This window comes from Gymnodraco acuticeps, unplaced genomic scaffold (assembly GCF_902827175.1).
Source record: "Gymnodraco acuticeps unplaced genomic scaffold, fGymAcu1.1, whole genome shotgun sequence".
NCBI lineage: Eukaryota > Metazoa > Chordata > Actinopteri > Perciformes > Bathydraconidae > Gymnodraco > Gymnodraco acuticeps.
Window position 1 is genome coordinate 149,561 of NW_022992271.1, and position 72,089 is coordinate 221,649.

At 39.1% G+C, this 72,089-nt stretch overlaps 1 pseudogene; it reads right to left on the reverse strand.

The window, feature by feature from the left end:
* Positions 1 to 934: 934 nt before the first annotated feature.
* Positions 935 to 28,638, reverse strand: LOC117540549 (annotated as a pseudogene).
* Between the last annotated feature and the right edge of the window lie 43,451 nt (positions 28,639 to 72,089).

A 72,089-nucleotide genomic window follows, 5' to 3' on the forward strand; every position in this document is an offset into this window, starting at 1 on the left:
AAAGTAACTGGATGGCCTACCTGCCTGTCAGCCTTCCATCTGTGCACAAACTTATCTCGTGCCCTCATTGATCATGTGCGCGTTCGTGTGTGTTGGAGGAGGGGCTCTGTAAGGAAGTGGCATATTTTTTCCGGTTGTGTATTTTCAAAATCTAGCGCACTCGAGCTGGTTTCTCCGAAATTACCTACCCAACCTTTAACTTGTTAATAACGCATTAACGGAAAAAAAAATTAACGCCACTAATTATTTTAACGTGATTGTTGTAGTTTCAGAGCGCATCGAGTTTAAAATACCATCTACAAGCTGATGCTGACAGCCCCGCTCCTGCCGCCCGCTTGCGGCAGACCACACTTCCACGCTCACCGGCAGGCCCGGACTGGCCATCGGGATTACGGTACGGGAGGGTGTGTGTATGTGTGGCGCGAGCGAGAGAGAGAGAACGGGCACAACTTACGTGTTTTGTTGTTGTTAGCATCTGGTGCTAGCTAGCTGCGCTAACGGATATAAGGAGTTGTTTCAATGAAAACAGAGGAGCGACATTTTGCCGACAACTGCGCCGAGCACTTGACTTTATTCAGGCAGCCAGACAGTGGGACATTGTACGAAAAGTCAGCACACTCAGCACGGATAGTGCGCAACATGATTGCAGCGTCCAGGCAGCTCCCGTTCGAGCATATGCCTTGAGTTGCACATAGCTCCAACGATCCATCACAGTGTCTCTCCACACACACACACACACGCACACTTTGTATTGTATTGTATGAGAGAGGTTCCAGGTTGAATTGAGGCGAATATTTGAAATGTTCAGAGGTTGTTGTGTTTAATATTCATGAGGATATTTGTCATTGTTCAAATGATAATTAACAAACATATGCATAAAGCAAACACTCATATGTTGATAAGAGTATTAAAAACTTGAAAAATATCCCTCTAAGGTACATTTAGAACAGATCAAAAATGTGTGATTAATCGCGATTAAATATTTTAATCGACTGACAGCCCTAGAACTACAACTAAACTGCGTATTTGACCGATGGCCCTTTGATCTGAACATTAAAGATTTCCCATTTTTTCCAAAAGCCCAATGATTATGTATAATTACTTTTATTACAAATGTTTAAAAAAGGGGGCAATATTGTTTACAATTGTAAGCTGATCCCCCCAAATAAAATATGTTTTCATACAACTAAACTGTGAACGGCCCATTTGAACGATGGCCCATTTGAACGATGGCCCATTAATCTGAACCTTAAAGATTTCCCTTTGTTTCCAAAAGCCCAAAGGTTTTGAATGTTTAGTTTTATTAAAAATGTTTTAAATGGGCAGTATTGTTTAAAATTGTAAGCTGATCCCCCCGAAAATTATGTTTTTATACAACTAAACTGCGAATTTGACCGATGGCCCTTTGATCTGAACCTTAAAGATTTCCCATTTTTACCAAAAAGCCAATGATTATGTATAATTACCTTTATTACACATTTTTTAAAATGGGCAATATTGTTTAACATCGTTTTTATACTCTAAAACTTTTTTCGACAGCCTGATATCCCGAAAATACACGCTTTCTCTCGTCCAATGGGATACTTTAGACTATTTGGTTTTCAAAATAAAGGGCCATCGGAACACACCGGAAAACATGTTTGTTTTTGTCTTGTACTTTAAACTTAAATAATCGTAAACGTTCTACAGAAGTCTATATGGAGGGAAATTATTTACTTTAATCCATTTTTGCTTCAAATAGTATATATATGGGTCCATAACAGATCATTAGGTTACATGCGTGCTGATGTATCTACATGAACATAAATCTGCTATAATATATATAATCACACACACACTCTCTGAGTTTCCTTGACTCCTTTCCTCAACTTTAACTATTACGCTCATTTAATTTAGTGCGTTACTTTTGTTTTTATCGCCCATTTATCATTATTACTTTTGTGTGAACGAAAGTGTCTTGGTTTATTTTCGCTTCTCTTTCTTGCTTCAGCTGTCGGGTGGATGCCTTGCTCAAGGACACGTTATGGAAACAGTTACTCATCACAGATGTTTGTACAAATGTATAAATATAACACTCTTGCATTTGTGTTGAATTACTTCTTTGGCTCTTGAACTTTAAAGTGCAAAAAGAGAGAAATCAATAAATCACAGTTTATCATTAAAATGCATTGAAGACTGCGCCGTTAGTAAGGAGTGAAACAAAATATATATATATGTACACTCGCCACGTAAGAAACAGATATTTAAACTGCAATTTTAACTGAGAGCTGTACAGACAGGTATCACAGGGATGATGAAGCTGATGAAGATGGAGGTCTAGGTGAACTTCCGGATGAAGCGCAGTTTGAGGTACGCGATGGTCAGGAAGCAGAAGGTCATGACGCCCAGAGCCACGTGGTTCTGCCAGAGACCCCAAGTGGACCAATCAACACCCTGATTGTCCAGAAACTCCTCCCCTGTACACCTGCACAGACACACACACACACACACACACACACACACACACACACACACACACACACACACCACACACACACACACACACACACACACACACACACACACACACACACACACACACACACACACACACACACACACACACACACACACACAAACACAAACTTGAATACTTTATTTGGTTCCACAAATTATATTACATAAGACAGGGAATCAAATATATCGGAGCTAAGCAGCACAGAACACTTAGGGGAACACATAGCATCTCCCTCTCCACAGAGCAATATTTGGCAATTTATTTGGCTTTTCTCTTTGACATTCCAGAAATTCTCAGACCAATCACGGTGCATTTATATACATGGCCAAGACTTCCGAATATAAGTATGCTATATCTACACTTGTACCCAAAGCTGGTTATCACATCGAGCAGTGGTTGGTATTTGATATACTTGACCTGGAAAGCCTGGTCCATGTACAGGTCAAAGGCACAGCCTACTTCTAATATTAGCACCTCCCTATGGTGTCAACAAAAACAACATCAGGTGTATTTGGGATGTTAGCAAAGACATCATTGGTGAAGCCAAACCATTCTGGTAACACTCTAGCGTGCTTGTACATTGCTGCGCTAGATGGTAAGATTGTTTTGTACCGCATCAGACACAATGTCCACAATACGGTCATGACGGGCTATGTACAGGTGTTTGTATGCATTACATCCATTTGTTATGTGTGCAATGGATTCTAGGTGTTGTTTTGAATCCTGATGGTTTCAACAGAATGGAGTGTGAATGTGAGGGTACCAGGTGGACAGATTGTACTTAGTGGGTAATACCTGCAGTCTTGCTTTGATGGTAAATGTCAGAACATCCTCACCAACAGCGGCGTTCTTAAACACTGAGTGTGAGACTGAGTGGTCAGCAAACCCCAAACAGGCTAGCTTTCCGTGTAGTCTGAGTCCACACCAGTGCTGCCTGATCTCAGACTGCTTCATGCTGAGCAGAACCCTCCTTGCAGAGTCTCTGTGCAGTTCCACAGTCTCTTCCTGAGGTGTTGTGATGTCGGCCTTCACAACCACACTGGGGTCTGTGATCAATTCATCAGAGACTTCAGTCTGTGTGTTGAGTCTTGTTCATTTCAGCTGGACTCCAGTCCGATTGCAGAGGTCATTGTGATCTGGCCAGTCAGACCCCGAAGCCCCTGGCCTGAGAGTCCAGTTTCCCAGAGTCTTTCCTCCTGAAGCCGAGGAAGTTGTTCTGGTCTGCGCTGGCCAGGGGGATCTTCCTTCTGTGTAGATCCAGCAGGAGAGAGGCCCTGGCCATTTCTCTACGGTGACATCATCATTGTTAAGCATGTGGATCAGGTGGGCTAGCCTGGTGGCTATGTAGGTCCACTCGACATTGGGGACTCCCAGCCCCCCCTCTCCACATGGGAGAAAGATGATGCCCCGTGTGGAGTGTGTGTTGAGGCCCACCCACTTTCTGACCAGCTGGACAGTTTTGTTTGTCATTTCTCTCAGTGCCTTGAGAGGGATGTGTACATTGGCAAAGAGATGTTGAATTTTAGCTAAAGCCACCTCTCTTACAGCCTGGAACTTCATGAAGACGGGGAGGGGGGACAAGTCAATCAGGTGGAGACGATGGAGAAACTCTGTAGTGAGCTCCTCGACCTGCTCCCCCCACTCGCCAGCGATGTTAAACCTGTGACCAAGGTATGGGTAGGTCTCATTACGGGAATACACCTTAATGGGTTGGCCCATTACAAGAAAGGAGGGGGGCTTGTCGTTCTTCGCCTTATACCAGCGGTTGCCTTATACCAGCGGTTGCCTCCACTGCGGCGCTCATGGAGTACGGCACACTTAGCTTGCCACACACACACACACACACACACACACACACACACACACACACACACACACACACACACACACACACACACACACACACACACACACACACACACACACACACACACACACTAGCCAGTCACATCATGCTGCTACTTAAAGTGGACCTATCATGCTGTATTTGAATAATATAGTGTAGGCCCATACCTATATAAGGCATATTTATACTTTTTATTTTTCAAAATACCAAACAGATCATGCATTTTAGCCATTCCTCATTTCGCTCAATTTAACACTGTCTTTGCATGGGCTGATTCTGTGAGAACAGCACCATCTACAGGCCTGGCATATGTACTACAGCGTCTCCAGCGCTTTCAAACGGCAATGTCTGTGGCTGTCTCCTCCTGATTGGTGGAGTTGGCCCAATAGCCGTAGCGCCACTTCTGTGACGTCATAGAAGTGTTTAAATCTGGATCAGTCTGTGTCAGATCCGTTGCAGCCCCTTTTTTAGAGATTTGGCTATGGAGGAAAATAGAGAGGGTTGTGTTTTCTGACACTTGGTGAGTTCCCTGGAACACCAGGGACACATATTCATGTATACAAGACGTACAAAAGTGCATTTTGCATGATAGGTCCCCTTTAAAAGAGGACAGTATGTAGTGTCTCTACTGGGACATGTCTCCTTGCTTTAATGTTCAAAAAGCTCTTTATTGTTCTCATACTGCCTGTGCTGCAGCACCTCTTTTCACCCTCTGTCTGAAACCTTAGCCTATCACGTACGATGTGTTGGAGCGCTAGCCAATAGGACGCGAGTGTTACATAGTGATGTCACTATTTTAGCCTTTGCAGACCATTTACATGCACAGAAAAAGGGAAAACCCCAGAAAGCACAATAGGCAGTGGCGTTTTTATATGTACAAAAGCGGTGGGGCACAAACAACTTAGATGTCTATATAAGCTTCTGCAGTGAGGTTCATGGCTGGTGAGGCACTGGCACTGACTCTTCAGGTTTACAAATATTATATTTTGACCTAAATCAAAATATAATATTATTTTCAAAAGCTTTTTTTGTCTGATGCTTCAATTAATTTTAAACAGACAGTTCAACAGAAGGATACCCACAAATTTTAATTTTATCATTTAAATATTGAATTGTTCTCTCTTAGTAAGATCCCATTTTCAATACAATTGTGGTCTTACCTTGACTTGAAGATGAAGTCCATTTGCCTATCCTTCTGGACAAAAATCTCTATTACTTTTTTGTAAAAGTCCTCCTTATCTTCTTGTGATTTCAAAAGTCTATCATAAATCTAATCGATAGATTTATGAATCGAAAATTATAAAAGTAGGGTAGACATGTGGATATTATCCGGCTGAACAAAACGTGCATTTATCTAACAGGTTTGTTTCCCACAGATCTTATTTTGAGCTATTTTCTAAAATCCTATGGAGAAATCTCATTGCTTTTTTGTGGAGGGAAGCCATGTGCAGCTTACTTCCTGGTTTTAGGACGCGTCTCTCTCCTCCTCTTCACCTGCTCTTCACACACCACACTTTTTGCGGCACACGTACTTACAGCCAATCAGCTCTGAATTATGTGAGATGACGTATGGTGGGGATGGCAGCTCTATGCCCCTATGGTCATTATTTTTTGCCACACACATTAAATAGGAAAATACTCTGAGCATGCGCAGTGTAGTTTTTACAGTCACCGTTCACTTAGACAGTGAGAGGGAGGGGCAGGATCGGGTTTTGTCCCACATGGCTCTAAACAGCTCAATAGGCACACACTGTAGACACTAATTAGAAGAACACAGACTAAAACAGCAATGTACAGACGAATCAGATGATTAAACATGATCTTATAATATATTTAATATATATATATATTTTAATTTATTTTTTGCATTTTGTTGTAATCATTATTTTAATACTTTCTGCTGACACTAGGTGTGCCCCACCTGCCCCTAATGACCAGTCGCCACTGACAATAGGGCCTCTTTAAATACACATTTGTACTCACGCGATCCCCGGGGGGATGTTTGTTGTGTTGATGCCGCCGCAGAACTTCAGACCTGTGAACTCGTTAATCTGCAGAGCCTGAAGAGACACGGAGGTATAACAACATATTATACACAGAATAAACACTTTGCATCACTTTAATCTATCACTAAACAACAGTCAGTGTGTGTCAGTGTGTGTGTGTGTGTGTGTGTGTGTGTGTGCGTGCGTGCATGCGTGCGTGCATGCGTGTGCTCACAGTGAGGCCGTATCGTAGGATGCTGAAGTATTTGAGCCATGCGAGCCAGCTGGCGATGGAGGGAAGATTGACGAGAAGACCGGCGAAGATCTGAGGAGAGAAACATTACACAGGTGAGAAAATATAACTGTGTGTGTTTTTATAGAAATTCAGAGCGTTCTCTGCCCGTGAGAACCATGTGTGCAGCCGTAAATTAAATGTACTGTCTTTTATTCAGTGATGCAAACACAGGTATGGTGAAAAGAGAGAGAACTATTCGAAGCAGGAAAAAAACAGCGTAATATACCATCTGACAAAGGCCTGCGCTATAAAGCTTCAATTAACTGCTATTCTTTATAATATACTCTGATCAATAGGAGACAGAGATGTTAAGTTATAAATCAAGGGTTTTTATTATTATTTACAGCAGGGGTGGGGAACCTTTTTCCTTTCAATGTTTACAACATCCTCCGAGGGTCGTACAAATGATTGAACTCAACCTTTGCTTAAAAAAACTAAAATCCCAACCCATTCATTTGGCCTTTCTTTCATGCTGTGCACAGAACAAGCAACCTCTGAATCCCCCATAACATCTCTATAAATGAGTAAAGAAATAGTCCTTGGAAGGTTGGTTCCTTAGTTAAGTAAAAAGTGTTTAAGGCGAGGACTTAAGGGTAACAAACACAGAGGTCTTGAAAAATATCTTATTAAACGTGCTAAAAGAAATATTCAAACAGTTTCAATGAAAACAAAACATCAATTCAGTTTACTGGGAATAAAAAACCTAAAAAAGGAAGAGAGAAACATGTTCAAAACTGCTGAGTCATGTTATGGGTTGCTGATTTACTAAGTCTTCATCCTGAGTCAGTGTGTGTGTGAGAGTGTGTGTGTGTGTGTGTCCTAGCATTACTATACTTGTGGGGACCTACATCTGTTTACACAGTCACGTGTGGGGACTCGCCTCCCTTATGGGGACAAATTGGAGGTCCCCATAAGGGGAATCATTAATTTTAGGGTGAAGACTTGGTTAGGTTTAGGGTAAGGGTGTTGGTTAAGGTTAGGATACGTCTACAGGAAATGCATGTAAGTCAATGTAATGTCCCCTGAAGTGATGTGTACATGGTATGTGTGTGTGTGTGTGTGTGTGTGTGTGTGTGTGTGTGTGTGTGTGTGTGAGTGTGTGTCACCATCATGAAGACGCAGGTGATGGTGATGAAGATTTTGGCGATGGCGACCACCGTCTGGTCGGCGGAGATAGCGAGTGCCATGGCGGTGGCTGTGTAGGCCACCATGGTGACGGAGAACATGAAGGTGAAGAAGGCCGCCACCGTGGGCTTCAGACCTGTGAGGGAGAGGAGATAAAATAATGTTAATAAAATAACAAATACATTCAAAGAAAATGTTCAATATGTCTACAAACAAATTAGATAAAGGTGCTAACAGGACGAAGCACTAAAAGGGGTATTAGAAAGAAGTTGCCGTCTACATTTAAATGAATTGTTGTTATTATTATTTTTTATTATGAAATCATTTACTGAAAAACTTTTTTAATAATGATTTTAAATATTTGTATTTCTTCTTTTATTCATTTATTTTGTATGAATTTTTATTTTAATTTGTAAATAAAAATTCATATGAAAATAAAATAAGATTAATTATTTGTATTATTTTTTGACGTATCGATTAATCGTTAGGCCTATAAAACATACAAAAGAGTCCAAATATAAAGACTTCAAATAGTTTAATTCATTCAACATGCAATCAAGATTTCAATTGACAATTTTTAAAGAATGTATGTACCTTTCGGGACCTTAGGAAGGCATCTTTTTTTATTTAAAAAAAGTATTATAATTTTTTATTATGGAATAATTTATCTAAATACATTTTCTGTCCACCCCACTTTTATAAATTATTTTAAATATTATTATTTATTCTTCAACTAATATTTTTGGGATTATTTAATATTTTACATTTTTAAATACACACATTGTAAATAGAAATTCACAAGAAAATGTAATTATTTAGGTTATTTTTGGGATGTATGCATTAATTGTAACGCCTATAAAACATCCCAAATTCATTTGACATACAATTAAAAAAGTAATTACCTTTCGGGACCTTGAGAAGGCGTTTTGCCATAAATCACGACATTAAAAACTCAAATATTAAAATAGTTAATGATTAGTGTGGGTATATTTAAAGCTGAGTGTGTGTGTTGGACGCACCGATCATGAAGTAGGAGACGCAGCTAAACACGATGGCAGGGATCGTCCTCAGAGCGATGATGTCTGACAGCATCTTACACAGGAAGTACACCGACACACGGTAATACCCGCTGATGTACTCGTGACTGAGGAGGAAAACACACACAGAGGGTTATTAACAGGAACATTTAAATATAAATCCCCGTCTGTTATGTCCAGAGGTGGGAAGTAGTGGAGTACAAATGTGACCTGCTCTATCGAAATCAGTCGCATTGACCCGAAGACACATTTTGAGTTGTATACACTGGAAAGAGGATATTCATAGCTTTCTAATGATATCAGGATTGTTTTTGTATTCCAAATATTAAGCAAAATATGTCACATTATATAATGACTGTCACCGAGTCATCATTTTGAGAAAAAGGCCTTCAAAGTGTTCTCTTCTCTGGAATCCATCGATCTGATTGATTATTAGTGGAGCAAATTATCCAAATACTACGGAGGGGAGATATTTTTGTTTGGAGGGAAGCTCGCGAGTGTGTGTGTATACGTGTGTGTGAGTGTGTGTGTGTGCGTGTGTTTGTGTAATTTTGCGTTTGTGTGTAGTGTTGGTTTCTCTCACGAGAAACACCGGCTGTTGTTATGCCTGCTGTGACGATAAGTTACTCCGTTCTCCGCTTGTAATTATGCCGAAGCTTCAAAGTTGTATTTATCATCTGAATTTGCCGAAACAAGTTTAATATTCTGAAAGCCAAGACTTTGTTTAATTGAAATCAGATGAAAACAAACTGTAACGGACCCTGCCGTGTTATTTATGATTACTATACTCTTACATTCATAATTTCAGCCGGAGGGAGGGGGGCGGCGCTGTGGAACAGCAGAGTGCGAGTGAGAGGTGCCCGTCTTCGTCCCTTTACAAGCTTCAAACATGTGTTTATCGTGTGATTTTGGAAATAAAAGTTTCATATTCTGAAAGCCAAGACTTTGTTTGTTTAAAATCAAACAAAACACCAGAACCCCGAAAAAATAGTTTTTTACGTAAATCCACGTTTATTTTGAAATGAGCCGTTGCGACTTCCGACTGATTTCGATAGAGCGGGTCAGAAATACTTTGTTACTGTACTTAAAGGTGGGGTAGGTCATCTTGGAGAAACCAGCTCGAGTGCGCTAGAATTTGAAAATACACAACCGGAAAAAATCTGCCCCTTCTTCACAGAGCCCCTCCTCCAACACACGAACGCGCACATGACCAATGAGGGCACGAGATGAGTTTGTGCCCAGATGGAAGGCTGACAGGCAGGTAGGCCATCCAGTTACTTTAGCCGGCTCAGATGATTGGTCGAGCTTTTTACAGCGCCACGGCTTCCACTGATGATATTTATTTATGGATTTTTTGTCAAAGCATTTCAGATATTCATTGCTATCGGGATGTTAAGAGCATTCCATGGAATATGACAACAAGTGTGTTTCTGAAGTGAATTACCTACCCCACCTTTAAGTACACTTTTCTGGTAGCCTATCAGTACTTTACTCCACGACTTTTTACTTTGACTTCTTACATGTTGAACACAAATACCTGTACTTTCTACTTCTCACATGTTGAACTCAAATACCTGTACTTTCTACTTCTTACATTTTGAACTAAAATACCTGTACTTTCTACTTCTTACATGTTGAACACAAATACCTGTACTTTCTACTTCTTACATGTTGAACACAAATACCTGTACTTTCTACTTCTCACATGTTGAACACAAATACCTGTACTTTCTACTTCTTACATGTTGAACTCAAATACCTGTACTTTCTACTTCTCACATGTTGAACTCAAATACCTGTACTTTCTACTTCTTACATTTTGAACTAAAATACCTGTACTTTCTACTTCTTACATGTTGAACACAAATACCTGTACTTTCTACTTCTTACATGTTGAACACAAATACCTGTACTTTCTACTTCTTACATGTTGAACACAAATACCTGTACTTTCTACTTCTTACATGTTGAACACAAATACCTGTACTTTCTACTTCTTACATGTTGAACACAAATACCTGTACTTTCTACTTCTTACATGTTGAACTCAAATACCTGTACTTTCTACTTCTTACATGTTGAACTCAAATACCTGTACTTTCTACTTCTTACATTTTGAACTCAAATACCTGTACTTTCTACTTCTTACATGTTGAACTCAAATATCTGTACTTTCTACTTCTTACATGTTGAACACAAATACCTGTACTTTCTACTTCTTACATGTTGAACTCAAATACCTGTACTTTCTACTTCTTACATGTTGAACACAAATACCTGTACTTTCTACCTCTTACATGTTGAACACAAATACCTGTACTTTCTACTTCTTACATGTTGAACACAAATACCTGTACTTCTACCTCTTACATGTTGAACACAAATACCTGTACTTTCTACTTCTTACATGTTGAACTCAAATACCTGTACTTTCTACTTCTTACATTTTGAACTCAAATACCTGTACTTTCTACTTCTTACATGTTGAACACAAATACCTGTACTTTCTACTTCTTACATGTTGAACACAAATACCTGTACTTTCTACTTCTTACATTTTGAACTCAAATACCTGTACTTTCTACTTCTTAAATGTTGAACTCAAATATCTGTACTTTCTACTTCTTACATGTTGAACACAAATACCTGTACTTTCTACTTCTTACATGTTGAACTCAAATACCTGTACTTTCTACTTCTTACATGTTGAACTCAAATACCTGTACTTTCTACTTCTCACATGTTGAACCCAAATACCTGTACTTTCTACTTCTTACATTTTGAACTCAAATACCTTTACTTTCTACTTCTTACATGTTGAACTCAAATACCTGTACTTTCTACTTCTTACATGTTGAACTCAAATACCTGTACTTTCTACTTCTTACATGTTGAACTCAAATACCTGTACTTTCTACTTCTTACATGTTGAACACAAATACTTGTACTTTCTACTTCTTACATGTTGAACTCAAATACCTGTACTTTCTACTTCTTACATGTTGAACACAAATACCTGTACTTTCTACTTCTTACACGTTGAACACAAATACCTGTACTTTCTACTTCTTACATGTTGAACACAAATACCTGTACTTTCTACTTCTTACATGTTGAACACAAATACCTGTACTTTCTACTTCTTACATGTTGAACTCAAATACCTGTACTTTCTACTTCTTACATGTTGAACACAAATACCTGTACTTTCTACTTCTTACACGTTGAACACAAATACCTGTACTTTCTACTTCTCTCATGTTGAACTCAAATACCTGTACTTTCTACTTCTTACATGTTGAACACAAATACCTGTACTTTCTACTTCTTACATGTTGAACTCAAATACCTGTACTTTCTACTTCTTACATTTTGAACTCAAATACCTGTACTTTCTACTTCTTACATGTTGAACACAAATACCTGTACTTTCTACTTCTTACATGTTGATCCCAAATACCTGTACTTTCTACTTCTTACATGTTGAACACAAATACCTGTACTTTCTACTTCTTACATGTTGAACACAAATACCTGTACTTTCTACCTCTTACATGTTGAACACAAATACCTGTACTTTCTACTTCTCACATGTTGAACTCAAATACCTGTACTTTCTACTTCTTACATTTTGAACTAAAATACCTGTACTTTCTACTTCTTACATGTTGAACACAAATACCTGTACTTTCTACTTCTTACATGTTGAACACAAATACCTGTACTTTCTACTTCTCACATGTTGAACACAAATACCTGTACTTTCTACTTCTTACATGTTGAACTCAAATACCTGTACTTTCTACTTCTCACATGTTGAACTCAAATACCTGTACTTTCTACTTCTTACATTTTGAACTAAAATACCTGTACTTTCTACTTCTTACATGTTGAACACAAATACCTGTACTTTCTACTTCTTACATGTTGAACACAAATACCTGTACTTTCTACTTCTTACATGTTGAACACAAATACCTGTACTTTCTACTTCTTACATGTTGAACACAAATACCTGTACTTTCTACTTCTTACATGTTGAACTCAAATACCTGTACTTTCTACTTCTTACATGTTGAACACAAATACCTGTACTTTCTACCTCTTACATTTTGAACTCAAATACCTGTACTTTCTACTTCTTACATGTTGAACACAAATACCTGTACTTTCTACTTCTCACATGTTGAACCCAAATACCTGTACTTTCTACTTCTTACATGTTGAACACAAATACCTGTACTTTCTACTTCTTACATGTTGAACACAAATACCTGTACTTTCTACTTCTTACATGTTGAACACAAATACCTGTACTTTCTACTTCTTACATGTTGAACACAAATACCTGTACTTTCTACTTCTTACATGTTGAACACAAATACCTGTACTTTCTACTTCTTACATGTTGAACACAAATACCTGTACTTTCTACTTCTTACATGTTGAACTCAAATACCTGTACTTTCTACTTCTTACATGTTGAACACAAATACCTGTACTTTCTACTTCTTACATGTTGAACTCAAATACCTGTACTTTCTACTTCTTACATGTTGAACACAAATACCTGTACTTTCTACCTCTTACATGTTGAACACAAATACCTGTACTTTCTACTTCTTACATGTTGAACACAAATACCTGTACTTTCTACTTCTTACATGTTGAACTCAAATACCTGTACTTTCTACTTCTTACATTTTGAACTCAAATACCTGTACTTTCTACTTCTTACATGTTGAACTCAAATATCTGTACTTTCTACTTCTTACATGTTGAACACAAATACCTGTACTTTCTACTTCTTACATGTTGAACTCAAATACCTGTACTTTCTACTTCTTACATGTTGAACACAAATACCTGTACTTTCTACCTCTTACATGTTGAACACAAATACCTGTACTTTCTACTTCTTACATGTTGAACACAAATACCTGTACTTTCTACCTCTTACATGTTGAACACAAATACCTGTACTTTCTACTTCTTACATGTTGAACTCAAATACCTGTACTTTCTACTTCTTACATGTTGAACTCAAATACCTGTACTTTCTACTTCTTACATTTTGAACTCAAATACCTGTACTTTCTACTTCTTACATGTTGAACACAAATACCTGTACTTTCTACTTCTTACATGTTGAACACAAATACCTGTACTTTCTACTTCTTACATTTTGAACTCAAATACCTGTACTTTCTACTTCTTACATGTTGAACTCAAATATCTGTACTTTCTACTTCTTACATGTTGAACACAAATACCTGTACTTTCTACTTCTTACATGTTGAACTCAAATACCTGTACTTTCTACTTCTTACATGTTGAACTCAAATACCTGTACTTTCTACTTCTCACATGTTGAACCCAAATACCTGTACTTTCTACTTCTTACATTTTGAACTCAAATACCTTTACTTTCTACTTCTTACATGTTGAACTCAAATACCTGTACTTTCTACTTCTTACATGTTGAACTCAAATACCTGTACTTTCTACTTCTTACATGTTGAACTCAAATACCTGTACTTTCTACTTCTTACATGTTGAACACAAATACTTGTACTTTCTACTTCTTACATGTTGAACTCAAATACCTGTACTTTCTACTTCTTACATGTTGAACACAAATACCTGTACTTTCTACTTCTTACACGTTGAACACAAATACCTGTACTTTCTACTTCTTACATGTTGAACACAAATACCTGTACTTTCTACTTCTTACATGTTGAACACAAATACCTGTACTTTCTACTTCTTACATGTTGAACTCAAATACCTGTACTTTCTACTTCTTACATGTTGAACACAAATACCTGTACTTTCTACTTCTTACACGTTGAACACAAATACCTGTACTTTCTACTTCTCTCATGTTGAACTCAAATACCTGTACTTTCTACTTCTTACATGTTGAACACAAATACCTGTACTTTCTACTTCTTACATGTTGAACTCAAATACCTGTACTTTCTACTTCTTACATTTTGAACTCAAATACCTGTACTTTCTACTTCTTACATGTTGAACACAAATACCTGTACTTTCTACTTCTTACATGTTGAACACAAATACCTGTACTTTCTACTTCTTACATGTTGAACACAAATACCTGTACTTTCTACTTCTTACATGTTGAACTCAAATACCTGTACTTTCTACTTCTTACATTTTGAACTCAAATACCTGTACTTTCTACTTCTTACATGTTGAACTCAAATACCTGTACTTTCTACTTCTTACATGTTGAACTCAAATACCTGTACTTTCTACTTCTTACATGTTGAACATCAAATACCTGTACTTTCTACTTCTTACATGTTGATCCCAATACCTGTACTTTCTACTTCTTACATGTTGAACACAATACCTGTACTTTCTACTTCTTACATGTTGAACACAAATACCTGTACTTTCTACCTTCTTACATGTTGAACACAAATACCTGTACTTTCTACTTCTTACACTGTTGAACACAAATACCTGTACTTTCTACTTCTTACATGTTGAACACAAATAACCTGTACTTTCTACTTCTTACATGTTGAACACTAAATACCCTGTACTTTCTACTTCTTACATGTTGAACTCAAATACCTGTACTTTCTACTTCTTACATGTTGAACTCAAATACCTGTACTTTCTACTTATTACATGTTGAACTCAAATACCTGTACTTTCTACTTCTTACATGTTGAACTCAAATACCTGTACTTTCTACTTCTTACATGTTGAACTCAAATACCTGTACTTTCTACTTCTTACATGTTGAACTCAAATACCTGTACTTTCTACTTCTTACGTTTTGAACACAAATACCTGTACTTTCTACTTCTTACATGTTGAACTCAAATACCTGTACTTTCTACTTCTTACATGTTGAACCCAAATACCTGTACTTTCTACTTCTTACATGTTGAACTCAAATACCTGTACTTTCTACTTCTTACATGTTGAACTCAAATACCTGTACTTTCTACTTCTTACATGTTGAACTCAAATACCTGTACTTTCTACTTCTTACATGTTGAACCCAAATACCTGTACTTTCTACTTCTTACATGTTGACTCAAATACCTGTACTTTCTACTTCTTACATGTTGAACTCAAATACCTGTACTTTCTACTTCTTACATGTTGAACTCAAATACCTGTACTTTCTACTTCTTACATGTTGAACTCAAATACCTGTACTTTCTACTTCTTACATGTTGAACACAAATACCTGTACTTTCTACTTCTTACATATTGAACACAAATACCTGTACTTTCTACTTCTTACATGTTGAACTCAAATACCTGTACTTTCTACTTCTTACATGTTGAACTCAAATACCTGTACTTTCTACTTCTTACATGTTGAACACAAATACCTGTACTTTCTACTTCTTACATGTTGAACTCAAATACCTGTACTTTCTACTTCTAACATGTTGAACTCAAATACCTGTCCTTTCTACTTCTTACATGTTGAACACAAATACCTGTACTTTCTACTTCTTACATGTTGAACTCAAATACCTGTACTTTCTACTTCTTACATGTTGAACACAAAATACCTGTACTTTCTACTTCTTACATGTTGAACTCAAATACCTGTACTTTCTACTTCTTACATGTTGAACTCAAATACCTGAACTTTCTACTTCTTACATGTTGAACACAAATACCTGTACTTTCTACTTCTTACATGTTGAACACAAATACCTGTACTTTCTACTTCTTACATGTTGAACTCAAATACCTGTACTTTCTACTTCTTACATGTTGAACACAAATACCTGTACTTTCTACTTCTTACATGTTGAACCCAAATACCTGTACTTTCTACTTCTTACATGTTGAACTCAAATACCTGTACTTTCTACTTCTTACATATTGAACTCAAATACCTGTACTTTCTACTTCTTACATGTTGAACTCAAATACCTGTACTTTCTACTTCTCACATGTTGAACTCAAATACCTGTACTTTCTACTTCTTACATGTTGAACTCAAATACCTGTACTTTCTACTTCTTACATGTTGAACACAAATACCTGTACTTTCTACTTCTTACATGTTGAACTCAAATACCTGTACTTTCTACTTCTTACATGTTGAACTCAAATACCTGTACTTTCTACTTCTTACATGTTGAACTCAAATACCTGTACTTTCTACTTCTTACATGTTGAACTCAAATACCTGTACTTTCTACTTCTTACATGTTGAACTCAAATACCTGTACTTTCTACTTCTTACATGTTGAACACAAATACCTGTACTTTCTACTTCTTACATGTTGAACTCAAATACCTGTACTTTCTACTTCTTACATGTTGAACTCAAATACCTGTACTTTCTACTTCTTACATGTTGAACTCAAATACCTGTACTTTCTACTTCTTACATGTTGAACTCAAATACCTGTACTTTCTACTTCTCACATGTTGAACTCAAATACCTGTACTTTCTACTTCTTACATGTTGAACTCAAATACCTGTACTTTCTACTTCTTACATGTTGAACACAAATACCTGTACTTTCTACTTCTCTCATTTTCCAAACAGCTGGTTCCTTTAGTCTGAATGTGTGTTTGATGCGTGATCATTATTCTTTAGAGTCATTGCGTGCCTATTGATTTGAACACGATCCGTGTATCCATAATTTCCTGGTCTTCTCTAAAGAAGAGGGACCAATGGAAACGTTGTCATGTTGCCGTTGTTCAGCATGGAAACATTCATTAGCTAACAATGACATTATTGTTCTATTAATATAAAGGGAGGTCAGGTACTCTTTAAAACAGCTGCTAGTTATGGGTACTTTTTACTGAAGTACATTTCAAAGCCTACTTTGACTTGAGTAAAGAAGTTTAGTCAATACTTCTACTTTTACCAGAGTACTTTTAAACACGAGTATCTGTACTTCTACTTGAGGAAAGGATGTGTTTAGACTCACATGAAAAGTTTCCTCTCTGTGATGAAGAGCTCTGCAGACGTCAGCGAGCTGAAACACTGATTTATTGTTAAGAAGAAGAAGGCGCCCGTCCTGAAACACAACATATATTTACTGTAATCCAGCACGTTATACGTATATATGATTTACTAATATAAACACAGTATAGCTACCTGTTCTGAAGTCCACTCGCATCGTTCTTCACTCCGAAGAAAATGAATCCGACGATCAGAGCGAGGAACAGAGTGACTCCTATCTGAGGAGCAAAACAGAGAGATAATGGATCAATTAATAGATACATAATTTATATAAATAAGAAATCAATTAATCCTGTAGTTAAAGCTCTGATAAAAGCCAGGCTTCTTTAAAAAAAATAAAAATGGTTTTATGCATTTACATTTTTCTATTCACTTGTATCATCATTTATTTTGCCATTATTACTGTTTTTATTGCTTTTAAATCTAGTTGTTTACATTTTAATGATTGTTATTGTCTTTGGTGGAATTGTAAAGGCAGTGAAACTCAGAAAAAGTGGTGAAAAATATTTAAAAAGTAGCATTTTAAACAAAAAATACAGTATGTATCTGAGGCTGCAGTTCCTCTAGCGGCCACCAGGTGCTGCTCAAACCACACGTTTGGCCGTTATGAGACCGTTTAAGAAGATAAGATAAGAAGTACTTCATTGATCGTTAAAGCTGCATAAAAATACATATATATTTAGATAATATTCTATTTCTATTTTAAATCTATATGTGTTACCTGAGCGATGGAGATCTGCGGGTTCAACAGGAGGTTCTGGAAGGTTCTCTTGAGAACCCATCTGAACTGAGTGAAGAAACCGGTCTTATAGGTGATGGTTCTGGAGCGAGAGGAAGAGGAGGAAGACTTCTTACCCCCCGTTATCCTCTCTAAAGGGAGAGGGGGAGGTCAGTGTTAATTGGGTTGATTATGAATTGTCAGATTTAATTCCACAGTAGATTCCGTGTGTGTGCGTGTGTGTGTGTGTGTGTGTGTGTGTGTGTGTGTGTGTGTATGTGTGTGTGTGTGTGTGTGTGTGTGTGTGTGTGTGTGTGTGTGTGTGTGTGTGTGTGTGTGTGTGTGTGTGTGTGGTGTGTGTGTGTGTGTGTGTGTGTGTGTGTGTGTGTGTGTGTGTGTGTGTGTGTGTGTGTGTGTGTGTGTGTGTGTGTGTGTGTGTGTGTGTGTGTGTGTGTGTGTGTGTGTGTGTGGTGTGTGTGTGTGTGTGTGTGTGTGTGTGTGTGTGTGTGTGTGTGTGTGTGTGTGTGTGCGTGTGTACCCAGCTCTGCTCTGGTCTCTCTGTATTGACTGCACTTCCTGTATTCCTGCACCAGTTTATCTTCAATCCCCTGCATCGAGGAGAACGACACGTCAGAGTCTGGAGGAAACAAGGAATAATCATCACAAGGAAATACAACAAAAGTGTATTTATATTTCCACACACACACCGACACACACCCACACACACCGAGAGACCCCCCCCCCCCCCCCACACACACACACACACACACACACACACACACACACACACACACACACACACACACACACACACACCTTCTTTGTTGTTCAGGGCCAGAGCCGCAGCGCTGGAGTCTCCGTTGATGATGTCCAGGAAGAAGTCAGCCGGGTTGTTGTGGGGATCACAGGTGTACCCTGGGAAATGTAGTTCCAAACACAATCACATGTAGTTCACTTCCTCTCTTTCATGTTTTCGGTTACTTTGGATTTCTTTTGACCTGCCTACCGATTTCAGAGAAGTAGTCCAGAGCGGTCTGAGCCGAGCCGTGGTACACCTTTAGAGAGGAACGAGTTCATGTGTTCATTCATTTCACTACGTAGAATATTATAGAAGCTGATGTGATTTAAGAGAATAATAAAATAGGCAGAAAAGAAAGATAAACCAGATTGACCAAAAGTGAGACAAAGTAGAGCAAAGTGAAGCAAGGAGGTAGAACATGAGCTAAACACAGTATATACACCTGTTTCCCGTGCACCAGCAGCGTGAGGCTGTCGAACAGACGGTAGATTGAGTATCTGGGCTGGTGGATGGAGAGGATGATGGTGCGCCCGCTGTTAGCCATCCTGCAGAAACAAGAGCGGAAGAAAGGTTCCTACCTGGTCACAGACACAGTACGAAGCTGTATGAAAGCCTTTTTGGGAAACGGGGGTAAAAACCAGGAGAAGTGAATCTGAGATGAAAGTCACTGTTTTTACATTTTTTACTTGGAAAAGTTGTGTGTTTTTACTCCAAATTACCACCATAATTGCTGTGTGTGTGTGTGTGTGTACGTACGTACGTACGTACGTGTGTGTGTGTGTATCTGGAATCTGGGTGTGACCCTAACAAACTGTCCTTCACTGCAAACATCGCTGCTAAAACCCGTTGCTGCAGATACACGCTTTACAACATCAGGAAGATACGTCCCCAGCTGACACAGAAAGCGACTCAGGTTCTGGTCCAGGCTCTCGTCATCTCACGCCTAGACTACTGCAACTCCCTCCTGGCTGGTCTACCTGCATGTGCCATCCCACCTCTGCAGCTCACCCAGAATGCAGCGGCTCGTCTGGTCTTCAACCTTCCTAAATGTTCCCACACCACTCCGCTCCTCCGCTCCCTTCACTGGCTTCCGGTAACTGCTAGAATCCACTTCAAGACAATGGTACTTGCGTACCAATGTACTTATTGTAAGTCACTTTGGATAAAAGCGTCAGCTAAATGCAATGTAATGTGTGTGTGTGTGTGTGTGTGTGTGTGTGTGTGTGTGTGTGTGTGTGTGTGTGTGTGTGTGTGTGTGTGTGTGTGTGTGTGTGTGTGTGTGTGTGTGTGTGTGTGTGTGTGTGTGTGTGTGTGTGTGTGTGTGTGTGTGTGGTGTGTGTGTGTGTGTGTGTGTGTGTGTGTGTGTGTGTGTGTGTGTGTGTGTGTGTGTGTGGTGTGTGTGTGTGTGTGTGTGTGTGTGTGTGTGTGTGTGTACCCTCTTCAGCAGCAGCAGTACAGAGTTAGCGGTGCTAGCATCCAGCCCAGTAGTGGGTTCGTCCAGGAAGAGGACGGGGGGGGTCGATGATCAGCTCCATGCCGATGTTCGTCCTCCTCCTCTCTCCCCCCGAAATACTCCGGATCAGCTCAGTGCCCACCTGCACACACACACACACACACACACACACACACACACACACACACACACACACACACACACACACACACACACACACACACACACACACACACACACACACACACACACACACACACACACACACACACACAGTTTTAATCTCAGAGGGTATTTTTAAATATGTGATTTTAGTTCTCGTAAACTAACCACTTTATCTCTGAGAATATTACGGTTTTTTCCCCATATATGTTCGACTGAGTCTCGGTGAATATCTCATATTTTATCCAAGAATAGTTAAAAAGGGTGTTTCCCATAAATGTGGTAGATTTGGTCTCATAACTTAATCAGGATTTTCCCTGTAGATTTGGAGGGATCATTTATATCATTCTTAGTTTTGTTTGGCATTTAAAATGACCACATATGTTCCCATTACTAGCTTTCTGCATTTGTTTATTTTTTTATTGTACTTCCCCCCCCTCCTCCTCCTCCTCCTCCTCCTCCTCCTCCTCCTCCTCCTCCTCCCTCTTCTTCCTCCTCCTCCTCCCTCCTCCTCCTCCTCCTCCTCCTCCTCCTCTTCCTCTTCCCCCCCCTCCTCACCCTGGAGTCGGCCACCCGTCCGAGCCCCAGCTCCTGGATCAGCTTCTCCACTTTCTGCTTCTTCTCCTCCTGAGAGACGGAGGCCGGCAGCCGGAGCGCCGCCGAGAAGGTGAAGTTCTCTCTGACGGTCAGAGTGCCCATCACCACGTCGTCCTGAAGAAGCATGGAGAAGAACGTGAAGAAGAAACATGGAGAACATGAAGAAGAACGTGAAGAAGAAACATGGAGAACATGAAGAATGATCAGAACCAGAACTACAACAAACCCTGTTAACCCCGCTGTTAAGAGAAGAGAAGATGAGAGGAGAGGAGGGGAGAGGAGAGGAGAGGAGAGGAGAGGAGAGGAGAGGAGAGGAGAGGGAGAGGAGAGGAGAGGAGAGGAGAGGAGAGGAGAGGAGAGGAGAGGAGAGGAGGCACTAAATAAAAAGTAATAGTATCACTAAAGTCATTTCAATTCATGCCGAGGGGAAAGTGCACATCAGTAATTCATTTCATTGAAATTGCACGGACACAGTTCTCGAGACATTTCACCATAAATCCCATTGGTCACTGTCATGGTGGCGCTAGAGGGAAAGTCAGATTATCATTAATGTCACCAGGGTTCATCCTCTGGAAACCATGAATGTTTGTAGACGCCTGATTGGCTCCTGCAGTTCTACTTCCTGTCTGACCTCCTCTCACCTGCACCACGTATCCCGACAGACACTTGAAGTTTGGAGGCTGGTGAGCTCCGTCGATCAGAACCTCTCCGGAGAGCCCGGCCGGGTCCTTCCTCGCCGCCAACACGTCCAGAAACCTGATGTAGGGAGATTCAAGTTAGAGGGCTGATTGGAAACATATTTTATTTGTTTAACAAACAGTTCTTCTTGTATTTTGGATCATTCTTTTTGGAATTTTTCACATATTTTCTGCTTATTTTTTAAATATATTTTACTCATAGTTTTTGGGATATTTAACACATTTCACACTCATACAACATTTCACATATTTTAATAATAATTTGTATTTTTACTTTTCACATTATTTTAAGACATTTTCTGGATAATTCTTCCCATATTTTAGTTATATGTTATTTTACAAATGTCTTGCAGTATTTATTTATTAATTTGAATAATAAAAATAGCTTCCCTGTAAAGGAACACGTTATCCTTTAGTTCATCACCAGCTGCAGATACATGCTTTCCACTGGATGAAAACTACAGTATTTCCCTCTGAGATGTCGGGTTGTCGAAGTTTAAATTAGCATATGAAGTAAATATTAAAGTTCAGTTCAGACTCACGATGATTTCCCACATCCTGTTGCTCCCATGATGGCGTTCAGTCCCGGCTTCATGAGGCCACTGAGGGAGAAAATGACAAAAACAGTTTAGAAATGTGAGAAAAGTTCATATAATTGAAACTAAACCCCGTACAGAACTGAGCTGGTACCATGCTAACAGTTCTGTGGAGTCTATTTGTATATAACATTACAAGACTGATTCTTATTATTACATGATATGCTTATTGTGCTCATGAGATTGCTATGACTATAGAATAAATAGACTAGGGCTGTCAGTCGATTAAAATAGTTAATCGCGATTAATCGCAAATTAATCGCACATTTTCTATCTGTTCTAAATGTACCTTAGAGCAAGATTTTTCAAGTTGTTATTACTCTTATCAACATATGAGTGGACAAATATGCTTTATGCTAATGTTTATTATCATTTGAACAATGACAAATATTCTCATGAATATTAAACACAACAACCTGGAACCTCTAATACAATACAAAGTGTGTGTGTGTGTGTGTGTGTGTGTGTGTGTGTGTGTGTGTGTGTGTGTGTGTGTGTGTGTGTGTGTGTGTGTGTGTGTGTGTGTGTGTGTGTGTGTGTGTGTGTGTGTGTGATGTGTGTGTGTGTGTGTGTGTGTGTGTGTGTGTGTGTTGTGTGTGTGTGTGTGTGTGTGTGTGTGTGTGTGTGTGGGTGTGTGTGTGTGTGTGTGTGTGTGTGTGTGTGTGTGTGTGTGTGTGTGTGTGTGTGTGTGTGTGTGTGTGTGTGTGTGTGTGACTGGCATTTGTTTTCAGAAGATATTATGATAGTATCCGACAGCATTTAGCTCTACATCGAGATTAAGATTACATTTATTTATTTTGGGAACACCCGCATATAGGCTACCTATGGAGTTAGCCAGATGTGTGTAAATTACTGTTCATGGTCATTTGAAAACAAATGCCGGTGTCGGACAGACACAAACACACCGAACACACAGAGCTGAGCTGAGCAGAGTACACACACACACACACATCATGCGCCTTGGTGACTGCATGGACATCTCCTTCATAAAACTAATAAAAGGGGGAGTAATCGGGCAGTTCGATGTGTGTAGAGATGTGTGTGTAGAGGTGTGTGTGGTTAACACGTAGCAGCCTGCAGTCACTCGCTGTTCTGATGAAGGTAAACACAGCGAAGGCGGTGCGTAAAAAGGCACATCTTTACCCGCTGGTGCTGCACTTCTCAGAGGCGGAGTATACGTCCCGCTGCCTCCTGATTTTCTTTTTGTCGCTGCTTTTAATTGAACTATTCATATCTTAGACTGCACTGTAGCTTTTATCCATGTACTTTTTATCCATGTATTTTTTCTTTTAATGTTTATTTTATTAGCTTTTCTTTTTAATGACTGATTTTAAATGCCATTTTCTGAATGTCTTTCATTTTTTGTAAAGCACTTTGAATAGCCTTGTGTTGAAAAGTGCTATATAAATAAACTTGCCTTGCCTTGCCTTGATGCTGCCTGCAGCCATTTCATGAAGTGAAGGAGGTGTTCCTTCTATAAAACAGCTGCGGGCAGCAGATACTGTGAGAGTCCCGGACATGCATTCATAGATCAAGGCAGACTGGTTTACTCTCCTGTTTTGCCAATCCGGTGCTTAAACAAATAGCTCTACACTCCTAGCCGACATGTCCTTAAAATGAAGTCTGAGTTTGAAATATATCTCAAATAATGTATGCACTGCCATTTCCCCACATAAACATAACAGTCTGCAATTAAACAGTTGTCTCCTGTGCGCTCCTCTTCCTACTTGGCGCACCGGTAACTTTCTCGTGCGCTCGAGAGGCTGAGACCCTGAGCTGCCGAATCCCTCGGAACACCATAAAAGCCATGGCATTTTTAACAGTTTTCTAGTGAAAGTTTAACCAGGCTACTGGATGAAATAATATGACTGGTATAGGTGCAAAAATTAAACACTTTTTGAAAAAAATATTATGATAAAATATTTGTATATATTTATAATTCTGCAAATATTACGATAAACTCACAGCTATTTCGCGGCCCGGTACCGGTCAGTGGACCAGGGGTTGGGAACCCCTGAACTATAGGACAGTCAAAAGTTTAAAAGGGGAGGGATTATTAAAATATGCATAAATAAAAAGAAAGAATGCTAACTAGGTAACATAAGATAAGAATAAACAAGTTTAAATGATTGGTTGTGATCATATTCTAAAGATGTTTGGATTATTGAAAAGTATACAGCTCCCTTTCATCTGAGTGTTGAGAGCTGTATCCATGAATTCATGTTGGGCTCAAAGTAGGGCTGCTCGATTATGGCAAAAATCATAATCTCGATTATTTGGGTCAATAATTGATATCACGATTATTAAAAACGATCAACCATTTACTTTGAAAACATCAATTTATTGAAGAAAATAATTAGAAAAGTATGTTTTTAACAGTTGATTATTGAACTTTAAGTATAATTCAACTGAAAAACCTATTTAAAAAAATAAAATCGTTTTATTTCGATTATGTTGTTTTCATAATCGTTGCAAGCCAACATCGTAATTGTGATTAAAATACGATGAATTGAGCAGCCCTAGCTCAAAGTGCTCCAGATTGATGCATTTAACTTCAACATTTAAAAAACATCTTCCTGGGGGTGCATGCCCCCGGACCCCCCTAGAGGATGTGACGTCCACCACCAAATAAAGCAGGTTAAAATAATTAAATTGCATACATGTTATTTTAGTAAACACTGAAAACGGGTCCCACAGACCCAAACAGCACTCAAAGGTTAAAGGTAGCATATAATAATGTTAAAATGTGCTAAATATATACACTAAAAAAAACAAAAAAGAGGAGTAAAAGTAGCTCACGACTTGTTTTATTTTTTGAAAGTAGCCCTCATCCTAAAAAAGGTTGGAGACCCCTGTTATAGAACGATACATTTGACAATTTTAAGCTTGGCCTACCAGAGGGTGTCGTTTTTCTCATACTGATATTCTGAACAATCTGTGTTGTTGTATTTGCTGTACAGTGTCTCTACTGTAGGCTATTTTTATTATATGTACAGCACTTTGGCTCCACCAAAAATCGTTTATAAATGTGCTATATAAATAAAACTTGATTTGATTTGATTTGAAATGTTTAAATCACATTTGGTCCGATAACTTTAGCGAAAAAGTTAATTCGACAAAACCCTTAAAACTTTAGACACTTCTTAATAATTCCCAAGAAGACGAGCTGATAAACCAATCAGATTCCAGTATTAGGGGAGGTAGGATTGTAGGTCGTCTGATTGTAAAGTGACAACTAAATTAACCAGACCAATGGGAGGCGTGTGGCGCAGTGGGCTAGTGCGTTGGTGTTCGGATCAGGGGGATCACAGGTTCAAACCCCACTGCAGTCAGGGGTGTTTCTCAATCGCGAGGATGCTGGCTTGGTAGTCGCGTACTTCAAGTCACTTCCTTCAGAAACGAAGCAAGTATGCTTCCAAGCCACGGCTTCGGAAAACGAAGAAGAATGGAACAGGCTAGCAAGTGTGCCACTCTCTCTAACGGTTTCAACATAAACTGTACCGAAAATAAATACCTCACGATGTCTATCTAATTATGAACTTGCTTTACTTTCACGGGACACATTTTTCGTGATAACAAATGTAACAAAGTCACATATTTAGTCCGTGCGCAAAGCATTGTGGGGATTTTAAGGACGCGAAGTCTACCCATGTGCAGCCTCGAAATTACCGCCAAACCAAGGAGGCGGCCTCGGTGGAATTCCAAGTATGCTGGAGATTGGAACAGTCCTTCAGTGGCACTCGATGACGTAGCATCCTTGAAATATTGGCTTGGAAGCCAGTATCCTCGAGATTGAGAAACGGCCAGCATGTCGTTGTGTCCCTGAGACACTTCACCCCAAAGTGCTCCTGTGGGGATTGCCCACAGTGTTGAGTATGTAGGTCGCTTTGGATAAAAGCGTCTAACAAGTAACAAAAAACATCGACCAACCAGGATAGCCAGAAAAAGCCATTACGGGCTACGAGCTATTCACCAAAACAAGGAATATTAGTTATAAGACATATTATAATGATCTCTATTCACGTATTGTTCCGTTAGCAACCGAGCTAACTAGCTTCCTTATGTCTGGAAACAATGTGTATGACCCTTTAATGACAATAATGAGACATTTGCTTCTCTTATAGCCTGTTGTTGTGTTACCGCTTTCAAACTGCTCAAACCTGCAGAAAAGACAGATGGATGAACGTCTGTATCTCCGGAGCATTTAACCATTTAAACTGCATTTAAAACATGACATTACTTGTTTACATTTGTGACTGCCTTGTCGTATTGTTCTTGTATTTGTATGGTAATGTTGTATTGTTGTACTGTTCGATGTATCATAGGTCCAATTTATAGTCACTTTGTATATTATATATTCAAAGTTTTAGCTTGTATTGTCAACATGATACTGTCTGTTATGTGTAATTGCACCTTCGGGAATGCTTGGAATGTCGCTGTAGTGACGATAAAGGAATCTAATCTAATTACATTCCCATTTTTGAAGCTGTATTTTACTCACTTTAAGTCGATGAGGATTTCTTTGATCGTCCCTTTCTTCCGACACAGGCAGTTTCCTCCGACGGTCACTTTGTAGTCGATGTTGTGGAAGCTAACGGTGGTGCCGCGCCGCTGCTGGCCCAAACCTGCAGGCTGAAAAACACGTATTATAAACCCAAAATGTGTATATTTTTAATAATATGTGAGGTTATGATCAATGAAGGAAGGGTACCTGGTGTTTGGAGGCTCCATTGGTCCCCATGTCTATCGCCACCCGGCCCTCAGACATCTTCTACCTCTTCCTGCTGAAACACTGAGGATAGATTATCGTTGTTAACGCTTATACAGGAAACTGACCCGTTTTCAACATAGGTTCAACTTTTCTATGGTTTCAATTATCAATGTATTCCCATTTTTTACAATAAATCAAGTTTTAACCTCCAAATAATGAATGAAACATGGATTTCTGTCCATTTTAAGTTTCAAGAACACGTTTTCAAGCAAGTAAAAGCCTTTAACATCACATTTTGAAGATTAAATTAGTACGTTATATAAAAATAATAATATATTCAAGGTTGTGTCTATTAATAGTCACTAAATTACATAAAACTGACCCATTTTTAACATAGTTTTGCGTTTTAATCTAATATTTGCTATGGTTTCAATGCATTTTATATATATATTCCTTATATACATTTATATATTTCTCAATGTATTCGCATTTTAAAAATTAATCAAGTTTTATCCTTCAAATAATGAGTGTAACATGAATTTATTTTTAGTAAAAAGCAGTTACACATTTATTAATCCATCACATCCACTGTGTGTTAGCTGTTAATATATGCCTTTTATCAGAGTTTAAACTCACATTAATGACTCTTTTACACAATGTATGTCAGTCCACATCCTTAATAAGGTGGATAAAGACGCTAGTGTTAGATTATAACATGATAATCAGTCATTGACATAATCACAATTATAAATCTTGATCCTAAGTAAATGCAGTGTGTGTTGAAAGTAAAAGTAGTAAAGAAGCTTACAAATCAACCAATGCCTTTCAGTCAAAGAACCGCTCCCACGTTCCCCATCTTTAGCCGCATGCGGGCTAATCTAACCTCACACACATCACACAAGTTACATGTCTCTTCACACACACTTAACGAGGTTACACAGAGCATTAAAAGAGGTTTATTTACCTTCTGAAGCTGAGTAATCCCAGTGAGACCGGCAGCAGCAGCAACTATGAGGAGTGTGTGTGAGAGGAGTGTGTGTGAGAGGAGTGTGTGAGAGGAGTGTGTTGCCCCTTTCACACCAACGCGTGAGAGCAGTGTGTGGTAAACCCAGTTTCATGACTGAAGGCTAAAGAGAAGTAGGCAGGAGTAGATCTCTCTCTCTCTCTCTCTCTCTCTCTCTCTCTCTCTCTCTCTCTCTCTCTCTCTCTCACATGCACACACACACACATACCATGTATACATCACTTCAGGGGACATTACATTGACTTACATGCATTTCCTGGAGACTTATCCTAACCTTAACCATAACCAACACATGCCTAAACCTAACCCTAACCAAGTCTTCACCCTAAAATTAATGATTCCTCCAATTTGTCCCCATAAGGGAGGCGAGTCCCCACACGTGACAATGTAAACAGATGTAGGTCCCCACAAGTATAGTAATGCTAGGCCACACACACACACACACACACACACACACACACACACACACACACACACACACACACACACACACACACACACTTCCCCAACGCTACAAGAAAGGGGGGTTGCATTGAAGTGTAATGCAAGAAGCAGTTCTGCAATCATTCTTGAGGAGGTTATCAGTCAAATTTCATATATAATTGACAATAAAATGTTTACTGTCGTACATTAAGTCATATGGTACATCAGTGACGTAATGCTCACAGTTATGCAGTGGTTGCTGTTTGTGTTACATCAGAGTATGAAATAAATACAAGTCCTGTATTTAATATGTACAATTACAATCAGAATGTACACTGAATACTGTTTACATCTTCAGAATCAGGAGGAGAACACTTAGAATACAAAACACATTAAAAAATACAAATCAGAGGTGGAAGAAGTACTCGGATCTTGTACTTGAGTAAAAGTAGAAGTACTCAGATCTTGTACTTGAGTAAAAGTAGAAGTACTCAGATCTTGTACTTGAGTAAAAGTAGAAGTACTCAGATCTTGTTCTTGAGTAAAAGTAGAAGTACTCAGATCTTGTACTTGAGTAAAAGTAGAAGTACTCAGATATTGTACTAGAGTAAAAGTAGAAGTACTCAGATCTTGAGTAAAAGTAGAAGTACTCAGATCTTGAGTAAAAGTAGAAGTATCCAGATCTTGTACTTGAGTAAAAGTAGAAGTACTCAGATCTTGTACTTGAGTAAAAGTAGGAGTACTCAGATATTGAGTAAAAGTAGAAGTATTCAGATCTTGTACTAGAGTAAAAGTAGAAGTACTCAGATCTTGAGTAAAAGTAGAAGTACTCAGATCTTGTACTTAAGTAAAAGTAGAAGTACTCAGATCTTGTACTTGAGTAAAAGTAGAAGTACTCGGATCTTGAGTAAAAGTAGAAGTATTCAGATATTGTACTAGAGTAAAAGTAGAAGTACTCAGATCTTGTACTTGAGTAAAAGTAGAAGTACTCAGATCTTGTACTTGAGTAAACGTAGAAGTACTCAGATCTTGAGTAAAAGTAGAAGTACTCAGATCTTGTACTTGAGTAAAAGTAGAAGTACTCAGATCATCAGTAAAAGTAGAAGTACTCAGATCTTTACTTGAGTAAAAGTAGAAGTACTCAGATCTTGTACTTGAGTAAAAGTAGAAGTACTTAGATCTTGAGTAAAAGTAGAAGTATCCAGATCTTGTACTTGAGTAAAAGTAGAAGTACTCAGATCTTGTACTTGAGTAAAAGTAGAAGAACTCAGATCTTGTACTTGAGTAAAAGTAGAAGTACTCAGATCTTGTACTTGAGTAAAAGTAGAAGTACCAGACTGTAGGAATACCCTGTCACAGTAAAATTACTGCATTCAAAATGTTCCTCAAGTGAAAGTAGAAAAGTATTCTTATCAAAATATAGTGAAAGTAGCGACAGTAAAAGTAGTCATTGTGCAGATTCGTCCATTTCAGAATAATATATATGATATGTTTTATAATGATTTATCATGAAAGTGTTCTCAAAGCTGGTGAAGGTGCAGCTAGTTTGAATGACTTTGTATACTGCAGGGTAGCTGGTGGATTTACTCCAGGTGGAACTAAAGTCTGATTTAACACTTGATTATATTTCACATCATTCATCCACATCTGTGAAGTAACTAAAGGTATTAAATACATGCAGTGGAGAAGAAAAATATCTGAGTACTTCTTCCACCTCTTTATACTGTTCATTCTCAGCACAGTTAATAAGGAAAAGTGTATTATTTAACTGTTATTGAAATGTATTCATCTTTCTCGCGACATCTTGTGGTGCTGCGTGAGTACTGCAGCTGGGAGATATGTAGTTATCGCGAGACTTCAGCAGTCCAATGCTTTTCCCACTCTATTTTCCTCTCACAACAAACAACGGCTCGAAAAATGTGATTTAATCTCATAAATGTTGTAATTCGTACCGGTAAAACATGCTGATTTTACTTTGATGTAAAAACGTTATATCTTGTACACTTTGTGTCACATGGAGCCGTTTTATTAAGATAATCGTTGTGTTTTAAAAGTGAACCATCGTGTCAACAAGGTGAGTTTAACGCTTTGATGGCTAATAAATACTTGCCAAGCCAAGTCCCTATCGACTTCGCCACCACCGCCCCAAAGATAAGATAAGATATATTTTGTATTTGTTGCTTTTTTCGTCACAGCAGCACTTTATTTAATAATAATAATAATAATAATAATAATTTAATGCTGGCTGTTATAAGGTTTTAAAATGTCGTATTTACCTTGTGTTGCATGTATTACGTTTACTCTTTACTGTATTTTTACATTACATTACATTACATTACATTAAGCTGACGCTTTTATCCAAAGCGACTTACAATAAGTACATTCGACCAGGAAGACACAACCTTGAAGAAAACAGAATCATATAAGTATATCAGGTTTCATAGAGCCAAACATTTCAAGTGCTACTCAACTGGCTTTAGATAAGCCAGTCCTTTATTAGTATAAAAGTGCTTCGTTAATAGTTCTAACGCTCGAAGTGGAGTCGAAAGAGATGAGTTTTCAGTTTGCGCCGGAAGATGTGCAAGCTATCTGCCGTCCTGATGTCAATGGGGAGCTCATTCCACCATCTTGGAGCCAGGACAGCAAACCCACGTGTTTTTGCCGATGGGAACTTGGGTCCCCCCTCGCAGCGAGGGCGCAGCGAGTCGTTTAGCTGATGCAGAGCGTAGTGCACGCGCTGGGGTGTACGGTTTAACCATGTCCTGGATGTACGAAGGGCCAGATCCATTCGCAGCATGGTAAGCAAGTACCAGTGTCTTGAAGTGGATTCTAGCAGTTACCGGAAGCCAGTGAAGGGAGCGGAGGAGCGGAGTGGTGTGGGAGAATTTAGGAAGGTTGAAGACCAAACGAGCCGCTGCATTCTGGGTGAGCTGCAGAGGTCGGATGGCACATGCAGGTAGACCAGCCAGGAGGGAGTTGCAGTAGTCTAGGCGTGAGATGACGAGAGCCTGGACCAGAACCTGAGTCGCTTTCTGTGTCAGCTGGGGACGTATCTTCCTGATGTTGTAAAGCGTGTATCTGCAGCAACGGGTTGTAGCAGCGATGTTTGCAGTGAAGGACAGGTTGTTATCTAGGGTCACACCCAGATTCCTTGCAGTCTGAGACCCCGGCCACACGAGGACGAAAACGGCTAAACGCATAGGATTAACGCAAACGCAATCGCAAACAAGCTTCCGTCCACACGCAATAGTTATCCGGATAGTGTCCACACGAGACCGCTCCGTTTAGCTCCAACCGCTGGAGAAGCTGCAGTACATATGCAGGAGCCTGTACGTGACGCTGTAACTTCCTCCACAAAAGCAGCGAAGAAGCATGGTTGTCATGGTTGCCCTTCTGTTTATTCCCCGCGGTGGGGGCCGAGGGAACCGGGCAGAGTTTTTCGCCAGTCAACGTGTATTAAAGTTTAAACCTTCCGACAAAATTATAAAAGTGCCGGTCAAAGGTCTTCTTAGTTATTTATTGAGCTTTAAAACAAATGAATAACGACTCTATATAATATAATAATAAAAATACACGGAGCCTCTCTTTTTCCTCCCTCTCTTTGGACAGCATCAGTGTCTGTTTCATGCAGCAGCTGATCCAGTAATGAGTGACCCGGCCGACAGTAAAAATAAACATATTTATAACTAGTTTAGGTAGTTTGAGAGGTGTCTCCGTCCTGTCAGATTAGACTTCACTCGCGTTTATGTCCATATCGAGAGAAAGATAAATAATCTGAATTCAGTTACTTTGACGCGGGGGGTGAGCAGCAGAGGTGGGGAGAGGCGGGGCTATTGCGCAATCATTATCAGAAAATGATCGCTGAAGCTGCAGTACATATCCACAAAAGCAGCGAGTAAGATCCCCCCCGGATGTGTAAGTCTGCTGTAGATGTTGCACAAAGAACTGTAGCATAGTCAGTAGCGTCCGGAGCACGATAGCAACTCTGCGATCCACCATTGTTGTTGTTGTTGGTGGCGAAACACATCAGCAATGGCGCGGGGTACGCGGAGGTGAGCAGCAGAGGTGGGGAGCGGCGGGGCTATTGCGCAATCACTATCAGAACATGTTCGTATCGGGCGCACACACGGAGACGTTTGACCCCCCAGAGCATTGCGTATGCCGTTCTATCCACCTTGGGACCCGTTGTCGTTTCCTCAGTCGTTTAGTGCCGTATGCGGTCGTCCTCGTGTGGCCGAATGGTCTATATGACACTAAACAGTAACGCAAACGGCCGTTTTCGTCCTCGTGTGGCCGGGGCATGAGTCGGGGAAACAACTGAGTACAGTATTTAAGTACAATGTTGTTGTTGTTGTTGTTTTATTCTGAAAAGTACTCTTTGATCCTTGTACTTTTAAGATAAGATAAGATATATTTTGTATTTGTTGCTTTTTTCGTCACAGCAGCACTTTATTTAAGTAATGTTATGAATGCAGGTATTTTACTTCTATTCTACACTTTATTAAGACTATTATTTACATTTTATCTAAAGGAAAAGGAAAGGGAAACCCCCTAAAAAGCAGAATAGGACCCCTTTAAGTAAAATATGTTATTTTCTAGCTACATATTTAAATGTTGTCTACCATCCCAGCTATCATATGCTCTATATTTTAGAGTTATAACCCAATATTCCCACAAATGTGTCACAGAAAATCTAATATTTAGGAAATAGCCTTCTATCACTTTCCACATGCTAACTAACCTGTTGTACATATGTTAATATTTTTCTGTAGACATGGATGAAGATGACGGACAGAAGGAACATCCAGAAACTCCCTGGGCCCTTCTCACTTCTCTTATTTTTCATTTCCTCGCTTCTCGGTCTCACCGGAAGTTGATTTGTCTGCGCCATCTTGAGTAGCGTCCCAATGGCCTTATTTTTGCCAAAGGATCGAGGAGCGATAATGGAGGAGCGATAATGGAGGAGCTATAACCGAGGAACCACCAGACCATCCTCCGATGAAATCCTCAGACACTCGCCCCGCCCCCTTACTGTGTATCGCTCACTGATTGGACGAGGCAGTGATCTGATGCTTCTTGACATGAGAGCAGTTTCCCAGCGGAGTGAAGAAAATAAATGAAACTCACGAGAGTCACTCCTCAGTTTATACTGTGTTTTGTTTCAATTCATGTTTCATTTAGTTACAAATATGTGATATATCTGAACAACAAAGTGGTCAAAAATCATTGTATTCATTTGTTGGAAACATTTTCATGATCGCTTTTTTCGTTTTACATTTTCATTTATTGTCATTTCCATTCAGTCAGTCATTAAGTGCTATTAAAATATTAATGTGCTACATATCCACAACACAAAGTGTGCAATCCAATGAATGTTCATCTAACTGGGTTTTGATACATATCTCTTTTTCTTCTCTCAATTATTTTATTTCTATTGTGCACTCTAATCAATATTAATCTAACTATTGTTTGTTTATACATTTTAAGAATGGCGTTTATTTTTTTTGAGAATGACTTCTTATTTTATTTTATTTATTGGGATCTACAACAGATGATACAAATGTTAGTGTCAGTAAATGTGTACTAACAGAGGCGGGGGGGTGTGTGGAAATAACGGGGACAGAGCTGCTGTCAGACGATCAGCTGTGCAGCGTCATCACAAACGGACGTCACTTCACGTGACGCTCCGGAGGAAAGGACCTCTTAAAACTCATTTCCCTGCTTCTCGTGGTTTCCTTGCGTCTCTCCATGCTTCCCTGGTGGGAGGGACTAGTCGCAGGGAAACGACGCAAGTGAGGGACGCAAGGAATCCATTTAACCGAAGTGAGAAGGGCCCCCTGCCTCACTTCTCATCGCTAGCCGTAGTTGAAAGAAAGGAGGCTGCTGATTGGACGACATGAGAAAGGTCAGACAGATTCTACTTTATTGTATTTACACTTCACATTTTGAGTCGGCAGTCACCTTTAAATCAAAACTCCTGAGAATAGTTAAAAGTACAGATGGAAACCCAAAGGTCTGACTTTGTCATTTTTATGATTGTTTTTTAACTCTATATCCACATCAAAATGAAAACCATGACTCTGGCTGCTTCTCAGGTCGATTAAATGAAATCCTTGCTTCCCTCACTTGCGTCGTTTCCCTGCGTTTAGTCCCTCCCACCAGGGAAGCATGGAGGGACGCAAGGAAATGAGTTTTAAGAGCAATGGGACGTCCTTTCTTCCGGAGGGTCACGTGAAGCGATGTCCGTTTGTGATGACGCTGCACAGCTGTTCGTCTGGCAGCAGCTCTGTCCCGGTTGCTTCCACAAACACCCCCGCCTCTGTTAGTGCACATTTACTGACACAAACATTTGTATCATCTGTTGTAGATCCAAATACATGAAATAAAATAAGAAGTCATTCTCAAAAAAGATAAACGCCATTCTTAAAATGTATGTAAACGAACAATAGTTTGATTAATATTGATTAGAGTGCACAATATAAATAAAATAATTGAGAGAAGAAAAAGAGATATGTTATCTATCAAAACCCAGTTAGATTAACATTCATTGGATTGCACACTTTGTGTGTTTGTGTGGATATGTAGCACATTAACATTTCAATAGCACTTAATGACTGACTGAATGGAAATGACAATAAATGAAACTGTAAAACGAAAAAAGCGATCATGAAAATGTTTCCAATAATGATTTTTGACCACTTTTGTTCAGATCACATATTTGTAACTAAATGAAACATGAATTGAAACAAAACACGGTATAAACTGAGGAGTGAGTCCCGTGAGGTTCATGTATTTTCTTCACTCCGCTGGGAAACTGCTCTCATGTCAAGAAGCATCAGATCAGTGCATGCACTGCCCCGTCCAATCAGTGAGCGATACACAGTAAGGGGGCGGGGCGAGTATCTGAGGATTTAATCGGAGGATGGTCTGGTGGTTCCTCGGTTATCGCTCCTCCATGATCGCTCCTCGATCCTCGGTCCTCCGGCAGAAATAAGAGCCATGGGAGGGTACTCAAGATGGCGCAGGCAAATCAACTTCCGGTGAGACCGAGGACCGAGGAGCGAGGAAATGAAAATAGTCGACCTGAGAAGCAGCCTCTAAGACATCAAATAGTAAAATGTTATACTTATACTGGGTTTTACCTTTTCTCTATATACCTTTCTGCCACTAGGGGGCGCTCAATTTTTATTTTGTGTGTGTGTTGTTGCTTCAGCTGCAACCGAGGAAATGTGCCAACAACTTGCGTGTGTGTGGAGTTAAAGTCTCAATATTCTGTTTGTTTCCCTTTTTCTTTCTGCAGTAAAATGTATTTATTTCATAAGAGAGTCGTACCGATCTGATGGAGGAGAGACAGGTAGGTTAACCACTCTGCTGACATAAATACTATCTGCTTTAGATAGGACTGTATCCCAGGCATTTAAAAAAAAAAAGTTTGTTTAGAATCAAAATCAGAAACAGGTTTGACACGTACGAGGAATTTAACTTGATGTCGTGGTGCATATCAAAAAAACTGATATTGTTGTGATCATAATATATATATATTAGGGCTGTCAAACGATTACAATTTGTAATCAGATTAATCACAGCTTAAAAATTAATTAATCATGATTAATCACCATTCGAACTATGTCCAAAATATGCCATTTCTTTATGTATATTGTTGTGGGAATGGAAAGATAAATGAAAGAAGGCGGATATATCCATTTAACATACAGTATGTATGTTTATTATAAAACATTTCTGTGTGTCAAAATGAAAGACAGCCCACACACCTATCAATCATCAAACCGTGGGGTCTTAATCAAGCGGCAAACTGTGGGGTAGAGCCGGGAAGCCAATACGGAAGTGCCACACACTGCAGTTCATATATTGGCCGATAGGCGATGGCTGCAGAAAGGAGCAATTTCCATAGACCCCCATGTTAAAATGCCCAACTTTAAAGCAGAAAAAACATGTTTCTACCCCTGGCTCCATACATTTTATTATCGATATAGTTAGATTCCACCTTCATGATTATGGATCTGTGAGTGAATTGTTTTCTAACGCGACCCTTTTATTTATATTAGGTCTTAAAGTTTGTGCATAGATTAGGGCGTGGTCACATTGAGTGACGGCTCTGTCAAGTGACTGCTGCTGCTAGCTTCTTGTCTCTCTGCTAGCTGCTCCGTGAAGCTACAGGGACTCTGCCTGCTCAGCTCATCCAGGAAACGCAACTTGTAGCCGGCCGTGGTTGTTTGTTCTTCATGCTTATATATCGGACTATTGTGACTCGCTCTGCGGTTAAAACAGACGGTGCATGAATGCGGTTTTGCGGTAAGTGAAATTCTAGTGCTTTATTTATGTGTTAATGATTTTAATCAGCTACGTAATGAATGTTAAGGCTTGGGTTAGCATGTAAGCTAGTGGTAGCTACATCGGTGCTAACGATTGTAATCGTAGCCTCCAAGTTAAAATCATAGACTGTATATATAAAGGTTAAAACGAAATAGACAAGTGTTAAGTGGGATAATACTGTTGAACAAACGGCTTCTGTTTGAGGTTGATAAAATAAGGTTACATCCTTGTAACTTAGAGATCTTTTATTATGTAGGTAGAACTGTATGCATCTAAGGTTAATTTAAATTGGCTATGCTCAAGTATGTAGACAAGCTAATGTCGAAGTAGTGTATGTGAAATCAACCTCACAATAAGATGTGTGTATATTACAATTATTAATGTCATATTTCAAGATGATTACTTAGATATTACAATATGGTTGGTTGAGCTGGAGTTCATTATTGAGCTTACACGTTAACGTCACAGTCATCTGAAGAACGAACCCAAACCTTGTTGTTTTTATTAATTGTATTACCAAATGGGTATCAAATCAACAGTAAGCATTGGTAACACAACTCAACTTCCAAAGTTACAGTAAAATAAAAAGGCCCCTGACTCGGACAATACACAATCCAACATGTTCAACAGAAGAGAATCAGTTATATTGTTTGTACACATGGTACTTTTCATATATATATATATCTGTTTGTTTAAGGTGTCCAGGTGATGCAGACAGGCTGGACCAGAGAGTGAGAGACAGAACTGGACTCCTCACAGCAGTGAACTTCAGCACAGGTACAAAGACTCTTTTTTCATACTGTACAAATAATCAAGAAAGATATTGGTTTAAATGAATGAAGTATTGACTTGAATACACTGATATACATTCCATTAAACAATACTAAATACTAGATCACCTACACATCAGTTAAGTTGAGGGTTTTTTCCATGCAAAAAGTTACATTTAGATGATAACAAGCAATATGACTTTGTCAGCTTTCTAATTTAATGTATTGAAGGCAAAGATATTTAACACATAGTGAGAACTGCTGCTATTTATCTCTCAATATTGTCTGTAAAAAAACGTGGTAAAAGTTATTCTTTCAGTGAGACAACAGAGCAAGCTTCTACAGTTGCACTACGTTTTAATAACAGTTAAATATTATTTTGATAACATATATTTCAATGTTGATGAACTTCACACTGTTCATTCATAATCTGATTGTCTTTGTAGCTCATTGTTGAAATAAAAAAAAAACATTACAATTACAAAATAATTATATCTACAGCCCCTAAACACACAAACACACAGCTTTCATAAATAACACACTTGTTCTGCAATAATATGCTTTATGTTTCCTGTCATTTTTGTTAGGAAAGGACATGCCTGAAAGACAGGACATTTTCTCCTACTCTGAGGGTCAAGAAGAACATCCAAGAGGAACATTAAAAGCTGATGTTATGAGATTTTAAGACCAGTACAGGACATTCACTAAGAAACTACTTTTATTGTAAAAACAGTCAGCTGATCGAATGCAGCTATTTCCACATCTACACTCCATCAGCTGATTATTTCTATTTGCCTCACTTTATGAGCTTCACAACATGTACCTTGTTTTGCAACGTCACAAATAAATGGGGCCAATCTTCAGTCAGATGTGAATGTGTAATCTAACATTTTCAGTAAGAATAATGGACAAAAGGAGTGCAAATACAAATACAATTTATTGAAATGTGAACCAAAAGTTAATCAAATGTTTGAAATAAAAAGCACATATGGACAGAAGGTGTAAACCTATTAAATGTATTAAACACATTTAGTCAAATAACGTGACAGACTAGGCCTGTGCAGTTGGTATCAGCTTTGCCCAGCATGGGCTCCTCCATCAGCCCTGGTCCTCCTCGCAGAGGAAAGACCCTCAGTCCTCCTCACTGAGGAAAGACCCTCAGTCCTCTCCAAACCAACAGACAGGACGTCCATCACACGGAGGTTTCTCCCTGAAGTCTCTGCAGCTCTCTGGACACCATGCTGTCTCAATCCGTCCACACTGAATATGAGAGGGGGAAAATGAAAATAATAAATGCTTTAGACAATAAGAAACATAAAGTTGACTGTTGAGTTGCTCAGTTTTTTTAGATTGTCAATACTATTACTGTATAACTAATATCTCAGGTTAAGAGGCACATTCAAATAAAGATTGGTCTTTAAATACATTTAGTTTTTTGAATTGTTTGTCTAAAGTCAAGGATCTATAACTGGTACTTAGTTTTAATGATAGTCTGGTTATTATGCTGTTTGGAGGAGGCCTCACAGGTAAGAGCGCTAACTAGCTACCATCACATGTACCTTAGCTTGACTTAAACGTATTAAACGTATAGTTAAGTGATATCAAAATATAAATAACTAATGTCATGCAAACATATTAATATTTGCTTGATTCCAGTGTTGAATTTAGCACAATTGCATACAAACGTTAAGGGGTTTTAAGATTCTGAAGTATTATGCTAAAAGCTCAATAACTTAGATTATTATTTATAGTTTTGCTGAATAGTTTCATGTCCGTTTACCTTAGAAACGTAAAATGCGACGGCAGCGTGCAGATGGGGAGCATGTTAGCTTAGCTTGGTAGCTTCAGCTAGCTCTGGAACTTCCAGCTCGGTGGCAGCAGGCTCCGCCTCTTTGCCCTTATTTGGAGAAGGCGGGAGTTGAACTCTGGCGTCACTGTCGAGCCGTTAGTGGCCGACTCCGCCTACTAAGGGCTTCACGGCAACTCTGCAGAATCCTATGGGTGACGTCACGGACCCTACGTCCATTGGTCTACAGTCTATGGTCTTAATTCATTACGTGTTGATTTCTATCAACGGGGGAGTACTTCAGGAAAGTCGACAGAGGGGGGGGGGGGGGGGGGGGGGGGGGGGGCTAGTGGAGTACTTCGTGACCACAGAATGTGAACGTTGTGATCAGCTGTTTTAGCGCAGTTCTCCAGTGAAGGGGGGGAGTCTCCCTCCGCAGCCGGTTGGCGTAGTTTTGGCACAATTCCGTTGTACATACCTACGTTAACAGCCATAGCCGCGGGAAGTAGGGGTGCTGGGGGCGCTGCAGCACCCCCTGTTGGCGAGTGGTGTACATTTGAAAAACTGAGTGACCACCTAAATAAAAATGATTAAACTACATCAAATAGTTATGATTTCACTTAAAATAAAATTAGCAGTATACAGTAGTATATAATAGTCATAGTATATATTTGTATCAGTCAGGTGGCTTGAATTTATTTTCCAAATAAATAAAATCCGAGTCATCTAGGTCGTAGGTCGTGGGAGAGTGACGTAATTGACGCGACACACACACTGCAGAGTGACAACTTTCTAGAATGGCGCAAAAAATGATTTTGGATTTTTTTCTCCAACAAACAACCCAATAAAAAGAGTGGACCACCAGCTACTCCTCAGCCCACCACCTCTACAACTAGAGTAATATGACACAGAAGAGACTGACACATCTGACTTTGATGCATGTCCATAGAAACATTTTGGATAATGTGGATCTATCTGCTCTAATGAGGGTCTTCATTAGTGCCACCCCAGGCTACATTTGGAGTTTTGTGAAGCCCCAACACAAGGTAAGACGATATTTTGTATTTAATGCTGCTGCCGCTGTGCAGTGTTTTGCCTTGTCAATCAGTTAAAATTGAATTCATAGTTTTATTAATATTGTAAATAATATTTCCTGACTATTTGTAATGTTAGTAGGTTCGTAAGACCCATAGTTAGCATGTGGGCATGTGCAGCTGTTGCTAAGTGATGTAGGTCTATAATGGTGTATTAAGCCTAACAGAGGCGAGACACCAGGTGAATAGGGTAATTTTTTTTAACTTAAAGATATCAGCTGGAAATCTCTCCAGTTAATTACCTACAATGAGGCAATTGTTTCTTGTATTACAAGTTTTCTGAATATGCAAATTTCCATTATCTCATTACATTTGCGCATATCATAACACATTTCAGGAACCGAAATCTGAACTTTGGATAAAGCCAGGTTCAAAATTCTCGTTTCATTTTGTAGTCATATTAGTATCTAAGGCTTTTACAGAAGGGATTTTGGATATCTCTTTTTATCACTCCATTAATCAGAAAATACTGTCAACAGCCCTAAAATATCCATTTTCGCCATGTTTCTAGGTATAAAAACGTATATAATTCAGGCTATGAATGACATATGAACAAACCCTTATGTAAAAGCCTTCATAATATTGATAGGAATATAACTGGAAGGTTTGGTGTATGTAAGTGCAACTGAAGTGGAAATGTCGGACTCAGAGTAGGAGAAACAACTCATTTTGAGAAAACGACCTTTAAAGATTGCAGTGAGGCGCTAGCTAAACCCTCCTGTTCTTTGGATGACAGCTTGCGCATTGACACACTCCGTGAAGGTATTTCATGTTCGGGGTCATTTGTTTTTTGTATAACCTTGCTTCGTGCAAGTGACAATTGTTGTTGTCTTCTCTGTGAACGTTTTTTTCGCCGTTCTTTTGCCATTTTGAGATTTCAATTTCTAGCGGAAAGCTAACCAGGAAGTGTTTTAGCACACCACGTGACGCATCTGAACGAATCACGTTGTCAGAAGTTGACACCAGCCAATGAGATTTCGTTTCTTGGTTTAAGACCCTTTTGTACGTTCACGATTGGTTGCTGATACAAAGAAAATGACCATATTTGGATCCGATGCGATTGTGCAGGAGAGACGGAGCTTTCCAACGATATCTCTGTTGACATGGTGCAAACAGCGGTCGCAGTACTTTATGTTACGTTAGAATGCTAACTTTTGGTGAATTTAGGAGAAATATACAGACGCAAATAGACAAACTATAGTAAAATAAACACTTAAATGTGTATTTTGTACGTTTTCCTTCCAAAAGCCTGAAAGAAAACATGTTATGGAATCAAAATAGCACAACATCTCAAAATTGACCAGTGCTTGAAAAACGATGTGTTTGCCTGCGGTGTCTCGCCTTAAACAAACAATTTATGTGGCTCATATCGCTGACAGCCGGCCCCCTCCCCACTTTTGGCAGCACCCCCTGAGCAAAATGACTTCCCGCGGCTATGTTAACAGCAGCCCTGTCTGTGCACACGGAGACCGACTCTGTCGTCCGGTGATCTAACCGCCTTCTGGAAAAGCTTCACAAGTACGTCGGTACGCAAATGCGCTTTGTGACACAAGTGACGGTAGGCTACGCATTTCAGATTACGCACATAACCTACGTACCAGTTATGTGCAAGCCCCCAGGAAGTGCGCCGGTGTCAGTACCAGATATGTTCGGGCTACCAGATATGTTCGGGTGTATTTCCGTCGCATCCGTCATCCGTTATATTCGTCATATTTTACGGCAACTCAAGAGGGCCATCACGGTCAAATTCCGAACATTTAAACATAGCCGACACTTCATTCTTTACTTTGTCCGTTATTATATGGAGAAGATATTAATTTGTTCTCCGTCATGTTGTTTCCATAGCAACAACTTCAAACAATAACAACTAACCGCTAGCCGCAAAGCTAGCATCACAGCCACTGCTCCGTTTTCGGAGACTTTGCACACGTTTTTCACAAACATTTTCACACGCTAGGAGTACTTCCAATAGCTTCGTCTTGATCTGTAGATGTGATTTGATGTGTCGTGTGTCCCCCAACTCCTCTCCAAAGTTCAGATTTAATAAAATACTCAGGGGAGTTTCCTGAATTTTCATGCCCAAAGCCAAGCACTAGGCCCTGGGTAAATTAAGAGGCTGATCTCGGGCACTTTTGTCCTCTTTCCCTGGTGGCCGAAACTCAAGCCAGACATTCATGGAATCGTCTCAGAGAGTAGATGATCAGTGGGGCCTTGTTTTTACTGAATGATGTGTTTTTTTTATGGGGAATTCAAATATGAGCTTATTTTTAGGATTTTCGGAGACTTTGCACACGTTTTCACAAACATGTTCACGCTAGGAGTACGGGAGTACATCCATTCGCTTCGCCTTGATCTGTAGATGTGATTTGATGTGTCGTGTGTCTCCCAACTCCTTTCCAAAGTTCAGATACTATATACAAATACTAAAAGGTAAATAAAACATTAAACATAATGACAAAATAACAACCTGAAATATATGTATTCTATCTACACATTTCGTAATTATCTAATCTAGTGGCCTTATAAAAGTGTTGGCTAAAGTAACGCAGAATATATATATTTTTTAATTGTAAATAATTAGAAACATTATTTATGTGCACAAGTACATGGGGCCCCACCATAGCACCCCACACATAACAAGCTGTCCCGAGTTCCTCCGGCTGCAGTTCCGCAGACGGCCGGTGTGTGGCAGCAGAGCGCTGGGAGCAGAGGGAGGTGAGTATATGACGGATATGACGGATGCGACGGAAATACACCCGAACATATCTGGTACTGACACCGGACTCAGATGAAAATATTCGTGCTGGCCAAACGGCGGTACTACACTTCCGTTTGGTTGCCAGGCCCGGAAACACTTTTTCCCATTGACTTACATGGGGAAAGAGTGGTCTGTAACTCGTTGGATAATTTTTTTTAAACTAAATAAACTACCCAGTATGAACACTTGTATAGCCCTTATTAAAAACATTCGTTCCTCAAGTTGTAAAAATGTGCTATTAACGTTATTCTGAGAGTTATTTCCCTCTGCATTATGAACGCGCATCTAACCCACGGGACCGCGCCGCCCGGCACGTTCATGTTACGTGTCCCGACCAATCAGAGCACACTGTGCTCACAGGGAGGGTGGGGGCTGGAGCTATTGGAGCTACAACGAGCCGTTAAAGGCAGAGAGTGAAATTCAGTGAATACACATAGTTTACAGAGATGCTGTTTGAGAAACCAATGTGAGTTGCGTTTATCTTTACCCATGGATGCACAATAAGAACGGATCCATATCGTCTTACTGCCATCCCACGGAGCTGTAATAATGGATATATTGCACATGTTTGCTGTAATTCATTATCATACTACATGGGCTGTATGATTACATCTTGTACCGTAAATGTTGTATTAAATAAAGTTAATATTACCGACATTATTAACGTCCCTGTAGCTTCGTATTGCACTAAGAAGTTTATTGCACTGTATATCAATATATATATAAATAATATTTATATATATATATATATACACAGTGCAATAATTATTTCATGCTAAATGAAGCTCTGTTGGATATCACTAGATCCTGTTACAGCGTAATATAAGTACATAACGATTGATGTGTACATTAGCATCATTACTAGCTAGCCGCTAGCTGCTAACTGCCGCCTCGTTCATATCAAATCCATGATAACAACAATCCATTACCATGCTGTTACGTGCTTGATGTGAACGAGCATTTTGGTTAAAGTTGCGCATGCTCTATGAGTGCACATACGGGTACTTCTCAGGCATGCTGGGTAGTCTGTGACGTTTCACTCTCTCAAAAATTGGGCCATTTTATCATCATGCGCTAATGAGCAGCTCTCATAGGAATGAATGAGGCCCCGCCTCCCACGCTGTATCCAGTTCTTATTATACATCCATGCCCCGAACACATCTGGTACTGACACCGGCAAAAATAAGGCCATTGGGACCATAGATATATATAAACACTAGATGACTCGGGCTGCTGGCCAATGAAGACCGACGTTGCCACTTGGCCGCCATCTTGCTACAGGGAGTTCTCTCATTCATAACATTATGGTTTACTATTTAATTAACCATAGCTTGCTCAATTTTCAACCGGTTTGGTTTTTTATAAACATCAAAGATGTAGTTATGATACTGCATACTTATAATCATGGACTTTCATATGAAAATAACATTAATCAGATAAAGCAATAGCTATACACACACACAAGGTATTTATATTAAATATTTGTCGGTGTATATATTTCCATTAATTTTATTATATTGTTAATATTTAAAATAAATTATAAAATTAAAATACATTTATATTTTATATATAAAAATCGGTCTCATGTTACCACTCTGTAAGCCAAGAGTTGTTAATTTAGCAATGCCTTAGCTTTAAGAACAGGGACACAACTAATGACAATAGCATATGTTGGTATATTATTTAGATATTCACACCTTTATCAGAAGAACCAAACCAACATAAAATGTGCTCACAGACAGGCCAGTTCTGTCTAATTTATCACAATTATTTTTGACATGAGGTCTTCATATTACTATACTAGTTTTGTATTTAGTTTCTAGATTTGTAAACAAATCCAGAACCTTTGAAATATGTTTTTGAAAAAAGACCAAGAATAATATAAACTGTACCATGTGTCCTTTTGTGTCTCACCCTGGCTGATATATCACAAAATCCACTGTTTAAATTGTTCCCTATATTGCCCCTATGCCCCTGTAAGGTGTCCTTGGGTCCTTGGGAAAGGCGGCCTCCCAAAATAAATGTATTATTATTAAGAAGAACAACTTGGTGTGGTGTGGAGGGGATGTAGGAAGCAGGAGCAGGTGGGGAGAGATGGGGCTTCAAGGTTCAAGGTTATTTGTTTTAAATGTGTCTTGGAGATAAGGACCAGCTGCACACAATAAAATACAGTATAACACAAAACCAATAAGACACACAGTGACACATGGCACACCAACAATCAATCATCGTCCAGCCTCAGCTTTGGTATTCTTTCACAACCATGTTATGGGTTTATTAGACTGAGCAAACATAAACATATGTGGGGAACATAGTGCTGCGTCTCATGGAACATGAAGATTTCATAAATACATAGTAGGTGGTGGCGATATATGCTCCTAGTGGTAGCGATTCGCCATTAAACAAAGAAGAAGAAGAAACATCAGGGGGAAAGAGAGGGAGACACACAAGCACCCACTACGGCACGTAACACATGTTGTTACGTTCCCTCTTGGCGAGGGGTACAAAGGGAAACGACACGACCAGAGTAGAATTGGTATGTGTTACCAGCGGTTTATTTGTAACTGCAAGTAAGTAAAATGATATGCACAAAACAGCTTGGCCCAACAACGGGTCAAACTGTTGCTATCTGACACAACGGGTCTCCAAAAGAGAGTTGCCCAGTACTATACAAAAGGAAAGAAAATCTCACTTCTAAAGTGGAAACAAAACAATAAGCAAAAACGGGCTGTGGGAGAACACAGCTGGTGCGGGTCTACAGGTGCTAATCACCTGGATCTACGCAATGTATATACAAGTACTGGTCTACAGGTGCTAATCACCTGGATCTAAGTACGATACACACAAATACTGGTCTACAGGTGCTAGTCACCTGGATCGAAGCAATATACACGGGAATGCTAAACACAAAGCTACTACAATACACTGCTACTCAGTGTAACTAACACAGAGCCCAACTAAACACACTGCTAGGCAGTCTAACGAATCACACAGTATTGCGGTAGTATAGCGAGAGGCTTGAGGCATCTGTCCCATAGTACAGACCCTCCCGAATTATGTCCTTGCCCGGCCTTTGTACTCCTCCCCCGGGGGACGCGGCAGAAGCGGGCGGGGATTAGATGACGTCAGTCCAATCACCGCGGATGTTGCGAGGGCGGGACAGCCAATAACAGCTGATGAACTGCACAGCTCATTCACATAACACAGAGTTAACGGCACAAGGTAAACAGCGGCTGTAACACATGTGCACACACAGTTGGAGCTAATGCCCTTTGAAAATGACTGTTTTTGTGAGCTTCTGTCTCATGCTGCCACTCTGTAAGCTCAGAGTAGTTATTTTTGCAATGTGATGCAGCCTTAGCTTAAAAAACAGGGACACAACTAATGTCAACAGCGTATGGTGGTGACTGTCAATGCCATACTGTGTGTCGACAATGTGCTCCCCGAGCAAAAACACATCCTCTGGACCTATCCTCTTCCGCACAATGTAGAGGACCTCTAGCAGTTTGATGGGCTGTGATCGTCTAGAATCTGCTGATGCCTGGCGAATTACCCACTCTGCTGCCCTGACAACACTCACTGTGCCTTCAGACGGAATCACCAGGCCCCCATTGTTTCTTAAAGTCAGCAGGTGGTAGCTCTTGTCCTTACTGGCTGATGCAGCGTCCGTCACCAGGCTGGCACGGCAGACATCACAGGACAGCTTCTTGAAAGTCCGTCGCACAACAAATCCTGAAATTAGAGGTAGACTGATTAATAATAATTAATAAGCATGGGGAAATTAGAATTTGACGGTCTGTGAATACTTCTTTTTTTGGACTATTGTCCGATTAATCGCCCATCGTTTTCACCGCAGCTTTTCACTATTGGCACAATCGGTTATAAGCTAAATACATTATCAGTCGACCTCTACCTGAAATGTACACAAGAGCGTTGTCCGCAAGACCATCGAAGCGGGTGGGAAGGTCTGTGGTCATGTACAAGGGCAGGAATGTCAGCAAACGGGGATGGAAGATCTTCTCCTTCTTCTGCAGAGGACATATCTACAGCTGACAGGTTTGTAGATATGTCGATGTGGTAGGACTGGGCAGCAGAGGACATTGCTACAGCTGGTAGGGACTCCGTGTCATCCTGTGCCGTCACATTACCTTTGCTGCTTGGTTTAACAACCCCACACCGGGCCATCAGCTTCCGGAAGATGTATTTGAACTGGCTGGCATTAGGGTTGTTATTCCAGCCACCTTAAAAAAACACAAGATATACAAGTATATTACACAGATATTCAATATATCTTTATGCTTAAAAATAAATAAATGACAAATTAGAACCAGCAACGCCTGAATGATCTTTTTCCACATAAATTAAGTTGAATGACATTATCATACAGTTCAGACTGTATCACAGTGGTGACAAATTCTGCAAACGGATAGACAAACACACAGAAATGTTTCTTAATACTCAAAATGGTTTCTGTGACACTTCCAGATACTGTATATGTCTTCAGAACCGCATTTTTCCCAAAAAACAAACAAACATATGGACAGACAAACTGAAAAGAATACAAGCATTTGCTGTCAATTAGTGTTGCGGCTGGTAAATATAAACCCTACCGGATGCTCTGATGGAGTTAAAGAGAAGCTCCAAGTGGTCCTGGCTGAACCTGTAGGTCAGGACATATCGCTGTCCTTCAAGCAGCACAGGAACCATCAACATCAACGTGTCGACATTGATGATGAAGCCCAGGATAGAGAGGAACCTTGAAAAGCAAATATTGTATTACTACGATGATCCCACCAAAACATATGATACAATGATACACATACCCTTTGAAGATGAGCTGGGAAGTTGAATACTGTTGGCACAACACCATCTTTAAGCCGGACAGTCTGCCCTGTCCGGTCAAATTCCTCACTCCTGAAGTGCTCACTGCAGAGCAGTGTCCTGTCACAGGAAACAAAACCGTTCCTTCTTAGGGCAACTTCCCACTGCCTCCTCCTCCTCTCTTCGGTTTTGGGAAACCTTAAAAACATGAGAAAGGTAGCCAGATATATAAATTATTGTCAACATTTTCCTCCCTTCTTTCCTTTAACATTAAGGGTAAGGACAAAAATACACACCGAAATTATCATATTTTTGGTATGTATGCATGTATGTATAGCCTACTTTAAGAATAAGACAACCACACTAAGAGTAATAAAAAAGGTGTCCAAAAGAAACATTAAATAATTGTGTAAAGAAATGGTAACATATTCTAAAGAGGCTGGGTCAACAACAATCTTGCAATACTATTATCTCACATAGCCCCACTTATCCTGTGTAGCAGGACTTGTAAAGTCCATACATCCACTAAGTAATTAACGATTATCCTAATTTTAGTCATAATATTGTCATATCTTACACGTGAAAGGTGATCCCACGGGTTCTTGTTTGCAGACTGCGGCGATTAGAGCAGCCGTAGGCTGCACAAAAGTCCGGCATAGTCAGGTACTTCTGTAAACACAAAGCCAGCAAATTCCTGTATCATAATGTAAGATGTTTTTAACAAGCCCAACCACTTGGAAGAAATCATGTGTAACTTAAGTTATGTTGAAAAGAAAGAGCAGTTCTGCCTCTCCCACTGGTGTAAAGTTGCTGGGTCAACTTTGTAATAAGGTCTCACTCACAGCCTCTTGTTATTAGCCAGCTAATAAATACAACCACATACACATAGCCGCGGGAAGTCATTTTGCTCAGGGGGTGCTGCCAAAAGTGAGGAGGGAGCCGCTTAAAAAAAAAAAAAAAGGCGGTGCCGGGCCGGGCCCAGCTGTCAGCGATACGAGCCGCATACATTGTTTGTTAAAGGCGAGACACGGCAGGCAAAAACATCGTTTTTCATGCACTGGTCAATTTTGAGATGTTGTACTATTTTGATTCCATAACATGTTTTCTTTAAGGCTTTTGGAAATAAAACGTACAAAATACACATTTAAGTGTTCATTTTACTATAGTTGGTCTATTTGCGTCTGTATATTTCTCCTAAATTCACCAAAAGTTAGCATTCTAACGTAACATAAAGTACCGCGACTGCACCATGTCATCGTTGGAAAGCTGAGTCTCTCCTGCACAATCTCATCGGATCCAAATATGGTCATTTCCTTTGTATCAGCAACCAATCGTGAAAGTACAAAGGGGTCTTAAACCAAGAAACGAAATCACATTGGCTCGTGTCAACTTCTGACAACGTGATTCGTTCAGATGCGTCACGTGATGTGCTAAAACACTTCCTGGTTAGCTTTCCGCTAGAAATTTAAATCTCAAAATGGCAAAGGAACGGCGAAAAAAACGTTCACAGAGAAGACGACAACAATTGTCACTAGCACGAAGCAAGGTTATACAAAACACAAATGACCCCGAACATGAAATACCTTCACGGAGTGCGTCGATGCGCAAGCTGTCATCCAAAGAACAGGAGGGTTTAGCTAGCGCCTCACTGCAATCTTTAAAGGTCGTTTTCTCAAAATGAGTTTCTTCTCCTACTCTGAGTTCGAAATTTCAACTTCGGTTGCACTTACATACACCAAACCTTCCTGTTATATTCCTATCAATATTATGAAGGCTTTTACAGAAGGGTTTGTTCATATGTCATTCATAGCCTGAATTATATAAGATGTTATACCTAGAAACATGGCGAAAATTGATATTGTAGGGCTGTTGACAGTATTTTCTGATTTATGGAGTGATAAAAAGAGATATCCAAAATCCCTTCTGTAAAAGCCTTAGATGCTAATATGACTACAAAATGAAACGAGCATTTTGAACCTGGCTTTATCCAAAGTTCAGATTTCGGTTCCTGAAATGTGTTAAAATATGCGCAAATGTAATGAGATAATGAACCATTTGCATATTCAGAAAACTTGTAATATAAGAAACAATTGCCTTATTGTAGGTAATTAACTGGAGAAATTACCCTATTCACCTGGGGTGTCTCGCCTTAACTTTAATAAACCATTATAGACCTTAGCAACAGCTGCACATGCCCACATGCTAACTATGGGTCTTACGAACTTACATAACATTACAAATAGTCAGAAAATATTATTTACAATATTAATAAAACTATGAATTCAATTTGAACTGATTGACAAGGCAAAACACTGCACAGCGGCAGCAGCATTAAAGGAAACATCATCTTACCTTGTGTTGGGGCTTCACAAAACTCAAAATGTAGCCTGGGGTGGCACTAATGAAGACCCTCATTAGAGCAGATACATCCACATTGTCCAAAATGTTACTATGGACATGCATTAAAGTCAGATGTGTCAGTCTCTTCTGTGTCATATTACTCTAGTTGTAGAGGTGGTGGGCTGAGGAGTAGCTGGTGGTCCACTCTTTTTATTGGGTTGTTTGTTGGAGAAAAAAATCCAAAATCCTTTTTTGCGCCATTCTATAAAGTTGTCACTCTGCAGTGTGTGTGTCGCGTCAATTACGTCACTCTCCCACGACCTATGACCTAGATGACTCGGATTTTATTTATTTGGAAAATAAATTCAAGCCACCTGATATATACAAATATATACTATGACTATTATATGCTACTGTATACAGCTAATTTTATTTTAAGTAAAATCATAACTATTTTATGTAGTTTAATCATTTTTATTTAGGTGGTCACTCAGTTTTTCAAATGTACACCACTCGCCAACAGGGGGTGCTGCAGCACCCCCAGCACCCCTACTTCCCGCGGCTATGCACATACACAAAGAAAAGCTGCAATTTCAACATGTCCAAGCATCCTGTATCATAGCCATGCTAATAATGTTTATAATAAACCAAACCGTTTGTAAATCAGTCAAGATTTCAGCGAGTTAAGAGTATTTTTGTGCAGATCACTCACCTTACAACAGCTACCATAACGCGAATCAGAGTAACTGTTAACTGTAGCAAGATGGCGGCCGGTCAGCTACGCTGGAAAATCTCCCATGAGCCATCTAGTGTTTATATATATATCTATGATTGGGACGCTACTCAAGATGGCGCAGACAAATCAACTTCCGGTGAGACCGAGACCGAGGAACGAGGAAATGAAAAATAAGAGAAGTGAGAAGGGCCCAGGGAGTTTCTGGATGTTCCTTCTGTCCGTCATCTTCATTCATGTCTACGCAGAAAAATATTAACATATGTACAACAGGTTAGTTAGCATGTGGAAAGTGATAGAAGGCTATTTCCTAAATATTAGATTTTCTGTGACACATTTGTGGGAATATTGGGTTATAACTCTAAAATATAGAGCATATGATAGCTGGGATGGTAGACAACATTTAAATATGTAGCTAGAAAATAACATATTTTACTTAAAGGGGTCCTATTCTGCTTTTTAGGGGGTTTCCCTTTCCTTTTCCTTTAGATAAAATGTAAATAATAGTCTTAATAAAGTGTAGAATAGAAGTAAAATACCTGCATTCATAACATTACTTAAATAAAGTGCTGCTGTGACGAAAAAAGAAACAAATACAAAATATATCTTATCTTATCTTAAAAGTACAAGGATCAAAAAGTACTTTTCAGAATAAAACAACAACAACAACAACATTGTACTTAAATACAGTAAAGAGTAAACGTAATACATGCAACACAAGGTAAATACGACATTTTAAAACTTTATAACAGCCAGCATTAAATTATTATTATTATTATTATTACTTAAATAAAGTGCTGCTGTGACGAAAAAAGCAACAAATACAAAATATATCTTATCTTATCTTTGGGGCGGTGGTGGCGAAGTCGATAGGGACTTGGCTTGGCAACTGGAAGGTCAGCATTAAATTATTTTGTCTTAATTAAAAGTATTTATTAGCCATCAAAGCGTTAAACTCACCTTGTTGACACGATGGTTCACTTTTAAAACACAACGGTTATCTTAATAAAACGGCTCCATGTGACACAAAGTGTACAAGATATAACGTTTTTACATCAAAGTAAAATCAGCATGTTTTACCGGTACGAATTACAACATTTATGAGATTAAATCACATTTTCCGAGCCGTTGTTTGTTGTGAGAGGAAAACAGAGTGGGAAAAGCGTTAGACTGCTGAAGTCTCGCGATAACTACATATCTCCCAGCTGCAGTACTCACGCAGCACCACAAGATGTCGCGAGAAAGATGAACACATTTCAATAACAGTTAAATAATACACTTTTCCTTATTAACTGTGCTGAGAATGAACAGTATACAGAGGTGGAAGAAGTACTCAGATATTTTTCTTCTCCACTACATGTATTTAATACATTTAGTTTCTTCACAGATGTGGATGAATGATGTGAAATATAATCAAGTGTTAAATCAGACTTTAGTTCCACCTGGAGTAAATCCACCAGCTACCCTGCAGTATACAAAGCCATTCAAACTAGCTGCACCTTCACCAGCTTTGAGAACACTTTCATGATCAATCATTATAAAACATATCATATATATTATTCTGAAATGGACCAATCTGCACAACGACTACTTTTACTGTCGCTACTTTCACTATATTTTGATGAGAATACTTTTCTACTTTCACTTGAGGAACATTTTGAATGCAGTACTTTTACTGTGACAGGGTATTCCTACACTCTGGTACTTCTACTTTTACTCAAGTACAAGATCTGAGTACTTCTACTTTTACTCAAGTACAAGATCTGAGTACTTCTACTTTTACTCAAGTACAAGATCTGAGTACTTCTACTTTTACTCAAGTACAAGATCTGGATACTTCTACTTTTACTCAAGATCTGAGTACTTCTACTTTTACTCAAGTACAAGATCTGAGTACTTCTACTTTTACTCAAGTACAAGATCTGAGTACTTCTACTTTTACTCAAGTACAAGATCTGGATACTTCTACTTTTACTCAAGATCTGAGTACTTCTACTTTTACTCAAGTACAAGATCTGAGTACTTCTACTTTTACTCAAGTACAAGATCTGAGTACTTCTACTTTTACTCAAGATCTGAGTACTTCTACTTTTACTCAAGTACAAGATCCGAGTACTTCTACTTTTACTCAAGTGCAAGATCCGAGTACTTCTACTTTTACTCAAGTACAAGATCTGAGTACTTCTACTTTTACTCAAGATCTGAGTACTTCTACTTTTACTCTAGTACAAGATCTGAATACTTCTACTTTTACTCAATATCTGAGTACTTCTACTTTTACTCAAGTACAAGATCTGAGTACTTCTACTTTTACTCAAGTACAAGATCTGAGTACTTCTACTTTTACTCAAGTACAAGATCTGGATACTTCTACTTTTACTCTAGTACAAGATCTGAGTACTTCTACTTTTACTCAAGTACAAGATCTGAGTACTTCTACTTTTACTCAAGTACAAGATCTGAGTACTTCTACTTTTACTCAAGAACAAGATCCGAGTACTTCTTCCACCTCTGATTTGTATTTTTTAATGTGTTTTGTATTCTAAGTGTTCTCCTCCTGATTCTGAAGATGTAAACAGTATTCAGTGTACATTCTGATTGTAATTGTACATATTAAATACAGGACTTGTATTTATTTCATACTCTGATGTAACACAAACAGCAACCACTGCATAACTGTGAGCATTACGTCACTGATGTACCATATGACTTAATGTACGACAGTAAACATTTTATTGTCAATTATATATGAAATTTTACTGATAACCTCCTCAAGAATGATTGCAGAACTGCTTCTTGCATTACACTTCAATGCAACCCCCCTTTCTTGTAGCGTTGGGGAAGTGTGTGTGTGTGTGTGCACTTGTTCTTATTACTTTGTGAGGTCAGTAAACAGGGAGAACTGTTATGGAAATCTGAGACCTAATCAATACTGTGGAGATACACAAGTCAGAAATATCAAACAATAAATGGTGAAACAGACAGAGTTGTCTTTCCGGTTATTTATTTGAAGCTTCAAAGACACAGGTCTCACAGAACACAGAGTATCCTTAGAGAGTGCGCCCAGAGTAGAAAATACATACAGGTTATAAAGCATTTTGGTCAGTTCAACAAACGTCTGGTGGCACACTGAGATCATTCCTGCAGGCGGCAGGACAAAATGGGTCATGTTATGCATGCACCCTGTTTCCTCATGACTCATCAATATCCGTGCCAGTTCGTCCACGCTCTCTGACCCGGGTTGAACAGCTCTGCGCGTTTATGGCTCTAACAAGGCCCGTCAAGGGGGAGGACCGTGTAACCGAGTGGCGGTATGCTAGGATACTTCCCCCACCATGCAGTAATCGGTCCAACTCCTCACTGCGTTCATCCGCATTTGACAGCACATACGATAAGTACCAACCTGTCAGCCACGTGCACCCTAACCATCTGAGCGGAATGAAACACGACCTCTGTATCCGGAGGGAGTATCGGAAAACGTCTCTTGTACCACCTTACTTCTTCCTAGGCACCACTACCGGTTGTATGCGTATCCTGCACAGCACATGCGGTCAGTGTATTCACAATATCTCGGGTTGTCACATACCAGGGGCCTGTTCAGCAAGAGGGAAGTGAGGAAACTTGTCAGCAACAGATGGAGGGTGAAGAAATGGGGAACTTGATTATAAGACAGGGAAACTAAACAGGAACTTGCCCATTTCCCTGCGCTTGGTACCCAGCCCCCTCATCAAGTTAAGACCTGAGGCGACCTTAAATGTCAATTTCCAGGGAGACAGAGGACATGAACTAAAACACATCACCCAGACCTGACTATGACATTTTTAAAGGTCATGAGTGTCAATACATCATTACAGACACACTTGCAAAATGCTGACAGAGGTCCTAAGCAGATATATATTATTATAGAAAATGCTGAGAGTACTAGTAAAGGTTACAAGCAGAACACATCATTCTAAGAACTGCAGTGGATGTGTCCATGTATGGTCTTTATAGAAAGTCTGCACCATAAGAAACCTTAAACTACATGTAGACAAAGTTTGCCATTACAGAACACTCACGTTGTGGGGCCTAGGTGCGTTGTGGGGCCCAAAATGGTGGGCCCCACAAATATTAAAGCTATAAATTAGCTCTAGAGCTTCCCCTTATATGCATCTTGCTTTTTTTTCACTTGGCCCACATTGTCACAAAATTTAGAAAACTGTGTAAACTATTTTTTCCCCCGGAGGCCATTTGGTGTAACTACAGTTATACACACTTCCTGAAAGTGTGTAACATTTAAGCCAATCAGATGCCGGCAACCAAATCACGTGTGATGTGCGTAATCCCGCGAGATATTGCGAGATCTCATGCAGCCATTTCCCATGCATTGAATTACTTACATGAATGACAACACATGGACTTTGCTTTGAGCAACAGGTAAGTTATTTAATATGTTTTGGTTTAATATTGTAATTATTTGGTTTATAACAAAGTTTCCCTCCACATTTATTGCAGTTGTTTCTTGATATGTTTCTAATTGTGATTAAGTAAGTAATATTTGTAACTGCTCAGTAGGCTTTAGCTACCTATGTAGCTGCTAATATTATCAGCTACTTAGCAGTGCTAAGTTTAGCAGCTAAGTGCTAAGAATTTACAATCGGGGTGCTACTAAGAGACATTATTTACCATATTCAGGCTTTTGGTCCAAGGTGGGTGAAGTCAGAGGTGCTAATATTAGCAGCTACTTAGCAGCAATTGCTAAGCAAATCAGCTATGTGTTAAGCATAGCAGCTAAGGGCTATAGTAAATGTCGAAGTACTCAGATCTTGTGCTTGAGTAAATGTAGAAGTACTCAGATCTTGTACTTGAGTATAAGTGCTCAGATATTGTACAAGTAGAAGTACACAGATCTTGTACTTTAGTAAAAGTATAAGTAGCCTACTCAGATCTTGTACTTGAGTAAAAGTACTCAGATCTTGTACTTGAGTAAAAGTAGAAGTATTCAGATCTTGTAGTAAATATAGAAGTACTCAGAACTTGTACTTGAGTAAAAGTAGAAGTACTGAGATCTTGTAGTAAATGTAGAAGTACTCAGATATTGTACTTGAGTAAAAGTATAAGTACTCAGATCTTGGACTTGAGTAAAAGTAGAAGTACTGAGATCTTGTAGTAAATGTAGAAGTACTCAGATCTTGTACTTGAGTAAATGTAGACATACTCAGATCTTGTAGTAAAAGTAGAAGTACTCAGATCTTGTACTTGAGTAAATGTAGAAGTACACAGATCTTGTACTTGAGTAAAAGTACTCAGATCTTGTACTTGAGTAAAAATAGAAGTATTCAGATATTGTAGTAAATATAGAAGTACTCAGAACTTGTACTTGAGTAAAAGTAGAAGTACTCAGATATTGTACTTGAGTAAAAGTAGAAGTACTGAAATATTGTACATGAGTAAAAGTAGAAGTACTCAGATCTTGTACTTGAGTAAATGTAGAAGTACACATATCTTGTACTTGAGTAAAAGTACTCAGATCTTGTACTTGAGTAAAAGTAGAAGTACTGAGATCCTGTAGTAAAAGTAGAAGTACTCAGATATTGTACTTGAGTAAATGTAGAAGTACACAGATCTTGTACTTCAGTAAAAGTACTCAGATATTGTACTTGAGTAAAAGTAGAAGTACTCAGATATTGTACTTGAGTAAAAGTAGAAGTACTCAGATCTTGTAGTAAAAGTAGAAGTACTCAGATCTTGTACTTGAGTAAATGTAGAAGTACTCAGATATTGTAGTAAAAGTAGAAGTACTCTATCTGGTACTTGAGTAAAAGTACTCAGATATTGTACTGGAGTAAAAGTAGAAGTACTGAGATCTTGTACATGAGTAAAAGTAGAAGTACTCAGATCTTGTACTTGAGTAAAAGTAGAAGTACACATATCTTGTACTTGAGTAAAAGTAGAATTATTCAGATCTTGTACTTGAGTAAAAGTATAAGTACCCAGGTCTGGTACTTTAGTAAAAGTAGAAGTACTCAGGTCTTGTAATTGAGTAAAAGTAGAAGTACTCAGATCTTGTACTTGAGTAAAAGTAGAATTATTCAGATCTTGTACTTGAGTACAAGTAAAGATAGCATCAGGATGCAGGGAGTTAACAACGGCAATATTCCTGTGGTTCGTTTCCCCGTGCATTTGCAGAGCATGGTGTGCACGTGCACCTGATTGCCCTCCCCTCCCCCACTCTTAATAAGCTGTGCTGTGAGTTCAGAAACAGGACAGAGCAGTGATGCAGTGACGCATCCTAAAACCCGGAAATAAGATGCTGGTTCCCTCGCAACGTGATTTCTCCTCCATATGATTTTGGATATGTATGCAGTGTATTCATCTTGTACTTTAGTAAAAATATAAGTACTCAGATCTTGTACTTGAGTATAAGTACTCAGATCTTGTAGTAAATATAGAAGTACTCAGATCTTGTACTTGAGTAAAAGTACTCAGATATTGGACTTGAGTATAAGTACTCAGATCTTGTACTTGAGTAAAAGTACAAGTACTCAGATCTTGTAGTAAAGTAAAAGTAGAAGTACTCAGGTCTAGTACTTTAGTAAAAGTAGAAGTACTCAGACCTTGTACTTGATTACAAGTAGAAGTACTCAGATCTTGTACTTGAGTAAAATAGAAGTACTCAGATCTGGTACTTGAGTAAAAGTACTCAGATATGTACTTGAGTAAATGTAGAAGTACTCAGATCTTGTAGTAAAAGTAGAAGTACTCAGATCTTGTACTTGAGTAAATGTAGAAGTACTCAGATCTTGTAGTAAAAGTAGAAGTACTCTATCTGGTACTTGAGTAAAAGTACTCAGATCTTGTAATTGAGTAAAAGTAGAAGTACTCAGATCTTGTACTTGAGTAAAAGTAGAATTATTCAGATCTTGTACTTGAGTAAAAGTATAAGTACCCAGGTCTGGTACTTTAGTAAAAGTAGAATTACTCAGGTCTTGTAATTGAGTAAAAGTACAAGATCTGAGTACTTCTATATTTACTCAGATAAGTACTCAGATCTTGTACTTGAGTAAAAGTAGAATTATTCAGATCTTGTACTTGAGTACAAGTAAAGATAGCATCAGGATGCAGAGAGTTAACAACGGCAATATTCCTGTGGTTCGTTTCCCCGTGCATTTGCAGAGCATGGTGTGCACGTGCACCTGATTGCCCTCCCCTCCCCCACTCTTACCAAGCGGTGCTGTGAGTTCAGAAACAGGACAGAGCAGTGATGCAGTGACGCATCCTAAAACCCGGAAATAAGCTGCTGGTTCCCTCGCAACGTGATTTATCCTCCATAGGATTTTGGATATGTATGCAGTGTATTCATCTTGTACTTTAGTAAAAGTATAAGTACTCAGATCTTGTATTAAATATAGAAGTACTCAGATCTTGTACTTGAGTAAAAGTACTCAGATATTGGACTTGAGTATAAGTACTCAGATATTTTACTTGAGTAAAAGTAGAAGTACTCAGATCTTGTAGTAAATATAGAAGTACTCAGATCTTGTACTTGACTACAAGTACACAGATCTTGGACTTGAGTATAAGTACTCAGATATTGTACTTGAGTAAAAGTATAAGTACTCAGATATTGTAGTAAAGTAAAAGTAGAAGTACTCAGGTCTGGTACTTTAGTGAAATAGAAGTACTCAGATCTGGTACCTGAGTAAAAGTACTCAGATATGTACTTGAGTAAATGTAGAAGTACTCAGATATTGTACTAGAGTAAAAGTATAAGTACCGCGGTCTGGTACTTTAGTAAAAGTAGAAGTACTCAGGTCTTATAATTGAGTAAATGTAGGAGTACTCAGATCTTGTAGTAAAAGTAGAAGTACTCAGATATTATACTTGAGTAAATGTAGAAGTACTCAGATCTTGTACTTGAGCAAAAGTAGAAGTATTCAGATCTTGTACTTGAGTAAAAGTAGAAGTATTCAAATCTTGTGCTTGAGTACAAGTAAAGATAGCATCAGGATGCAGGGAGTTAACAACGGCAATATTCCTGTGGTTCGTTTCCCTGTGCATTTGCAGAGCATGGTGCACGTGCACCTGATTGCCCTCCCCTCCCCCACTCTTACCAAGCTGTGCTGTGAGTTCAGAAACAGGACAGAGCAGTGATGCAGTGAAAACCCGGAAGTAAGCAACGTGATTTCTCCTCCATAGGATTTTGGATATTTATTCATGTGCAATGCCTAAATTAGTGAAGTTTACACAGGCACGTGGGGGGGGGGGGGGGCAGCTCGGGGGATGAGAGGAGTGCATGCAGACACGTGATGTAAAGTCTTGCTTTTACGTAAATTGAAGAACTGAAGTAAAGATCGTCTTGTTTTTTAAACGTATGCACGCCTGGAAATCCCTCTTGTGTCCACGTGTGCAACAAATATTGGAGGCACTGCTGAGGTATTAATGTTTCGCCGTGTCTGTGTGTGACACCAACTCGGACAGAGTTTTCCCCTGACGGGAGCGAGCAGGGCTGGAGCACCGGACGCGCACAGCAGGTTGTAACTGGATCAGCTCAAAGAGGTGTGTGATGAAGCTAAAGTCTCAAGTGGAAATGTCATTACAAAGCGATCTTTAATAAGACTAATAACAGAATCCGTGGATAATGTAATAAATGATGAAGAAGAGGATATTTCAATGTATCATCTAAGGAAATTGCTAAAACTCATTGAGCAAATAATGAAAAATACTGGCAACAGTGATGATATGGATACAACAGAGAGCAAAGCACAGAACAGCCAGCAAACAGCTGAAGAGTTGAGTTTGGCTGAAAAATATTCACAGCTTCAGCTAAACAGTCAAGCGCTACATGATGAGGTTAGAAGACTGAGAGAGTGAACAGCACACCATTAAGTCTTTTAGTGCACATGGCTTTCATATGGCACTTCTCTTTGTAAAAGTGGTGTAAATAATACATAATATTATTTACACCACTTTTTTGTCAGAAGTCAGCCTTAGGAACAGCTGACTGGCAATTCCACAGGCCACCTGAAACTAGATGTTGGATCTCAGTGGAGCATGTGGGATAGACAAGAGCAGGCCGGTTATATCGATTACGAGATACACGGGGCCAGTGATAATTGCGAGAAGACACATGAACAGGAATGGAGAAAATACACATGATTATAGCATGAGGGGTTAGAAAACTAAAGAAAAGAGAAATAAGACACCAGCTCAATCAGAGTAGGATTTGCCTCCTCTTTGCCTCCCTCGTGACTCCCGTAGGAATCCAATGTCTTTGTCAGTCTTACTCCCGTAGGACTCCAATGTCTTTGTCAGTCTTCGGCTGTCTGACGCTTAAGCTGACGCTCCAGGAAAGAGCTACCTAAAATGGACGCCTGATTGCTGAGTTCTCACAGCTGTAGGGGCACGCCCCTCTAATTAGTTAACTATCTACAGCTGATGGGCGACAATAGACTGGCCCTGCCTATATTATAATGCAGGATTGAGAGCTGAGACCTGTGAAGCAGGTTTCGCCTGAGCAGATCTGAGATTTAAAATCTCTCAAAAGCGATTTAGCCGTTTTAGCTACAATAACTACAGAACAATTATACAGAGTAGAATAAATGAAACAGAGAAGTCTAATTAAACAAGAATATAACTTACAGTGGTTGCTGCGTCAATAGGAAATGTCGTCACCCCGGTCAGATGTACACTGAGTTCATCAGATTTTAAATGCGGTATTTAAATGCTTTTTTAGGTGAAAGATGACTGAGTCACGAGGTTGTACTTCACGCAATCAATAGACTGGCCCTGCCTATATTATAATGCAGGATTGAGAGCTGAGACCTGTGAAGCAGGTTTCGCCTGAGCAGATCTGAGATTTAAAATCTCTCAAAAGCGATTTAGCCGTTTTAGCTACAATAACTACAGAACAATTATACAGAGTAGAATAAATGAAACAGAGAAGTCTAATTAAACAAGAATATAACTTACAGTGGTTGCTGCGTCAATAGGAAATGTCGTCACCCGGTCAGATGTACACTGAGTTCATCAGATTTTAAATGCGGTATTTAAATGCTTTTTTAGGTGAAAGATGACTGAGTCACGCGGTTGTACTTCACGCAATCAATAGACTGGCCCTGCCTATATTATAATGCAGGATTGAGAGCTGAGACCTGTGAAGCAGGTTTCGCCTGAGCAGATCTGAGATTTAAAATCTCTCAAAAGCAATTTAGCCGTTTTAGCTACAATAACTACAGAACAATTATACAGAGTAGAATAAATGAAACAGAGAAGTCTAATTAAACAAGAATATAACTTGCAGTGGTTGCTGCGTCAATAGGAAAGTCGTCACCCGGTCAGATGTACACTGAGTTCATCAGATTTTAAATGCGGTATTTAAATGCTTTTTTAAGTGAAAGATAACTGAGTCATGCGGTTGTACTTCACGCAATCAATAGACTGGCCCTGCCTATATTATAATGCAGGATTGAGAGCTGAGACCTGTGAAGCAGGTTTCGCCTGAGCAGATCTGAGATTTAAAATCTCTCAAAAGCGATTTAGCCGTTTTAGCTACAATAACTACAGAACAATTATACAGAGTAGAATAAATGAAACAGAGAAGTCTAATTAAACAAGAATATAACTTACCGTGGTTGCTGCGTCAATAGGAAATGTCGTCACCCGGTCAGATGTACACTGAGTTCATCAGATTTTAGATGCGGTATTTAAATGCTTTTTTAGGTGAAAGATGACTGAGTCACGCGGTTGTACTTCACGCAATCAATAGACTGGCCCTGCCTATATTATAATGCAGGATTGAGAGCTGAGACCTGTGAAGCAGGTTTCGCCTGAGCAGATCTGAGATTTAAAATCTCTCAAAAGCGATTTAGCCGTTTTAGCTACAATAACTACAGAACAATTATACAGAGTAGAATAAATGAAACAGAGAAGTCTAATTAAACAAGAATATAACTTGCAGTGGTTGCTGCGTCAATAGGAAATGTCGTCACCCCGGTCAGATGTACACTGAGTTCATCAGATTTTAAATGCGGTATTTAAATGCTTTTTTAGGTGAAAGATGACTGAGTCACGCGGTTGTACTTCACGCAATCAATAGACTGGCCCTGCCTATATTATAATGCAGGATTGAGAGCTGAGACCTGTGAAGCAGGTTTCGCCTGAGCAGATCTGAGATTTAAAATCTCTCAAAAGCGATTTAGCCGTTTTAGCTACAATAACTACAGAACAATTATACAGAGTAGAATAAATGAAACAGAGAAGTCTAATTAAACAAGAATATAACTTACAGTGGTTGCTGCGTCAATAGGAAAGTCGTCACCCGGTCAGATGTACACTGAGTTCATCAGATTTTAAATGCGGTATTTAAATGCTTTTTTAGGTGAAAGATGACTGAGTCACGCGGTTGTACTTCATGCAATCAATAGAGTGGCCCTGCCTATATTATAATGCAGGATTGAGAGCTGAGACCTGTGAAGCAGGTTTTGCCTGAGCAGATCTGAGATTTAAAATCTCTCAAAAGCGATTTAGCCGTGTTAGCTACAATAACTACAGAACAATTATACAGAGTAGAATAAATGAAACAGAGAAGTCTAATTAAACAAGAATATAACTTACAGTGGTTGCTGCGTCAATAGGAAATGTCGTCACCCGGTCAGATGTACACTGAGTTCATCAGATTTTAAATGCGGTATTTAAATGCTTTTTTAGGTGAAAGATGACTGAGTCACGCGGTTGTACTTCACGCAATCAATAGACTGGCCCTGCCTATATTATAATGCAGGATTGAGAGCTGAGACCTGTGAAGCAGGTTTCGCCTGAGCAGATCTGAGATTTAAAATCTCTCAAAAGCGATTTAGCCGTTTTAGCTACAATAACTACAGAACAATTATACAGAGTAGAATAAATGAAACAGAGAAGTCTAATTAAACAAGAATATAACTTACAGTGGTTGCTGCGTCAATAGGAAAGTCGTCACCCGGTCAGATGTACACTGAGTTCATCAGATTTTAAATGCGGTATTTAAATGCTTTTTTAGGTGAAAGATGACTGAGTCACGCGGTTGTACTTCACGCAATCAATAGACTGGCCCTGCCTATATTATAATGCAGGATTGAGAGCTGAGACCTGTGAAGCAGGTTTCGCCTGAGCAGATCTGAGATTTAAAATCTCTCAAAAGCGATTTAGCCGTTTTAGCTACAATAACTACAGAACAATTATACAGAGTAGAATAAATGAAACAGAGAAGTCTAATTAAACAAGAATATAACTTACAGTGGTTGCTGCGTCAATAGGAAAGTCGTCACCCCGGTCAGATGTACACTGAGTTCATCAGATTTTAAATGCGGTATTTAAATGCTTTTTTAGGTGAAAGATGACTGAGTCACGCGGTTGTACTTCACGCAATCAATAGACTGGCCCTGCCTATATTATAATGCAGGATTGAGAGCTGAGACCTGTGAAGCAGGTTTCGCCTGAGCAGATCTGAGATTTAAAATCTCTCAAAAGCGATTTAGCCGTTTTAGCTACAATAACTACAGAACAATTATACAGAGTAGAATAAATGAAACAGAGAAGTCTAATTAAACAAGAATATAACTTACAGTGGTTGCTGCGTCAATAGCAAAGTCGTCACCCTGTCAGATGTACACTGAGTTCATCAGATTTTAAATGCGGTATTTAAATGCTTTTTTAGGTGAAAGATAACTGAGTCACGCGGTTGTACTTCACGCAATCAATAGACTGGCCCTGCCTATATTATAATGCAGGATTGAGAGCTGAGACCTGTGAAGCAGGTTTCGCCTGAGCAGATCTGAGATTTAAAATCTCTCAAAAGCGATTTAGCCGTTTTAGCTACAATAACTACAGAACAATTATACAGAGTAGAATAAATGAAACAGAGAAGTCTAATTAAACAAGAATATAACTTACCGTGGTTGCTGCGTCAATAGGAAATGTCGTCACCCGGTCAGATGTACACTGAGTTCATCAGATTTTAGATGCGGTATTTAAATGCTTTTTTAGGTGAAAGATGACTAAGTCACGCGGTTGTACTTCACGCAATCAATAGACTGGCCCTGCCTATATTATAATGCAGGATTGAGAGCTGAGACCTGTGAAGCAGGTTTCGCCTGAGCAGATCTGAGATTTAAAATCTCTCAAAAGCGATTTAGCCGTTTTAGCTACAATAACTACAGAACAATTATACAGAGTAGAATAAATGAAACAGAGAAGTCTAATTAAACAAGAATATAACTTACAGTGGTTGCTGCGTCAATAGGAAATGTCGTCACCCGGTCAGATGTACACTGAGTTCATCAGATTTTAAATGCGGTATTTAAATGCTTTTTTAGGTGAAAGATGACTGAGTCACGCGGTTGTACTTCACGCAATCAATAGACTGGCCCTGCCTATATTATAATGCAGGATTGAGAGCTGAGACCTGTGAAGCAGGTTTCGCCTGAGCAGATCTGAGATTTAAAATCTCTCAAAAGCGATTTAGCCGTTTTAGCTACAATAACTACAGAACAATTATACAGAGTAGAATAAATGAAACAGAGAAGTCTAATTAAACAAGAATATAACTTACAGTGGTTGCTGCGTCAATAGGAAAGTCGTCACCCGGTCAGATGTACACTGAGTTCATCAGATTTTAAATGCGGTATTTAAATGCTTTTTTAGGTGAAAGATGACTGAGTCACGCGGTTGTACTTCATGCAATCAATAGACTGGCCCTGCCTATATTATAATGCAGGATTGAGAGCTGAGACCTGTGAAGCAGGTTTTGCCTGAGCAGATCTGAGATTTAAAATCTCTCAAAAGCGATTTAGCCGTTTTAGCTACAATAACTACAGAACAATTATACAGAGTAGAATAAATGAAACAGAGAAGTCTAATTAAACAAGAATATAACTTACAGTGGTTGCTGCGTCAATAGGAAATGTCGTCACCCGGTCAGATGTACACTGAGTTCATCAGATTTTAAATGCGGTATTTAAATGCTTTTTTAGGTGAAAGATGACTGAGTCACGCGGTTGTACTTCACGCAATCAATAGACTGGCCCTGCCTATATTATAATGCAGGATTGAGAGCTGAGACCTGTGAAGCAGGTTTCGCCTGAGCAGATCTGAGATTTAAAATCTCTCAAAAGCGATTTAGCCGTTTTAGCTACAATAACTACAGAACAATTATACAGAGTAGAATAAATGAAACAGAGAAGTCTAATTAAACAAGAATATAACTTACAGTGGTTGCTGCGTCAATAGGAAAGTCGTCACCCGGTCAGATGTACACTGAGTTCATCAGATTTTAAATGCGGTATTTAAATGCTTTTTTAGGTGAAAGATGACTGAGTCACGCGGTTGTACTTCACGCAATCAATAGACTGGCCCTGCCTATATTATAATGCAGGATTGAGAGCTGAGACCTGTGAAGCAGGTTTCGCCTGAGCAGATCTGAGATTTAAAATCTCTCAAAAGCGATTTAGCCGTTTTAGCTACAATAACTACAGAACAATTATACAGAGTAGAATAAATGAAACAGAGAAGTCTAATTAAACAAGAATATAACTTACAGTGGTTGCTGCGTCAATAGGAAAGTCGTCACCCGGTCAGATGTACACTGAGTTCATCAGATTTTAAATGCGGTATTTAAATGCTTTTTTAGGTGAAAGATGACTGAGTCACGCGGTTGTACTTCACGCAATCAATAGACTGGCCCTGCCTATATTATAATGCAGGATTGAGAGCTGAGACCTGTGAAGCAGGTTTCGCCTGAGCAGATCTGAGATTTAAAATCTCTCAAAAGCGATTTAGCCGTTTTAGCTACAATAACTACAGAACAATTATACAGAGTAGAATAAATGAAACAGAGAAGTCTAATTAAACAAGAATATAACTTACAGTGGTTGCTGCGTCAATAGGAAATGTCGTCACCCGGTCAGATGTACACTGAGTTCATCAGATTTTAAATGCGGTATTTAAATGCTTTTTTAGGTGAAAGATGACTGAGTCACGCGGTTGTACTTCACGCAATCAATAGACTGGCCCTGCCTATATTATAATGCATGATTGAGAGCTGAGACCTGTGAAGCAGGTTTCGCCTGAGCAGATCTGAGATTTAAAATCTCTCAAAAGCGATTTAGCCGTTTTAGCTACAATAACTACAGAACAATTATACAGAGTAGAATAAATGAAACAGAGAAGTCTAATTAAACAAGAATATAACTTACAGTGGTTGCTGCGTCAATAGGAAATGTCGTCACCCGGTCAGATGTACACTGAGTTCATCAGATTTTAAATGCGGTATTTAATTGCTTTTTTAGGTGAAAGATGACTGAGTCACGCGGTTGTACTTCACACAATCAATAGACTGGCCCTGCCTATATTATAATGCAGGATTGAGAGCTGAGACCTGTGAAGCAGGTTTCGCCTGAGCAGATCTGAGATTTAAAATCTCTCAAAAGCGATTTAGCCGTTTTAGCTACAATAACTACAGAACAATTATACAGAGTAGAATAAATGAAACAGAGAAGTCTAATTAAACAAGAATATAACTTACAGTGGTTGCTGCGTCAATAGGAAATGTCGTCACCCGGTCAGATGTACACTGAGTTCATCAGATTTTAAATGTGGTATTTAACCTCTTAAGCCCTGAGCCTGTTTTTAAGGTTTCAGGCTCGAAAATGCTATGCCCAAAACAAATAACTATAACTTAACTTCTAAAAGGGTTATATGAATAATTTCTTTTATCAAAGCAAGGTTACATCTGTGAGTTGGATGTAGAAGTGTCAGAATCAATATAGATATTTCTCAGTTAGAGTAAATTCAGATGGAACATAGTCAAAAAAGGTAAATTCTTACCCCCACCTAAAAAAAAAACATTACTTATAGTGAAACGTACCCTTGAATGATGGGATAGTAGACTGAAAGCTTTAGGAATCCAAATTATAACATATAATAAGTACCCTGTATCAAGATTGAGGCAAAACAAGTTAAATTTGACCTTTTTAGAGAGGTTTAGCTAAAAGTAGTCCAGGCGGACTGACCTTTGGGCACATTTGGGCACATTTGGATACCATCAGTGCCATTTGACCTTTTTCAGGTACCATACTGTAAAAATAATTGTATTATCACTATAGGTAATCATTCCATCCAAATACAAGTGTTTTAAAAAAAAAAAAAAAATTATTTTTAAATTACATTTTTTTTGTATGTAAATGGTGTGTGCGTGTGTCTGTGTCTGGACTTTGCCACAGTCCTTACATGTTTATCACCCGACTAACACTTCTAGGAAGGTTTACTTACACAATAACAATTAGGAAACATAGGATACATTTGTCTCCAACAGGAGCAGATTTATTTCAAAAATAACACAAAAAAACTACACTAAAACCGAAAAAAAAGAAAAAAAAGAAAAAATGTACACAACCTGAATGTGTTTAGTGTTTTTGAATTGAGGCACCAGGCACTTAGTGCAGTAGATAGGTCTTCACCGTTGTGTTGCCAGCATCAGAGCACCACCCGGGGTCACCCCTCATCTTGTGCAGCTCCTTGTGGAGAAGGAAGCTGTTCACCACTGCAATGTCCAGAAAATGGTAAAAAAAAAGGTCTTGTACCATTTCATGGTTTTGTGGTGAACACTGTAGTACCCAATCAAAGCATCGGACACATCCACGCAGCCCATGCTTCTGTTGTAGTCCACCACAGCGTCAGGAACGGTAACAACCTTAGTCTTCCACACACCAGCCCATTTCACTTTCCTCCTGACATGTCTGTCCACTGAATCAGAAGATGCAGAGGGAGGCTGAGTTAGTACTGGTGCAGACGTCCGGCGGCGTAGCTTGGATGTTGATGGCTCTGGGGCAACTGTATCTGATGCACGTCGTAGCTCGGATGAGGCAGATGTTGATGGCTGTGATCCAGAAGCCATTTGATACTCATCTTCATCACTGTGAAAACAAATGTGGAAAAAACAATTACTTTGATTACTTCACTGGCTTATTCTTTCAAAAATGTAACTCAAATCAGAAATAATTCCTCCATAGCGTGTGTGAAATAACAGTATACATATATATATATATATATATGTGTGTATACTGTTATTTCATATATATATATATATATATACTATAGCGTGTGTAAAATAACCGTATACATATATATATATATATACTGTTATTTCATACACGCTATAGTATATATATATATATATATATATATATATATGTATACTGTTATTTCACACACGCTATAGTATATATATATATATATATATATAGACTGATATACAATACAGCTTTATTTATAATCTGCTAATAGTCAATGTCTGTAGAACTACAAAACAGCATCCATTTGGCGTGTGTGGAATAACAGTATATATATATATATATATATATATACTGGGTTGATATACAATACAGCTTTATTTATATACTGCCGTGTTATAGTCACGAAATACAATTAATCTATTTATACGTTCACCAACATGATGTTGCCATTGTTTTAGTTTCTCACGGAACGATTCTTTCACACACACATACGGGTATTGGGCCGAGCGCGACACCGTACCTCCGGTCTGTGCCGTTTTACGCGAGGTGCAAGCAGCCGTACACCGTCTAGGTATTGCTAAGCTTCCTGTACTGAATATCATAGTCTATTGCCTTAATCAATATCTAGTCAACTCTAAAATACCACATATATGCAATGGCATGATAATATTATTGTGACAAGTGGGGTATTCACCTGGTGTTTCCAGAAATTAGACGTAGATGCTGCCAAAATCGCCGAAGGCCACTGTCGTTTTTCCATACATCTGCAGGCAGTCTGTAACAACCGACACAGCTCTAGTTTACGCTGGTAACGACCTAAAACACACCCCTCAAGTCCAGAGATGTAATCCGAAGACATGCAGTGATTTCTTCGGTCGTTAATTCAGAAAAAAAACCTACTGCGCTCTGCCTTGCTACTTTAGCTAGCTGTTTATATTAGCACCTCCAGGAAAATGGCGCATTTATATATATGTATATGGCGCGTGTTGCATTGTGGGTAGCTCGTGACGTCACTGTGTGTGAAAGAATAACGCTACAACAACAAAGCAGCGTCCATTTTGTATTTTGCGAGTGTGGAATTACTATAGATTACACCAAATACACAACTAATAGATACAAACAGAGAGAGTACATACCTTTCCTGAAGTTCATAATCAGGGTTTCCTGCTGTTGTCTCTGTTAGCTGTGTTCTGTGTTCTCTGTTCGCTGTGTTCTCTGTTCGCTGTGTTTTCGTTGCTGCTGTGCTGGAGCGGTTGTGCGGCCTGCTTCTGCTCCGTCTGTGCGTAAAGCAGCCGCTGCTGGCATTATTCATACTACGCAGGATCCTATCTCTGGAACCCATAGGTCGATTTGGGTGATTGACACCTTTTTTGAAACTTTGGAGCCAATAGAATCGAGGGGGGGTTAGTAAATCCCGCTTTACACTTACGCCAAGGAGAGAGAGGCTTGCGTAAACAGCACGTGAGAAAACCTAAACCCGGACTGCAAAACTTTATACCTACGATGCGGCCATGAATGTAATGATGGATTATCAGGAACAATTCTAAAGTGACTAAGAGACATTGGATTAACCTTGAGCAGCGTTTTTATTCCCTTGAACACGACTTTTGATCACAAAACAGCAACGGTAAGACATAATTATTGTTATGCTTCAGAACACTGTTGTTGTTTTCTTGCTCTGTTCTGGCTGCTCGCTCAGTGAGTTTGTGTCCTACAGTGATGATACTTATATAAAAATAATCTGTGGAATATCAGCTTTCAGCTGATATGTAGTTTGTGCAGAACATATTAAGTTTTAAAGATCGTTTTTGCTATTTAGCACCGGAAGTAGCATCAGCCTGTTTTCACTAAGGGCTAATGCTAACGCTTCTTGTGAGACTTGTGTTTTGTTTCGGTAAAAATGGCTCATATCATTAGGTTGCTGAGTTTTTTCCCGTTATTTGAGTATAAGACATTCATAGGTTTTTAAATATTAAGAAGCCCCCAGACCAGTGGCGTCGCCTGGACCTGGAAACATTTGGGGCTTAGCCCCCAGGGGCGGCGCTACAGTCAAATTTTCTACTGCAAGACTCCCCACACGCACATACACAATTGCGCCATCTGGTGTCACAAACGTGCGCCTGCATTAGCTTTGTTACGGCAATGGATTGTGGGAGATTCTCAAAGCACGTGAGGATCTCTTGAGGGTAAGGTGCCTGTATTATCTCGGTGGACAAAATGTATGTTTTTATTTTATAAGGACAATAACGTACTGTTGTGTTTGTTTAGTTTAATGTTAATTGTTTAATGCTCAGTCACAGCAACATGTTTTTTGTGAGATTGGCTATTTGTTTTATATGATTTATCAACGTGATCATCAATATCTAATCTGAGCACCAGAACCCAGCTCACGAGTCCTTTTATGCTGTCCATTGAAATGCAGGTATGTGAGTTTTGTACACCAGTTTATTTATGTTTAATGTTTCACATTGCTCCACATGATGCCTTGACTACAAAGTCTTCCATGTTTCTTCGCTTCTTCCTCTGTGTCACAGTTTCGGGAATATCAAGATCATTGCACAGGGCCTTGGTCTTGTCATATACCTCATGTGCTTTCTCGTTACTTCGGTAACTTTTCAGTGTGTTCTCAACTGCTGTTTTGTAATCCACTGCCTGCACCAAGTCAATTGTTTCTTTCTGCAGGTATGTGTGCAGGCCCTGAGTGGTTGAGAGCAGTGTCTGGAACATGACAGCATGCAGATGGTACTGAATTTTCAAAGCTTGCTTTCCAGTCCCTTTGCTAGAGGGGCTGAAAGGCTCCCTAAAGTCTTGATCAAAGCAGGGAGGTTTTTGACATGCCCAGCGAACAAGTTGTTTGTCCCCTACCTCTAGCTGTTTCTGAAATGTTTGCAATCTCTGATGGTGGAAAGAGATGTGGAGAAGAAAGAGTAGAGACACTCCAGGAGATCAACGCAGGTATGTGAGTTTTGTACACCAGTTTGTATAAGTTTAATGTTTCACATTGCTTGTGAAAAATATACTACCACTATACGATCACTGATGTTTTGTTGTTGACTGGACACTTATTTTGTAAAAGAGATAGCATGAGAGGATCTCTTAAGCAATGCAGCTCACGTGTCCTTTTTATATGCTGTCCATTGAAATGCAGGAAAGTAATCACCAGCTCTGAGTGATCTGTTGACGAGGGGACACTACACCGGAGTTACATAAGCAGAGATAAAGTGCTATTTTGGGGGGAACTCACCTCCTCTGGGGTCCCCCAGGAAGATTTTTTTTAAATACTGAAGTTAAAAGCATCAATCTTGTGCACTTTGAGAGCAACATTAAGAGATATGGATACATCTCTCGACACCCATATGTCAAAAAGAAATCAAAGAATCAGAAACGGGTTTATTATTTAAAAACACTTCATTTTCCAATTAAATCATAAACTATGTCAAATTATTAGAAGTTGTTAGTAATCAGATTAAA